Raw genomic sequence first — 72,089 nt, 5'->3', positions numbered from 1 at the left:
TTGTTCTCACAACCACCAAAAACTGTAACCTTTCATGAGAGATTGCTGAAAATACACTTTGCTGCACTCAGTTCTTTATAACAAAACATTTCTAACACAGTAACCATGAAATAACTCATAAAATGCAGTACACAAAATAAAATTGATAGCATGCAAAACATTTTGATTACTAGTAATTCCCTAGAATTCTATGACCTTTCATGCTAACATCTCAGTTAAAAAACATTGATTTCAGACAATATTCACTTCTCCTAACACATGAAATCTCAAGTACCATAAATACTACATAACAAATAAAATTCTTACAACTAAAATGTTCTAAGTCTGAATCTTACCTTTGACTGTATCAGATGGTAGTGTGAAGGCATTGAACTATATACATCTATAAACATCTCTACCTTGGATACCTTCAGAAAACCCAGAGGGAAGTTGCTGGGACTTTAATTGCTGTCAAAAACATGTCCAGACTGTCAAGGTCTCAACATCACCTACAAGACTCTGTCCTTCATGATTGGTAGATTGAATTGGAAATCCTAAAGGATCACCAGCTTGAAATAATATGTCCTAGCAGGATACAAGCTGCTCCACAGACTTGCAGGCATCACGACCCTTATTTTTTTCTCTAAGTGAAGTGAACAGAGCACTGGACTTGGAATCAGAAAAATTCATCTTCATGAATTCAAATCTGGCCTCAGACATATACTACCTGTGTGACCTTGGGCAAGTCACTTAACTCTGTTTGCCTCAGTTCCTCATCTATAAAATGAGCTGGAGAAGAAAATGGAAAACTACTATCTTTGCCAAGAAAACCCCAAAATAGGATTATGGAGATTAGAATAAGACTGAAATGACTGAACAAGAAACTGCACATAGCCATGAATGCATGCAGTTGCCAGTGCAAGAGTGAAAATGAGATTATCAATAAAATCACCGAAATTCTTGAAATCACATAAGTTAAATACATGAATATTGAGGATAGACTGTTTACCTAAACTTTAGTCAATTTCTTGGAGTTTTAGAGGCATGGCTCCAAATTGCTCTACAAAATGGCTAGACCAAGTCATATCTCCCCCAACAGTGCTTTAGAATACCTGTTGTCCCTCAGCTCATCTGTCAATTGTCATTTTCCTTTTCATCATTTTTCCCAGGGGATGTGAGATGGAACCTTAGAGTTGTTTAAATTTTTCTTTTTCTATTATGTTAGGTAGGTTGTATTTATTCCTTTGAAAACTGCCTGCTCACATCCTTTAATCATTTTTTGGTTGGAAAACTGATCTTAGTCTTATGAATTTGAATCAGTTTCCATTAAATAAAAGTTTTATTGGAGAAACTTGTTACAAAGATTGTTTTTCCAATTAATTTTCCCATCATATTTTAATTACATTGATTTTGTTTGTACAAAATCTTTTAAATTTTATGAATAAAAAATGTCTATTATATTTTCTTCAGGGAGAAATCTTCACTTAAAATTTTCACATTCAAAGGGAATGTGAAGAAAGGGAAGGATGGCCCTTGTGGATGTCTAATTTGTCTAAATATGACTAGATGAACGACAGGATTTTAAAGTAATGTGAGTAAGGATTGAAAATCATTACCTGTATTCCTCGAACTCTTATAATGACATTTTGGAGTCTTAAAATTCAAGTTATGAAAGTGTTTGCACATAATATATAGACTCGAATCGCATGTTTTATTATAGAGATTGGTCTGTTCTTAGTAACAACAAAAAATTCATTGCCGTTTAAAACTGAGAAATTTTCTTCACAAGTTGTCACTTACAGACCAGGAATCACTCACCATCTTCCAAATCATTCAAAGACCAGAATTTTTTCTTTTAAAGAAAATTACTCTTCTTCAACCAAGCAAGAACATACTATAGGAGAATGTCAAGAAGGCTTACATCAAAATATTTGATAGTATAAGGAGATGCCTTGAGTACAAATCTTCTTCCCTCAGGAAAGCCAAGGCTGGTCTTTCTTTCCAGATTAATATCATTACAGCCATACTTCCTTAAGGGCTTTACATATTTCTACTTCCAACTTGACTTAGAATTGTAAGAGTTTCTAATGAAATTGGATGAACATTCATTTCTATTTAAAGCATCAAAAGGGCCCAAACATGATCCTATAATAGGTGTTTGTGGGTAGGGACTGAAAATCAGGCTGAGTACTTCTTGACCCCTTACTATATTACTTTGGGAGCAAAATGACCCACTTTAAGCTTATTTTGCCTCCTTTTCTTTGAACTAAGGTCACCTGTGTCATCATAGGAGCTGATCTATTTATGATAATAGAGTAAAATTCAATAATATCTTCATGGGGTGGCATTTGAAGGCCAGGACGCTCTCATTTTCTTCCAGCAAAGTAACATTGAATAAAGGGAAGATTTGAAGCTCTCTTCTACCATTTGCCATTAAGTTCTGTCATTGACCTTCTTTATATATATACATATATATGGCTTTGACCCATTTACAGACTTGTTAAGACTAATGCCATCTGAGTTCATTTAACGTTTACAGCAAGCCCAGCTTAATTGTCAACTCCATATGTGCCAGGCCTAGAGGCCTGAGGGCTACCCGAGTCTTCCCTTACCTCTATCCCGAGGTCTTCGGTTGGCCAAACCGGGTGCTCGTATGAGAGAAAGGATGTTCCAGAGTCGAACAAGGGTTGAGCTTTATTTCAGGGTCTAGTTACAAGTTAGGAGGGAAAGAGAAAGATCTCCCAAGGAGGCAAAGCTCTTACAATAAGAGATTGGAAATAGAAGTATAAGCGGGGAGAGAGGGGGAGGGGAGAGAAGAGAGAGGAAAAGCAGAGCCTTGTTGTCCTCACTGCTCCGCGCCCCTCCGCCCAAGAGAGCTTTCAGGCTTTCCTGATCCTACCTAAACTCTCCAGCAGCATAGTTTGCATCTGAATACCATGCCTGTTAGGTAACTAGGTGTGCTCCAATCCAGGACAATCTTGAGGGCGGGGAGAGCTCTCTCCCATCACGTTTCTCATGGGAAGAGGCGGAAATACACGAGATAGCTCGGTTCACCTCGATTCCCAGCCGTTTCCTGGGGGGTCTCGTGAGAACTCTAAGATTTAGAAGTTCCCACCTTTACCCGCCCCAGACTGTCCACATGGAATTGAGCTTCCAACCCTAGCACATATGTTTCTTGCTATTCCCAAAATGCTGTTACTTGCAAGTTGATCCCCAGATTTAAATATCTACCCAGATGTCAAGAAAAAAATTATACTGTTACCAATAAGGGAATGGTTATTTCATGTGACACATAATTCAGTTAAATTTCCCAAAAAATTATTAGGAGAGGCAACCTGACCCAAGCTGGCCGTAGAGAAAGAAAGACTGGGGTTCAAGTCTTACCTATCTCATTAATGAGTTATTTGATGCTAGACAAATCATTTCACCATCCTAAGATATAGGTTTCTTGTCTGTAAAATGGTAGCAATAATAGTTTGGGTAATGCTGATTGTTGTGTGGGTCTTACCCCTACAGGACAGTTAGATGGCACAATGGATAGAGCTCCAAGCCTGGAGTCAGGAAGACTCATCTTCCTGGATTCAAATGAAACCTCAGACACTTAATAGCTGTGTGATTCTGAATAAGTCACTTAACCTTTTTTGCCTTGGTTTTCTCATCTGTAAAATGAGTCACAGAAGGAAATGGCAAACCATTTCAGTATCTTTGACAAGAAAATCCCAAATGGGATCACAAAGATTCAGACACAAAGAAAATGATTAAAAACCACAACTACTTACCACTACCCTATATTGTAAACTCCTTGAGTGCAGGATAAAAAAAGTTAGAGGATGACTCTGGAAGATAGATGATTTTAGGTGAAAGCTACTGTCAAATATTTGAAGGTTTAGTCAGGAGGAAGAGAGATTAGGTTTGTTCCATTTAGCCTCAGATGGCAGAACCAGGAACAATGGGTATAAGATGCAAAGAAGCAAATTTGGGTTCAGTATCCAGAAGTACTTCCCAATAATTAGAGCTATCCAGAAATGAAAAGGACAACCTCGAGAAGTGGTGGGTTCCTCCTCCTTGGAGATTTCCAAGTGAAGGCTGGATAACCATCTATTAGATATGTTTTAGTGAGAATTTCTTTCAAAGGTGGATTGGATGAAATGATTGCTGAGCTGTCTTCCAACTGTCAAATTGTGTGATTCCATGGATTTCATTATTTATTTCATTTTTCAAGATTAAAATTTTAATTTAACTTTGTTCTTTCCTCCTCTCACCTTTTTTTTTAAATTCAGGTTTTATCAGTAAGTTGGGTCTTCCACTCTCTCAGTCAGACCCAAGGATGGTTTCAATATGTATGTTACTTCTGTGTGGTACAGAGAGCAAATGGAGAAATAGAAACTGGGAGGAACTTTTAAATATGAAGAAACAACAGGCGTGTAGGTAGAGGAACACAGTATCCAAGAAGAAAAGGAATATGTGGGGTCCGAGGTGGATTAGTAAATAATGTTCCCCAATTCTTTTACAGGGATAGGAACCTGGATCCAAGGCTCAAAAAGGAGTTTGCAGGGACACCACTCCTTGTAGATAAACTAATAAAGTTTGGGAATATCCTGCTATGAGAAGCTGAGTCTTTAAGAGGGAGCCAGGTATTTTCAGGAATCATGTAGAAGCCCTAAGAATTTAACAACATTAAATTCAAATTTGTCTAAAATATTAGTGTATAATTAATTACTGGGAGCTAACAAGCAATCTTAGTGTGAGGATCTGATGGTGACAGTTTTTATTAATAATCTTTATTCATAAACTCCTAAAATAGCGGAAAGGGTCCACATGACCCAAGACCATTTCACTACCTAAGCTAAAAGAGGCTATTCATTGTTGTAACTATCTAAATGAGAGGCATCCCAAGGTACTCCTACTGTTCAGTTTTCATGTTTTTAATCTAAGACTTCCAAGAATCATGAAAAACAATTTACGAAATCAAACTGAATTTTTATTCAATATGTTTATCCCGTGTTTCTTTAGTGGGCCCTCTTTCTGCAAAACAATCCTTCTATTCTCCCCTTATAGGCTCCCTATGTCATTCCCCATAGCATCCATTCCAAATCTTCCTGTTTCTTCACTCCCTCACTATCTCATCTCAGACACTTGACACTCAGTCACTAGCTGTGTGACCTTGGGCAAGTCACTTAACCCCAAGTGCCTCATCCTGGGTCATCTGCAGTCATCCTGATGAATATCTGGTCACTGGATTCAGATGGCTCTGGAGAAGAAGCGAGGCTGGTGACCTGCACAGCTCTCTCTCACTCAAAACAAAGTCAAGTGCAAGTCATGCCATTATTTCTCTGATGGCATGGTCTTCTTCGTCAACAAAGGACGAACACGCACACTTATTGTTACTCCCTCCTCCCTTACCAACAGGCCTTCCAAACACATACACACACACACACAAGCACACACACATACATGCACATACACACACACACACACATGCACACACATACACAACTGAGGGAGCAGACTATTTAGCCATTTCTTTTTTAGTGATAGGACTTACTTTCCAGGAGCTCCCTCAAATCCCTTCTCCATTACTCAAAACATTTTAGCATTTCTACCTACAGTCTCCTCACCTCTTATCACAGAAGAGGCATCCCTACTTCTCACAAAGGCCTCTGAAGTTTTGGTTCCATTTCCTCACAATTTGCCTAGAATCTAGTTCCTAAAATCATTCCTCCTCTTTCATATATACTCATATAATCTCTCCTTTGCTAATGGCTCCTTTCGGTCTTCTAACATAGCCATGTCTACCTAATCCTAAAATTAGGGAGATAGATACATACATATATATGTATATGTATATAGAGAGCTTTATTTTGATCCTTCTGTAAACACTAGGTGTCATTGTTTCATTAAACATACACTATATATGTGTGTATACATATATGCATATGTATATGTGTATATGTGTTTATTTTATGCATATACATATACGTATGTGTGAATGCATTTTATACACATACATGTATCCATGTATGAATGTAAGTAGCTTCAGAACCCATTTGCATGTACAAATCAGTTATAGAAAGAGACTGAGACCTTACCCTATTCTCAGAGTTGTAAGTGTCCTAGAGGAATGCTTTTCCCAAACTACTATACCAGAAAATGGAATGAAATTTTGCACATTGAAGAACATGTGGCTTTGCGTTTCAGGAGACAGCATTATATAGTGACTATAGCATTAGACTAGGAAACTTCATTCCCTTCTGAAGAGACCAGTGGACTCTGCCAAATGACTACCATCATGCTGTCCTGAAACAAGGTTCCCTTCCACTCTCCTGGACTGCCCTGGCTGCATAAGAACTTGGTTTTTTCTGCTTCTTAGCTAGGGCTCATACAATACCATACCCCTCTCCACCCCCCACCTCCCCACATCCTCACCTTCCCACCCCACGTCTTCCCCCTGACAGCTGACGATTCAGCACTAAAGACTATTGAACTTTCAAGACTGAGTCCCACTGGCACTAGCTAGCTCCACTCACTATCTCAGGTAAAGATTAATGAGCCTTGGTTCACCTCCCTTCCCAAGAGGAGACTTAACCTAACATCCCTCACAAGTTTACAATATAGTAATATCCTCGAATTATAATAGACCGGATATTTCTTCCCAGAGAGTCGAGGAACATTTGGCCAGAGATTCCACTTCATGGCCTGGATTCATTCCATCTTCTGTTCCAACTCTGGGTTCAGATCCTCATTTCTAGATGGAAGTCATTGGTATTATAAGTATCCAGCTAAAGAGCAGCTCAAGGAGCTGGCTCTCAAAAGTTGAGATCCAGTGGGAAAATGCTGAAATACAAAAACAATTCCATTCTTTTTGTAAACTTAGACCTGGGACAGAGTTTGGTTTTTCTGTTTACAGATGGTGATGATCACCAACATTCCCCGAGGGCATAGGGGAAACATGGCACAGTACATTGAATGCAGGATCTGGAGTCTGGAAGACCTAACTTCAAAACCAACCTCAGATGCTTACCGGTTGCATGACCCTGGGCAGGTCATTTTACTGCTAAATACTTCAGTTTCTTCCTCTGTAAAATGGGGAAAATTAGAATAACTACCTCCCTTCTTGTGAAAATGAAATGAGATAATATTTAAAGTGCTTTGCAAACTATACAGCACTATATAAATGTCAGTTATTAGCATTAGTACTTTTCAATATGAAATATACAATTAAAATGTCAAATGGGCAGTTATTGATACGGGATTAGAGATGAGAAGAGAAATTAGGGTTCAGTAAATAGTTTTGAGAACCATTTATATAGAGATTTTAACAGAACTCACTTGGACTGATAACATCACCAAGTAAGGAAGTGTGGAAAAGAAAATAGAAGACTCAAGGCAGAATCTTGGGGGTCATCCACTGTTAGGGTTCATTGAATGAAGTAATTAGAGAATGAAGGACTAATCTTCTCACCCTCTGCCTCCTATGGCAACGCAGTAAGCAATATTTTTTAACTACTTGCAGTGTCTCTATCTCTGTTTACATAATAACACCATAAAGATCTCAACAAGTGTTTTATTCCTTCCCCATCTTCAGAGCTATTCAAACATAGAACAGCCTCTCTCAGGAGACAGTAAGTTGGAAATGAATAACTACCTATTAAGGAATAGACAGCTAGGTGACAGAGTAGATAGAGCATGAACCTGGAGTCACAAAGACCTGACTTCAAATCCTCCCTCAGACATCACTAGCTATGTTATCCTGGGCAGGGACTTCATCATTCTCTACCTCTGTCTCCTCATCTATAAAAGTAAGGATGATAAAAGCACCAACCTCACAGGGCTGTTAGGAGGATCAAATGAAAAAGCACAAGCAAAGCACTGTGTAAACTTTAAAGTGCTGTATAAATACTAGCTATTATGGCTGTGTTGTCATTGTTTAACAGGACTGCTGTGCAGTTGTTAGACTAGGTGACCTCAGAAGGTACCTTCAATCTGAGATTTTATAATTCTGTGCATTTAGAGTAAAATGGAAGCAAATGAGAATGAATGAATTTTGTTCTAAGTATTTGTTTAGAAAAGTGGAAGATTTCTACTCTCCACATGCTCTGAAGCGGACAGGTCAGAGGTGCTATATCCAAGATCTAATATTCCTGTTGGTGACTTTTCCCCATTCTTGGTTCAGCAAGGAAGGACTGCTGAAGCTGGAGGAGAAAAGAGGATGAGGAAGATAGAGAGAAGGAGATTATTCTTATCAGATTTCTCTTTCCTATGTGACTATTATTGAGGTACAGTGACCTCCACAAGGTACCCTAGTTGTCCCTGGAGATTTGGTCATTGCCTGCAACTGAGGGGGAAAGGAATAGCCTGTGACTTCCCAAACACCCAAAATGTTTATTGTCTCATGATCTGTGCCTGACGCTTTCTTGCATATTTTAAAAGAGATTTATTGATTTCCTCTTCTATCCAACTTTTTATGCCTGGTCGGCATCTTTTAGGTCCAGAAAAGATATTTGCTTCTGAAGCTGTTACATGGGCATTCTTAGAGTCTGGGCTGAGCGAGCCACGGGCACATCTAACTTGTTCTCTATGCATTCCTATGCTCACTCACTTGTGTTCTTCAAGAGAAGTCCCCTTCCTAGTGTTTAGTTGACCTCCAATTCTGGAAGAATATGGATTTTTCTGCACCATGAAACATAGTTGTTGTTCATTCTCACTCTCTCCTCCAGAGTCATCACAGTCAGGTGTCAAGGCAAAAATCAAGATGATTGGCAATGGCCTAGGATGCAATGGATAATCTTGGCATCTATATCTGACCAAGCTCTAAACACTACACAAAACCTGTTTCATCTACCCGTTCTGAGAGGAAAGTCTTCATGTGCTTGGGGTAGACATCATTCTAACACATGGACTGCTTTGTGGCCTACTGGTTATCCTCATCCTGGTTTAGCTGATCTACCAAGACAGTTTTTACCAAGATATAACCACTGTGTTCATTAGAGTTTCTTAGAACCACAGTGAAAGTTAAGTGACAGGTGGACACCAAAGGTGGATGAGCAGTTCTGAAAACAGCTTGGAAGACACCAGAGTTACTAGTCCTCCCTGAAAACCCCATACACCCAGTCCTTTCACCTTCTGCTTCTTATCCCATTCAAGTAAGTATTAACTCTTTTTATCACTGACTTAGCTATGCCTCAGGATTTGTGTTTCTAAAGAAATGTCACAAAGACTTGGTTTAGTGCCCTATCTGCTTTTGGAAATAGTGAATTCCCCATCACATTTCGAGCATAGGCTGGTGACCATAATTTGTTGCAGGAGATTCTGTCATTATGGCAAAGTGGAGGCAACTGAAATTGAATTAATTCTGTTCTCACTATTTTCTTAGGAAAATATTTGGGAACTTTTCATCCCACAGCAGTCCCATGAATTGTACAGGTCCATCTTTCTTATATTTTATTGAGTTTTTTTGCCAATTCTAGTTTATCCAAGATAGATTTATCCTGAGGAAAAGAAAGCTGGAACAGGAAGATTTAGGGATAACTTCCTTTACCTTTACACCAACTCAATACAAATCATCCCTCATTATCACCTATTTACATGTGTTTTAATCTTTCTTTTTTTTTATAGAAACTCAGTAAGCATTTGGGTAAATAATTTACTCCTTCCTCATTCAAAAATTGTCTAAACAATTATATGGACCTCCCACTAGAGGCCTTCAAGCAGGGACGGATGACCACTTATTGGGGGATGTTGTCAAAGGGTTTGCCTTTTCAGATGTAAATTCAGCTAGATGGCATACGATGTTTCACCCAACTCTGAGATTCCATAATTCTGTAACTGTCATTGCTGAGAGCCCCACTACTTTTTAAGCAAGTTTGTTCCTTCTGAGTGACAATATCTGTCTTCATTACCTTCTCAAACATATTTCCATCTCTATTTCCAGGACTGATATTAAAATCTACAGTAAGTACTCTATTCCCTTTTTATTCTCTGACTGTCAACAAATGCTTATTAACGAGTTGATTTGAAAGTACCACCACTCCTTTTCATCTTCCAGTTTCTGCCTCTTCTTCCACATATCTTCTCATCTTTTCTTAATCTATCTCAATATCTGTGCCTAAGTTAGAAGGAGATACTGGCTACCTAACTTGGTTCTAGTGTCTCTAAAAGCCAATATCTGTGGCCTCTTTAGGTCTTTCTGGAATAACTACAGGTATAGGGACTGAACTTGTTACTTCATTCGGTATAGGGAACTCCTGAACATGGAAATTTCCACTTATGCAGGTCAGTGCTTTTTCTTCAGCTTATACTTTTAGGGAATTGTCTAGAACAGTAGTGTCAAACTTGTAGTATTGTGTCAAAATGCCTAAGTGTGGGCTGAACCAGATCAAAAAATAATTGGGAAATGTTTTAAAAAATGAAGAAAAATACAATCAAAAATAGATAATGTTAATTTGTGGTTTTCTAAGTCATTCTGTGAGCCCACAGGGATCCATTTCTATTTGAGTTTGACATTACTAATGTAGAGCGCTGAGAGTTCAAGTAACTTAACCAAGGTTACACGTATGTCAGTGGCAGGATTTAAACCCAGGTCTTCCTAGTTTATGAGGCCAGCTTTCTATTCACTATACTATGATACCTCTCATAGGCACTATGTGAACTATAAAAAAAAATAAAAACTGTCATAGGAACAAGAGACTCAAATGCTTGAGAGTGTGATAGAGACAGAATGGGAAAATTTTTTCAAAAAAGCGACTTCAGGGAGAGGACAAGGAGGAAACTCATGCAAAGGCATTTAAGAAATGGCATAGTAAGAAAAATTTCCAAGTCATATTAATAATAAAGTCCTGTTTTCCATACACTTGGGATAGATTCTCCCACAATTAAGACAGCTAGGTGACATAGTGTGAAGAGTGTCCAAATTGGAGCAAGATCTGAATCCAAATCCTGTCGGAATGCATGTCTCTTGATACCATGACCAAGGTACATCTTCTGTAACCAGTTTCTTCACTTGTTTAAAAAAAAGTAAAACAAGAGCACCTATTTCACAGGGTTTTGTGAAGATAAAAATGAGATAACATATAAACCATTTTGCAAGCTTAAGGTACTATATTAATGGTAACTATCATCATCATTGAATATATCTGCCATTAGTGGGAAGAATGACACATGAGAATTATATTGAAGAGTATAGATTTATGCAACACATGTGACTAGCACACACATATGGAGGGGCACATAGGCAGGGAAAACATAGCCAAGGCACACAAGGAAGAGAAATTGATATTGCTGATACTGCAAAACCTTTTAGTCATTTCATTTTTAGCCAATAGACTCAGGTATTACTCTTCTAAAATTAGGCCTGTAACATTTGCTCCTCAAGTATCTAGACACTAGAGCACCCTGAGAGGCTTAGGGATTCCATCTCTGGATCCTCCTCCAGACCATGTCCTCTAACAAAAGATGTTCTTCAGTGTTCTGTCCTGTGTCCTCTGCTCTTCTCCTTCTATGTTACTTCACTTGGTGATCTCATCAGCTCCTATGGATTTTATTAACATCTCTGTACTGATGATTTACAAGTCTAGCTTTCCTGCCCCAGTCTCTCTGCTAATCTCCAATCTGTCATCTCTAACTACCTTTTTGGCATCTCAAGTTGGAAGTCCAGTAAACATCTTAAACTCAGTATGTCCAAAACAACTTATTATCTTTTCCCCTACACCCTTCCCCTTCACCACCACCTTACCTATTACATTAGAGGGCAACACCATCCTCCTAGCTCCTCAGAGTCACAACCTCGGAGTTATCCTGGATTCCTCACTCTCTCTCACTCCTCATATCCAAGTTGTTGCTAAGGCCCACTCATTTCACCTTTAAATTATCTCTTGAATATGCTCCCTTCTCTCCTCTGACAGAGCCACCACTTTGGTGCAGGTCTCCATCGTCTCATGTCTAGACTATTATGAAAGCCTGGAGGTGGGTCTGCCTGCCTCATCTCTTTCCACGATCAAAATGCCTTCTCCTAACTGCACATTTGGCAGACTGGAAGTGGTTATAGAATGTTCCACCACCTCTTCAAAGTACTTTCATGAGTACTGGAAACTGAGTCTCTAGCTTCTCTTCAACATGGGGAATTTACATAAGCTAAGGATGCAGTGTGTGTCAGTACTATGCTTCTCAAGTGTGTGAGGATACATGGTCTTTGTTGTTGCCCAACTCTCTCTTTTCTTTGGGCTGGGTTGCTCTCTTCCTTTTAGCTTAGAGTCCAAAGGTTAAGTTTCAGTTTACAGTTATATGACTAGAAAAAATTGTGCTCTTTCTCTTTATATGTATGTCTCTCTGTCTCTGTCTATCTGCTTCTGTCTCTGCCTGTGTGTATGTGTCTGTCTCTCTGTCTCTATCTGTCTCTGTCTGCCTCTCTTTCTCTTTGTGTGTGTGTCTGTCTCTGTCTACTTCTCTGTCTCTGTGTGTATATGTGTGTCTCCCTGTCTCTGTCTCTCTGTTTCTGTGTGTGTCTATCTGTTCGTCCGTCTCTATTTCTCTGTCTCTGTCTCTGTGTATGTGTCTGTCTCTGTCTGTCTGTCTGTCTCTCTATTTCTCTCTCTTTGTTTCTCTCTCTTTCTGTTTCTCTCTCTCTTTCTTTCAATCTGTTATGTCCTAGAATCCTGGACTTTAGGGAACAAACTCTTTGAAACACAAAACAGCCAGCTAATGAGAATCTAAAGCCATTAAGTCTTTCTTTTGAACTCATTCCTCTTTCTAATGGGATCAATATTTCTGTCCTAAGCCTTTATTTGACATGGGGTTATAAAGTCCTTCTAATTTTAGTCTAACCTCTAATGGAATCCTTTGTCCCATCTCTCAAAACCATTTCAGGAACTCTAACAAATAATTTCCTCAGATGCTATATAGGTCCAGGACATCACCATTTTCTTCAACCCTGTTTCTAATTACCATATCTCTTTTATCATTCTCATTGTGTGCAAGACAGATGGGAGAAAGACATTGCAAACTTTGGGGAAAAGTTGAGTGTCTAAAATTCTGATGACAAGGGTGCTGAAATGGAGTACAGATAATGTCTATTGGTTATTCTTCAGCTTGAAAGTCTTAATTTATTTTTGAAAAAAAATTTAAGGGGGTAGAGCCAAGGTAGAGGAGTAGAAGGACAGACCTGTAGAAGCCAATAAGGTATCTGTAAAAAAAAATGACCCTACACAAATTCTAGAGCAACAAAAGTTACAAAATGCAGGAGAGAAACAGATTTCCAGCCCAAGACATCCAGGAAGGCCAACAGGAAAGGTCGATCGCTCTGGGCCAGGAGCAGAGCACATCCCAGCCTGGACCACACTGCAGAGACAGGACTGGAGCAGGCTTCAGGGCATGGAATTACAAGTAGCTGTTGTGATTCTCAGATTTCTCAAACCAAAAATGCCAAAGACAGCTTCAAAAGTCAGTGAGAAAGCTCTTTCCCCTGGGTGAGACAGGAGAGCAGTCAGCCCCCAGCTCCAGCCCCAGGGCAGTGGCAACCACTTTTACAGTTCACAGCCTAAAGACCTTGGGGAAATTGAGCTTTTGCTCTGGGTCTCAGTCCTGAGTGGTGGTCCTGGGGTGAGGAGAAGTGCTGGTGCTGGTGTGATGGAGCTAGTGGTGGCTGTGGAGAGGTAACCCTACTCTTAGTTCCAGAGCAGAAAAGAGTGCTTGTGGTTGCTCACACACCAGAACACAGACCAGGAGAGGAGTAAACTTCTCTCCCTTGATTTTGCCACCTTGGAAGAACTAAGAATTTACAGGATCCTAGAGATATCTCAGAGAACAGTTACACAAAACCTCTGAATCTTAGGACACTATATCCTCCACTTGACAAAAGACTCAAAAGTCAAATAACTGGCTTGGAAAATACCCCCCAAAAAGGCAAAAAATAAGACTATAGAAGGTTACTTTCTTGGTGAAAAGGTATTTTCTTCCATCCTTTCAGATGAGGAAGAGGAAAGCATGCCATCAGAGGAAGACATCAAAATCGTGGTTTCTACATCCAGCACCTCCAAAAAAATGTGCAGTAGTCTCAGGCCATGGAAGCACTCAAAAAGGATTTTGAAAATCAAATAAGACAGGCAGAGGAAAAATTGGGAAGAAATGAGACTGATGCAAGAAAATCATGAAAAGAGTCAACAGCTTGCTGAAGGAGAGCCAAAAATGAATAAAATAACATCTTTAAAAATAGACTAACCCAAATGGCAAAAGAGTTCCAAAAAGTCAATGAGGAGAACAATGCTTTAAAAAACACAACTGGCCAAATAGAAAAGGAGGTTCAAAAGTTCACTGAAGAAAATAGTGCTATAAAAATTAGAATGGAACAGATGGAAGCTAATGACTTTATAAGAAACCAAGAAATTGTGAAACAAAAGCAAAAGAATAAAAAAATAAAATACAATGTGAAATATCTCATTGGAAGAACAAGTAACCTGGAAAATAGATCCAGGAGTGATAATTTTAAAATTACTGGTCTACCTGAAAACCATCACCAAAAAAAGAGCCTAGACATCATCTTGCAAGAAATTATCAAGGAAAACTGCCCTGATATTCTAGAACCAGAGGGTAAAATAGAAATGGAAAGAATTCACTGATAACCTCCTGAAAGATATCCCAAAAGAAAAACTCCTAGGAATATTGTAGCCAAATTTCAGAGTTCCCAGGTCAAGGAGAAAATATTACAAGCATCCAGGAAGACATAATTCAAGTATTGTGGAAATACAACCAGGATAATATGAGATTTAGCAGCTTCTACACTAAGGGATCAAAGGGCTTTGAATATGATATTCCAGAAATCAAAGGAGATAGGATGAAAACCAAGAATCACCTATCCAGAAAAATTGCGCATAATACTTCAGGGGTAAAAAATTGAATTTCAATGAACTAGAAGACTTCCAAACATTCTTGTTGAAAAGACCAGATCTGAATAGAAAATTTGACTTTCAAATACAAGAATCAAGAGAAATATGAGAAGGTAAACAAGAAAGAGATGTCTTAAGGAAATCATTAAAGTTGAAGTGTTTACATTCCTATGTGGAAAGATGTGATTTGTAACTCATGAGATCTTTTTTCAGTTTTAGGGTAGTTAGAGGAAATAGATAGATAGATAGGTAGATAGATAGATAGATGGATAGATAGATAGATAGATAGATAGATAGATTCACACATTATAAATGTATATGTGTATGTGTATATGTATGTACATGCATATACATATACACATATGTGTGGGTATGTATGTGTACATTATATATGTGTAGGTATGTATATGTACATGGGTGTGGGGGAGGTGTATAGACAGAGGGCATACTCTGAGCTGAATATGAAGGGAAAATCCCTAAAACAATAAAATTTACTCTTGAGTGGAATGTGCTAGGAGTAAGAGAAAGGGAGAGGTAGAATGTAGCAAATCATCTCACATAAAAGAGGGAAGAAAGAGCTTTTACAAGGGAGAGGAAGAGGGGGAGATGGAAGGAAATGAGTGAGCCTTATTCTCATGGGATTAGGCTTAATGAGGGAATAATACACACTTAATTGGATATGGAAATCTATTTTACCCTGCAGGAAGGCAAGGGGAAGGGGATAGGAGAGGGAAGATAATAGAAGGGACAGAAAATTGGGAAAAGGGATAATCAGAGGCAAACACTATTGTGGGAGGATAGGTCAAGGAAGAGAATGGAATAAATGGGGACAGGATAGGATAGAGGGAAATGTGGTTAGTCTTTTATAACATAACTATTATGGAAGTGCTTTACATTGTTACATATGTATGAGCTATATTGAATTGCTTTTCTCAATGAGAGTGGATGGAAAAAGAGGAAGGGAGAGAAAATGGAACTCAAAGTTTTAATAATGAGTGTTAAAAAGTGTTTTAGCATGCAACTGGAAATTAAGATATACAGGAAATGGAGTATAGAAATCTATTTTGCTCCACAGGAAAATAGAGGGGAAGGGGCATAGAAGAAGTGTGGGTAACAAAAGGGAGGACAGACTGGAGGAAGGGGTGAATGGGATGCATGCTGTATTGGGGTGGGGGTGTGGAGACATGGGGGGAAATTTTTGAATTCAAATTCTTGTGGAAGTGAATGCTGAGAACTGAAAATAAATAAATTATATAAAATTAAAAGTAAAGAAAAAAATTTAAATCAATGCTTCATTCATTCATTCAACAAAGATGTCATTAGTCTGTGAAGCCCTATGCTCAAAATCAGGGGCACAAAGAAACATAGTATAGATTTTGCTTATAAACTAATAGAGGAGAAATCATGAATACAAATAACTAAGATACAAGGGAAAATCAATAAATACAGGCAGAGTGCTGTGAGTAATTTAAAGTGAGCCAGGAGGAAGAAAGGGAAAGTTTCATGAAAAAGGTGACTCCTGAATTGTACTTCCAAGGAAGAGAAGCAAAAGGCAAAAATGAAGCAGAATGCATTCCAAGCATATAGATAGCACAAACAAAGGCAGAGAGATATGGAATGGTAGAAAACTAATATAAAAGAGGAAATAGTGCAATTTTATTGGAACATGGGATACAAGAAGAGAAGTAACATGGGATAAGGAGAGAAAAGTAATTTGAAGTCAGATTGTACAGGGTCTTAGTATATCATTTGTTTTGAAGTTACTTAGAAGGGACCAAAATGTTTGAATTTTAAGGTGTGGTTGACACAGTGCATTACATTGATTACTTGGATAGCAATGTGACAAATGGGTTGGAAGAGAGGCTGTTGAAATACTCTGGATAAGGACAGGCTAGGCTCAAACTAGGTTCTTGACTGCAAATTGAAAAGATGAAGCAGAGGCAAAAGGAGGAACTAGGTGGTAAATGGCAAAATAGGTTAATGGCTAAAATACTAGACTTGAAATAAGGAAAATGTGAGTTCAAGTCCCACTTCAGACATTTACTAGCTATGTGACTCAGGTCAAATCATTTACTCTGCCTCAGTTTCCTCATTTGTAAAATGGAGACAGTAATAGCAAGTACCTCCCAGGGTGACTGTGAGGACCAAATAAAGTGCCTTACAAACGTTAAATTGTTATGCAAATGCTAGTTTTTATTGTTATCAAAATATATGTCAGAGGAAGGAATAATACAACTTGACAATAAATTGGTTGTGGGGAATAAGAGAAAGAGAAGGGCCAAAGGTAACTCCCAGGTTTAAAAAAGTGAGTAATTGTAAAGGCAGCTGTGCCATGAAGAGAAATAGAAAAAATGTTGGAAGGAAGGTTTAAGGAAAAATTACAAACTCACTTTTAAGTGTAAATGAGATGCATGTATATGTATATACATATACGTGTATGTGTATGTTAGTTGTTGTCCTTCGTTCTCAAAGAGGATCAAAATGGCATCACCATGATAAAGTGAAGTTTCAACGTGTCTGACTGTGGCTGATTAGACTAGTGGTCAGAGGGCTCTACCACAGATAGGGCACAGATAGTCTGTGTGAACATTTGGGGTGGTTACTCCAAATTTGCACATCCTATGTTTCAATTCTCCTTTGCTCATAAAGCACAGTACCCTTTCTGATGTGGGCACATTATGCTGAGCAATCCTATGCCAGTGTCTCCCATGTCACACAATCAAGTCCAAAGTCCTGCCCCATGCAAGTTCTCCATAAAATAGTCTTTTTGGCAAGCATACATTTTGCATTCAAACAATGAGGTCAGCCCATCTGAGTTGCACTCTCTGCAGCATAGTTTGAATGCTTGGCAGTTTAGTTTGAGCAAGAGCCTCAGTGTCTGATATCTTATCCTGCCAGGTGATCTTCAGAATCTTCCTAAGACAGTTCAAATAGACTGTGATTGTAAGAAGAAGAGACAGACAAGAAGTGAGAGTAACGAAGGCAATGTGTGGTGTAGAGTGCAGGATTGATCATAGACTTTCCAAGCTAAATATTCGCATTCATCAAAAGTACAGCCACCAAGGCAAAATGACTACCAGAAGAATTAATGTCAACAAATTAGAGTTCTTCTCTGAGCGTAAACAGTTTTTTGCTAACATGGAGGGAAAGCTGAGCCAACACAGAGTTGGCAACAGTGGGGCAGAAAAGGAGTGGGCAGCTTTCAGAGATTTGGTATACAGCCCTGTATTTGCTTATCTGTGACAGAACACTCTCAAACACCAAAACTGGATTGATGAAAATGATGGGGATATCCAGAAGCTGCTAAATGAAAAATGAGAACTCCACAGCATTTACTAGCAGGATAACTCATTCATCTCTAAGAAGGCAGCATTTAATGTGCATGTAGACATATATAAATATATATGTTGTTGTTTGTGCTTTATTTTCAAAAAAGATCAATAACATCACAGGTGATAATTTGCATGTGAATTGCATTTAAGTGAGGCAGAGTTACACAAAGTCATCAGCCTCATTCTCTCTTCCTGAGTCATCGAAGTCCACTAGTACGACAAAATTTAAGGCAACTACCGATGGCCCAGGACACACTGGATCATGTTAGCATCTTAGATGCCTGACCAAGCTCTGAGTGCTCCACAGCATCTGCTTCAGACACTTCCATGGCCATTGGAACAAACTGTTCTCATCTATGCATTCTATTGGGGAAAGTTCATGTATTTGAGTGAGATATCTCTCTAACTCACTAACAAGTTTAAGGCCTGTTGGTTACCTTCAACCTAGTTCACCCATCTGCCAAGAAAATTTTCTAGGATGTGGCCACTAGGCACACTATGGCTTCTTGAAACCACAGGTGAAGTTGGGTGCCAAGTGAACACCAAAAGTTGATGAGCAGCCCTGCAAAGGCTCAGCAAGTCATCATAACAGAAGTGCTAATCCTCCTAAATACCTCACACACCCCATATGTACATGCATACATATATGACATATATACGTATGTATGACAAGAAGTTGGAAAGTCAGTATTGGAGCTCTAGAGAGAAGCTGGGAACAGACATATAGATTTGGGCAGTATTTGCACAGAAATAATTATTGAAGCCATTAAAGTGAGTAACAACACTGTAGGAGATACTATAGAGAGAGAATAAGGCCAAGGAAAATTTCTGAGTCCTTATTCAATGGATGGGCAGAGCATGATGAAGTAGAAAAAGAGATCAAGATGAAATAAAAGACAGGTGAATCATGAATGCAGTATCATGAAAACCAACAAAGGAGTAGACAACAGTGGCAAATACTACAGAAACATTCAAGGAGGATTAGGACTAAGAAGAGGTCTTTGGATCTGGTGCTTGGAGATAGCAGTTTCAATAAAGTGATAGGGAAGAAAATCATTGTAAAGAACTGAGGAATGAATTGATAGTAAAAAAAAATAAAATAAAACCCCTGGCTACCCTCTTTCTTATTTCTTTTTGCTTTCTAATAATAATTTTTTAAAAAATGTCATAAGATTTGATGGAGGGGAAAAACAAATTACCAGTCATAACCATAAATGGTAATGGGGTTAGTTTATTAATAAAATGGAAGAACAGAAAATTTAGTTAAAAATTAAACCCTAGGAGGCATCACAGTAGGACTTTTGAGGGACCATTTATATTGGCTAAATATACTTTAGCTAAATACTTATTTATAGTATCAAGTCAAATCATTTATTAAATTAAATTTAAAATTACTTAAAAAGTAAGCATTTATTAAATGCTTACCATGTGCCAGGCATTGTGCTAACTAAGCACTAGGGATAAAAGTAAAAATGAAAAACAGGCCCCCAGATTGAAAGACGTCACATTCTATTGCCATGTTATATGTTGTGGCTAGAATCTAAAATGTTAATGTTTGCGGAAGAATCGTCCATGCTTTCTTGATGGTATCCATTGTCTGGGAAAATTAGTAAATCCATTATTAGCCTGCTGATGCTGACATCAGCTAACGTTCAGAGCAGTGCTTCCCACAATCCCACCATTTTAAAATGGAGGATGAATGGTCATAATTACTTCTGGAAATTGCTTGAATTATAATAATAGTTACAATGAGTACTAGACCTGAGTCATAGTCTAGATATGACTTGAGGAAAATGATGAGGTATGCACATGTAAAGATTCAGTTCTTTAGACAGGTTCTCTTCTCAGAGATGCTGAAGTTCTTGTACAATGAACATGCATATCTATCTAAAGAAGACGGATTGCAATAATGGAGGGATTTTTCTCAGGAGACTGTTTTCTCTCTTCCTCTTGGAACCTCAGCCATCATGTTCACTACTGTGATATTGTCTACTTTTGTTTCAGTCCCAAGTTGCTGTTATTTTAGGCCAATGAAATAACCACCATAAGGTATTCAATAAAAAAAGTGAACCCAACAATTTTCTCTATATAAGCAATCCACTTAAAATACAAAGATTCAATGGCATATAGGTGGCACAGTGGATAGAGCACTTGAGTGGGAAGGATCTGAGTTCATAATTCGGCTCAGACACTTACTAGCTGTGTGACCCTGAGCAAGTCACTTAATCCCAGTTGCCTCAAAAAAAAAACAAACAAAGATTCATAGAGAGTTAAAATAAGGACTTGGAGTAGAATTTATTATGCTATAGCTTAATCCAAAAGAAGAGTGACAATCATTATTTCAAATAAGACAACAGTAAAAATAGATACTGGCATGAAAGATAAAACAATGAAACCAATTTACATTTAAAAGTATAAATAATGAAACAAAATCAATTTTATATATACATATATATGCACTGAATGGCATAATATATAAGTATTAGAGGAAAAACTGATTTGTCAAAATGCTTAGATAAAAAGTTAATAGTTATAGATAACTTCAATATGCCTCAAACTTGAACAAATCTAACAGAGACAAACAAGTAAGAAATTAAGGATTACAATAGGAAATTAGAAGTGAGATATCATGGACACTGGTGATTTTCAGTGGGAACACTGAAGAATATACCTAGTTATCAATATCAACAGAACCTTACAAAAATCAATCACATTCTAAGGAAAAAAAATGAAACCATGTGGGAGAGAGACTCTCTCACTTGCTAAAGAAGGGGAATATACCCCTTTCAGCATCCTATTGTCCTTCTTGATCCAAGGGTCATGCTTCAGGTCTCCATCCTTAAACTTCTGAAATTATCCAGTGATGGGAAACAATCAAACCTAGCCCCCATAAGAAAGACCTGAAGTGTCAGTTTCTAGGACAAGGGCCCTGCCTGCTTCATATGAACTTTACCAGAGTTCTCACCAAGTTTTGTGGCTCTCAGCTCCATTTCCCTATCCACTAGGATGCTGCCCCCTAAGCATTATGGCCCACTCCTATGAAACCAGACCACAAAGACATTCATTCAAGCAATTGGATCACTGCTGCTCTTTCTCCACCAGGGAAGATCCCATAAGGGCAAGTTCCCTTAGGAAATGTACTCCATCACCCTTTGAGTGACACTTTAGATCATACCAGATAGGAGGCTTGCTTAGATGTATGAAAGAGAATAAGTGTCAAGCCCACACTTTGATGTAAAAAACCCTGAGCACACGCTGTCGAATCTGCTGTGTCTTTACCCCATAGACAAGGGGGTTGAGTGCTGGTGGCACCAGGAGATATAGAGTGGCCAGAAGGACATGGACATGGTGGGGCACATTGTGACCAAAGCGATGAGTAAGGAAAGAAAAGATCCCAGGAACATAGAAAACTAGGATGACACAGATATGTGAGCCACACGTACCAAATGCTTTCAGCCGGGCATCACGGCCAGGGACCCTCAAGACAGCACAGAGAATGAAGGAATAAGAGATGCCAATGGCAAACACATCAAATCCCACTACCAGCAGTGCTACCACTAGACCATATGCACGATTTACAGTGGCATCTGAGCAGGCCAACTTCACCACAGCCATATGCTCACAATAGGCATGACTAATGGCCACACTCTGGCAGAAGATAAGGCGGCGTAGCAAAATGGGAAAGGGTATGAGGAGAAACAGTCCTCGTGCCAGCACCACCAATCCAATACGTCCAATGACTCCTGGAGTGAGGATGGTAGTGTGGTGCAGTGGGTGGCAGATAGCCACATAGCGGTCAAGAGCCATGGCCACCAGCACACCTGACTCCATGGAAGAGAATGCATGGATAAAAAACATCTGGGTGAGACAGGTAGGGTACCATATCTCACAGGAATAGGACATAAGCACAGCCAGGGCCTTGGGTGCTGTGGATGAGGCAAGAACGAGGTCGATGGCAGCCAGCATGGCGAGGAACAGGTACATTGGCTGATGGAGTGATGTGTCAGTTCTAATGATGAAAAGAATGGTGACATTGCCCACAAGGGCAAGAAGATACAGGCTCCCCAGAGGAAGAGCAATCCAGTGTTGACTCTCTTCTAGCCCTGGGATGCCCATCAGATAGAAGGAAAAAGTAGACAGTCCCCAACTGGAGTTCCCCAGGCTTGTCATTCTAGATGCATATTGGACAGTTTGAAGATGGGAAGTAAGGGGAGGAAGAACTGCATTATATTCTCCCCATCTATGAATAGACGCCATTCTGTCCATACAGCTGTTTGCCATCATCTTTTTAAGTGGAAACAAATAACTTCAAAGGAGAACAAAGTCAAATGCAAAGAAGTACTTGCTGACAGCAAGAACTGAGAGAAACAAAGATGGTGAACTGAGAAAGAAAACAAGTTTCATTCCATGGATATTATTAAAAGTGGGAACAAAGAGAACTCTGTCTGGGATGACATTGGTATGGTCCTGCCTGGAGGCTGTGGGTTTGAAACCATAAAATGTATTGATTCACCTCTGCAGAATTTTAAGATGAGGATCAGTTGCTCTCTATCTTCCCAGCAGACAAAGCAAGACAAAACTGGCAGGAGCTACAGTAGAAGATTTTGTGGTTAGATAATGAAAAGAATGTCTTCACTATCTCTCTTTTTCTGAATCACTTATTTGGGTTGAGATTGCCATCTTTCCAGCATCTTGGTTTATACTTTGGAGTCTTATTCTTCCTTGTCTCTCTTCCTTGTATCCAATCAGTTGCTTAGTCTTATCAATTTTTTCACTTTATCACTTCCATCGTTTTCATTCTCCATGCTCCACAGCCACCATCCTGGTTCCAATCCTCACTCCCTCTCACCTGGATGGCTGGGAAAATGTTCAGACTGACCTACTTGGATCTAGTCTCTCCCTTCTCTAATCCATCCTCCCCAATCTGCCAAAATTATCTTTCTAAAACTCAGGTCTGGGCCATGTCACTTCTCAGCTCAAGACTTTTCTAAGGTCCAACAATTCTGGAGAACAGTTCACAGCTACACTAAGAAAGTGACTAATGTACCTATGTCCTCAGACACAGAGAAACCATCCTTAGGTGCATATTCCAAGGCTGTTAGAGATTTTTTAAAGGTCCTAAACACACCAATCATCATGAATTCATTAAATGCATTTAATATTAAGATTGCATTTGATGTTGGAGAAGATGTGGAAAAATTGGAACACTAACACATTGTTGATGAATTTGGAACTATGCCCAAAGGGCTATAAAACTATGTATACCCTTTGACCCAGGAGATACCATTTAGAAGTCTGTATCCCAAAGAGATCATAAAAATGGTAAAAAAAAAAAAAAAAAAAACCCTACATATACAAAAATATTTATAGCAGCTCCTTTTGTGATAGCCAAGAATTGGAAATTAAAGGGATTCCCATCAATTGGGGAATGGCTGAATAAGATGTGGCATATAAATGTAACAGAATACTATTGTACTATAAGAAATGATGAGCAGGCAGACCAGAAAAACCTGGAAAGATGTATATCAACTGATACTATATATTCTGAGTGAAGTGAGCAGAACCAGTAAAACGCTGTACACAATAACAGCCACATTATACAATGACTAACTTTGATAAACTTCGCTCTCCGCAGCAATGCATGGATCTAAGACACCTCCAAAAGACTCATGATGGAAAATGTTGTCTACATCCCAAGAAAAACCATGGAGTCTGAATACAGATTGAAATATACTATTTTCTCTCTTTATTGTTGTTGTTTTGTTTTGTCTTGTTTCTTTTTTCTCCCATTGGTTCTAATTCTTCTTTATAACATGACTAATGTGAAAATATGTTTAATATGAGTGTGTATGTAGAGCCTATATTAGATTGCACACTGCCTTGGGAGAGTTGAAGGGAAGGAGGAGGAGAAAGTTTAAAACTCAAAAACTTATGGAAGTGAATGTTGAGAACTAAAATTAAATATTTTTTTTAAAAGATTACATTTGAAACATGCCTTCCACTCTTAAGTGTACAAGATAAAGAATGAGACATAAGTTTCTGAACATGGCCAATGTAGGAACTTGTTTTGTGGTATTATGTACATTTTTATGAAAGTTTTGTTTTGTAATTGTTCATTTGGGGGTAGGATAGTAGAAGAAAAGATAATGAATCCTTATAAAAATAAATACATGAGTAATTTTAACGTAAAAAATATCTGCCATGTGGCAAGCACTCATATAATAAAGACATGAAGACAAAAGTGAAATGGTTCTTGCTCCCAAGGAGTTATGTAGGGAAGACAATATGTACATATATAGGTACATTCAAAAAAATTTTCTTTAAATTTAAAAGGTACTAACTGCTAGCTAGGAGAATCAAGAAAACCTTCATGTGTAAAGTAACACTTGAGCTATACCTTGGAGAAAATTAAGGATTTTGATATACAGGTGAGAGAATTCCAAGCATGGGAAAAACCAGTGTAAAGACACAATGTGGAAAATGGAGAGCTGTGTATGTAGAATAGTTAGAAGGCCTGATTGGCTCAACCAGAGTGTGCATAAAGGAGAAAAATAAATAATAAGGCTGCAAAATTAACTGGAAGCCAAATCTTAAAGGACCTTATATACCAAAAAGAGTTTATGTTTGATACTAGAAATAAGAGGGAGTCTTAGAGCATAATTGAATAGGAGAGTGACAAGGTCAGACCGACACTTTAGGAAAATTGTTCTGATGTCTGTATGGGAGATAGACTGTAATGGGAAGAAAATAGAGTCAGAAAAGCAATCAAGAGGACATTTCAGTAGACCAGGTGAGAGATGATGAGGACCTGAATAAGGTGGGGACTGTATAAAAGAAGATAAAGGGGAGAGTTTGAAGAGATGTTGTAGAGGCAGAAATGAAAATGTATAGTAACTAATTATTAACAATTGTGTGGTGAGTGAAGGTTAGAAGTTTAAGATGATGCTAATGTTGCAAAACTGGGTAACTGGAAGAGTAGGTATGCCCTTAAAAAACAGAAAAGTTGGGAAGAGATGTGGGTTTGGGAGGAAAGAAGAATTTAGTTTGGGCCATATTGAGTTTGAAATACCTACAGGACATCCAGTTAAAAATATCCATTAGGCATTTGGTGATGGAGGACTGAAGCTCAGGAAAGAAACAAGAGCAGGATATAATCTGTGCAGAAATTAGAAGGTCATCTATTAAGAGAATAGAAGACAGAAGAGAGGAAAGCCTAGGATAAAACCTTGGAATATGTCCAATTATGGATGATTATCTAGTCAATGAGACTGAAAAACAAGAATCAAGAGGAGAGCCAAACAAGCAATGCCATAACAACCAAGAGAGAAGACAGTAAATAGGAGGAAAGAGTGTGATCAATATTGTCAAATCCAGCAGTGATATCTGGATGGATGAGAATTTAGGAAAGTTCATCATGTTTTATAACTAAGAGATGTGGATAATTTCAAAGAGAGAGAAACTTCATTTGAATAATCACATTGGAAGCAAGGATGCAGAGGACTGAGAAATGAGAGGAAAAATGGTAGTAACCAGTGTAGAGAGATTTTCCTAGAAGTTTAATGGATAAAGAGAAGAGAGATATAAGTAGATAGTTATTTGCTAATAGTAGGGTCTAGTGAAGGATTTTTGTGAATGAAAGACTTGGGCATTTTTGTAGGCAACAGAGAAGGAGCTAGTGGAAAGGATGATTGAAGTTAAAGAAGGGAATGAATAAAGAACAGAGCAATTTGCTGGAGAAGAGAAAAGACTATCAATGGTTCATATAGAGGAGATGCCCTAGGTAAAGAAGAAGACCAGCTCTTCTTCAGGAATTGGGATAAAGAAGAGAATGAGAAAGGGGTGATCTCAAGAGGTTGTGGAATATAAAAGAGAAAAAAGGAAACTCAGAAGTGAATGAATTCTAGTTTCTTAATAATGCTATCAGTGGGAAGGGTCCTTAACTATAAATAGAAGAAAAAAGGGTAGAAAAAAAAGGAAACTCACAAATGAATTCTCTCATTAAAATTTAGGGTAGAGTTCATATCTGTGAGGGGTAGTTTAAGAAACCTGAGGAAAGGCAAAAAGGTTTGGAACACCCAATGTATTTAGAGCAGCACTTTTTTCTTAACAAAGAATTGGAAGCAAAGTATATGTCCATCACCTGGGGATTGCTAAATAAGTTGTATATGAATTAACACTGTAAGAAATGATTAATATAAAGAACACAGAGAAGCATGGGAAGACTTATATGAACTGATGCAAAGTGAAGTACAAAGAACCAGGAAAACAATTAGTACAACAAAGTAAATGGAAAGAACAGCAACAAAACTTGAATGCTGTGTAAGCATAATGAGCAAACCAGATCTTGAAGATCTCTGTCTCTTCTTTACATAGATGAAAAACTATGAGTTCAGAAAAGGCCTGTATGCCAGATTCCACTGATATGTTAGCTTAACCAAACCATTCTTCTCTCTTTTTTACTGTTTTTTATAGAGGAAGTAGGAATATATTTGGAAATAAAAGTGATGTAAAATTAAAAGATATTCATAATATTTAAACTATCAGAGGCTCACTTTTCCCTCAAGAATAAAGTATAAACACTTCTCCCCAACATTAAAGAATCTCTACAACTTGTCTCCAACCTGACTTTCTGGGTTGATTTATTTCATAGCACTCGTCTTCACACTATCTTCCAAAGTAAACTACTGTTTCTCAAAGCTGACAATCTATATGCTTCCTCTATGTGTTTGCCCATGCCTGGAATGAACTACTTTCTCATCTTCCCCTTTCAGAATTGTTATTTTCCTGATGACACAAAAAAGGGTACTACTTCTTTGAACTTTCTATTGCTTCTGCCTTCCTTCCCAACCTGCCCAACTGTTGATGTTCTTACTGTCATCAAATTACCTTGTATTTACTTATCTATTCCCACATCATCTTACCTCCTCCCTCAAACTATTTCCACATCCTTCCTCCACAAGAGGATGTAACACACATATTGTTTCGGGAAATATTCTAGTTTCAAAGCTTATTTGATTTCTTTATTTCTCAGCTCAGAGCATAAGGATTGACTGGAGGCTGGGAACTGAGAACCACTCATTTTTATTCAATCCAATGAACATGTGTTAAGCACCTATGTTCCAAACCCTGTGCTAGGGACAGTAGATTCAAACCCAAAAAGGAACACAGTCCTTGCCCTTAAGCAATTTATATTCTACTGGTCAAATGAAAATTGTAGACACATAAATTAATACAAAATATGTGTCAATTAAAACAAAGTAATTTGGAGACATTGCTAACATCTGGAAGGATCAGAAAAAGTCTCATAGAGGAGGTAGCACATGATCTGAAGCTTTAAGGAAGTTAAGGTTTCTATGAAGCAGCTCCAAGGATGGATTACATCCCAGACATGGAGAATGGCCTGTGCAAAGTTACAAAGATGAGAGGTGGAATGTTGTGTAGAAGGGACAGTTAAAGACCCATTCTGACTGGAATGGAAAGTGAATATAGGGGATATTATAACCTTGAAATATAATTTTAATATAATAATACAATACAGCCTTGAGATATCATTATAAACGTACCAGATTAGCTAAAATGATAGTAGGGGAAAGTGACAAATGTTGGAGAGAAGTGGAAAAATTGGGACACTAATTCACTGTTGGTGGAATTGTGAAATGATCCAACTATTCTGGAGGGCAATCTGGAATCATGTCCAAAGAATTACTAAATTAGCTACACCTTTTGACCCAGCAACACCACCAGTTGTTCTATTTCCAAAGGCGATTAGGGAAAAAAGAAAAGACCTAGAATGGTTTATCTTTTTGGTGGCAAAAAACAATGGCTGAACAAGTTGTGGTATATGATTATGATAGGATACTACTGTACTATAAAAAATGATGAGCTTAATGATTTAAAAAAAAAAACATAGAAAGACTTGCATGAAATAACAAAAAGTGAAAAGAGCAGAACCAAAAGAACATTGTACACAGCAATAGCAATATTGTTTTAAGAATGACTGAGCAAATAAGTTATTTTGTCTGCTATAAATACCCAAATTAACTTTAAAGGATATGTGAAGAAAGACATCTGCATTCAGAGAAAGAACTGATAAATAGAATCATGCACAGAATAATTTTACATACATTTGCATGTATATCTACTTGTGTCTAGTGGTAGCCCTCTCTAAGGTGGGGAGGGGGGTAGAAAAGAGAAAAAAAAAGAAAAAGAAATTTCCATGATAATTTTGTTGTATATTTGAAAGGAATAACAAGTCATGCATAGTAGATTTGCTATTTCATATGCGATCATCTTTTTTATTATGCTGTTATGGAAATACCTGTTTTATTCCATAAATTAAAAGAAAATAAGGGAAAAAAGAAAGTGAATATAGGGAAGTAGCATGAAATGGTTAGAAAGATAGGTCATTTTTCTATTGTAGATCTCTGGCTTTATAGACCAAGATGAGAATTTTATATGTTATACTAAATGAAATAGAAAGTCGTTGAAAAAAATTTAGTAGGGGTGAGGCATGGTCAGGCAATCTTGTGTTTTAGGAATATCAATTTGTGAAGGATGGATTAGTGAGAGAAGACACTGGAAACCTGGGGACCAATTCAGAAGTTATTGCAATAGTCCAAGCAAAAAGCTATGAGGTTGAGGAAGTGGAAAGAAGGTAATGAGAGTGTGATAGATGTTTCAGCTTATTGAATATAGGAAAGAGGAGGAAGGAGGAGGAAACATTGATCATGATTTCAAAATTTTGAGCCTGGATGACTGGAAAATGGTGGTGCCACCAACAGAAATAAGGAAATTTAAAAAGGCATAGATGGGTAGAGCAACGTTATGACAAAAATAGGTACATAGAGAGGAAGACGAAAGAATGGAAGAGTGACAGAGACAGACAGACAGAGAGACAGAGAGAGAAAAGAAGAAAAAGAAGAAGTAGAAGAAGAATCAGGGGGGAGGGAGAGAAGGAGAGAGGGAGAAGACAGGGAGTAGGAAGGGAAGGTAAAGTGGGTAGACAGACCAGCAAAGAGAGATAGGCTGGAGCAGAACCTGTGAGGAAACCCAAGAGAATACAAATGAGACACTCACTGCTTTCCCTCCCTGCTGTGTCTTCTGAAACTATCCAAAGGCCTAAGCAAGTCTCATGTGGCCTTTAGCCCTATCTCCTTAATTTCTTCCCATCTCCTGCCCTGAATCGTCAACCACATTATGCTATTTAGAGTGCAGGAAACTATTGTGCCTGAGGTATATTGGACACAAAATATAAGGGTCAGCTAATTTCAGGGATGCATCAGAGTCACAGAGTCCAGGTGTCACATGGAGAGAAGAAGGAGAAAAGTGGTGAGAGGAATGAGTATGGGGGGAGGGAGAAAGAGGAGAGGAAGGAGTAAATAAGAAAGAGAAAAGAAGGAAAAGAAAAGAAAGAGAAGATGGAGAGTTCCAGTAGTCTAGGCTTCTTATTTAGGGGCTGTATTCATTAACTGCACAAACTTTAATTAACAGCCAAACTCTGGTGAAATTTCAGTACCACAAGGATGGACAGAAACTCAGGCATGAAGAAAAGTTCCTCAATTTATGGAAGCTGTTCACTAATCAGCCACCTCAGCATTTGTACCAGGATTCTTTAGCTCTCCACTCTGGCTTCATGACCTCCTTCCTCCTGTCCAGTTTCCACGATACCACTTAACTCCTAGTCAGGAACCATGATATCCTTCATCTCCCAGAATTGGGTAGAGACACTATTAAAATCTCTCTAGGTTCAGAGGTAAAAATTATGGTTTTTCTCTCCAGGGACAGAAGAGCACGGTTTTAGGAAGATTTTGTTTGGATCAGGATATCTGAGTGCTACTCCAGTCCCTCTCCTACCCTCTTTGTTTCCTTAGATAAACTGATTAGGGATAGCACTCCCCTTTTGTCCCCTCCTGCAGAGATGACCCTCCCCCTGCTCCCACTAGCTCTCTCTGCTTCTAATCCAGTGTTAATTCAAGAAGGAAAACTGAAGCATGAAAATCGGGGTATAGGTAATATTATGTTGGGGGGAGAAGAGAGGAGAGGAAAAGAGAGGAGAGGAGAGGAGAGGAAAGGAGAGGAGAAGAGGGTAGATCTGAAAGATGTAGAGCAGGAATGAATGCTGGCCTTCTCCTATTCCATCCCTTTCTTCTACAGAGGAGAAAGTAGAGACACAGCAAGGTTAAGTTTACACAGCTGGTAAACAATAGTGCTAAGCTAGTGAGGGTAATTGTCTCTTCCCACAGCCTGTGTTTTTTGAGGAGTCCCATATTCAGCATTTTTTTCCATCAGTCATATGTATGTTTGGGATAGATCAGAGATACAAAAAGACATGGAATGTTAAGAATAGAATGAGCAGAAAACTAAAAAAGAATTTTTGCAACTAGTGTCTGTGATAAAAGTCTCATTTCTAAAATATATAGAGAGTCAAATTTACAAGAATACAAATCATTACCCAATTAATAAATGGTCAAAGGAAATGAACAGGCAGTTTTCAGAGAAGAAATTAAAGCTGTCTATAGTCATGTGAAAAAATGCTCTAAATAACTATTGATCAGAGAGATTAAAATCCAAACAACTCTGGAGTAACATATCACACCTATCAGATTGGCTAACATGACAAAACAGGAAGTGATAAATGATGGAAAAGATGTGGGAGAGTTGGAACATTAATTCATTGTTGGTGGAGATGGGAGCTGATCCAACCATTCTGGAGAGCAATATGGAACTATACCCAAAGGGCTACAAAAATGTGCATACACTTTGACCCAGCAATATCGCTTCTAGGACTGTATCCCAGAGATAATAAAAATGGGAAAAGATCCAACATGTACAAAAATATTTATAGCAGCTCTCTTTGTGGTGGCCAAAAACTGGAAATCAAGGGGATGCCCATCAATCAGGGAATGGATGAATAAGTTGTGGTGTATGAATGTATGGAATACTATTGTGCTATATGAAATGATGAACAGGAAGACTTCAGAGAGGCCTGGAATGACTTATATGAACTGATGCTGAGTGATATGAAAAGAATCAGGAAAACATTGTACACAATAACAGCCACGGTGTGTGAGGACTGTTTCTGATAGACTTAGCCCTTCACCGCAATACAAGGACCTAAAACATTCCCAAAGGACTCCTGAGGCAAAATGCCATCTACATCCAGAGAAAGAACTACGGAACAGGAACACAGAATGAAGCAGACTATCTTCTCTTGTGTTATGTTTTGTTTTGATTTGTTTTTCTCATGGTTTCTCCCATTCATTTTAATTCTTCTGTGCCACATGACTAATGTGAAAATGTGTTTAATAAGAATGTATGTGTAGAACCCGTATAAGATTGTATGCTATCTCAGGGAGGGAGGAGGAATGGAGGGGGAGAAAATTTAAAACTTATGGAAGTGATTGTTGAAAACTGAAAACAAATAAATTAATTTTTAAATGGTCATGAAAGAGAATAGAATGGACAATAAAGATCAACTAATTGAATCTCTTTACAGAAGACAAAACTGAAGCCCAGGGAGATTAAATGATTTTTTCCAAGGTCATATAATGAAATACGTTGTATGTTTGGTCCTATACAAATGTCAAAGAGGAAGAATGAATTCTGTCACCTCCAAACAAAGTTGGCCATACCTTCAAATTTCCAGTGGAAATTTGTCCAACTGGACCATGGGCAGAAGTAATGTTACTGCTACAAATTCATGTCAAAGTAGATAGGAAAGACCCTGAAGCAAAGTTGTTGACAAATGAACATATGGAAAGAGATTGAATGGATGGAGGAGGGGGAAAGCTATTACTGAGAAGCTATGGCAAAAGCCCAAAATTGAAAAGAACTTCAATCCCTGGGTGAAAGGAAAGTGAGAATCTTAAAATCTCACCTCACTGTTCCCTCAACAGCCTTCATCAAAACCTGGAGCTCACAATGCTGCAACCCATACTTACCCCAGACAGAACATCTGCACTGGGTATACAATGCAATCAAACATATATCAGGTACTGACTACAACCCTAGGCAACATAGGATATTAATCTTGTGTCTGACTCCCAAGAGAATCAGCCTGGAGGCTAGCACATCCCTTATGGAACTGAGGTTGTCTCATGATAAAGACAGAAGTCCCTGTAGCTGAGGTATTTTTACCCACCACCATATCCAAAGGGCTGAGGAAAATAAATATGCAGCAGGAACATTAGAGAGGACTGAACCTTCACATTCACCAATCTAAATCAGGACCTAGTGATCTAGCCCAGTCACTGACCTCCTCATTTCTTAATTTCTGAGACTGCATTCCCAATAAAGTGTTACATAACATTGCAGTAGGAGCCCATAAAACTAAGTAATATTATTTCTCTCATGTGTGCTCTGCCTCCGACTCCCAAAGGTACATTAAAAGTGGGTTGTGTTCCATTTAGGACTCCTGTGAGTAAACTAAAAGGTGACCTGGATCAAGCCAAGTAATACCAACATTCCTAAGGCATAGGTTACCTGGGGATGTATTATCTGCTCATGCTTGGAGCAAGAGCTGGGAAAACTCAAGATTATAGAGATTGTGCAAGCACTGTTTCACTAAAAGTGGTAAAGGTCTTCTCTATCTCTTCTCTCCACTTCCATTGCCTACTGCTATTATTGTGGTATAGTGTAAAGAAAAGTTCTGGAATCAGGAAAATCTGAGTTCAAATCTTGCCTCAGTTTCCTCATCTGTAAAATAAAGGGGGTTCCTAAATGGCCTCTGACATACCTTCTAGCTCCAGGTCTATGATCCCATAAACCAGATCCCACCAATTCAGTGCCAGAAAAGGGTAGAAATCCATTCATTGCCAGCCCCTAAGAAAATCCTCCAAGATATTTAACTTCTTTGGATCTATTTTCTCATATTTAAAATGAGGAAGTTGAACTAGATGTTCTCTGAGGTCCTTTGTAACCTGGACAAGTTACTATAATAATAATAACAATAATAACAACAAGCCTTTATATAGTGCTTACAATGTGTAAGTGCTTTACAATTATTAACTCATTTGATTCTCACCTCAACTGTAAGAGGTAAGTGCTGTTATTATGCCCATCTTACAATGAGGAAAGTGATGTAAACAGAGGTTAAGTGACATTCCCAAATTTACATAGCTGGGAAGTGTCTGAGACTGAATCTGAACCCAAGTCTTTTTGACTCCAGGTCTGGTATTTTATCCACTTTACAATCTAGCTATCTTTTGGCCTCACTTTCTCATCTATAAAATGAAGAAATTGAACAAAATGACATCTAAAGTCCCTTCTAGCTCTAAATCTATGAATTTTATAGATAGATATAGCATAACTAAATTTTAGCACAAGTCAGAGGAGTCTCTTATTTTATCCTTTTGGACTAGGTAAGAGATGTGAGCTAGCTAAAGATGCAGGTAGTTGAGAATTGGTTGAATGAGGGGTCCCAAATAGTAATTACATTTAACATAAAACAAAGAGCCTAGTACAGTGTCCCAGGGATCTATTCTTGACTTTCTGTGGTTTAATTCTTTTAACATGTCTTCAGGGAAGTTATAGGAAAAAATTTCTTGCTGAACTTCAAAATGAAATTAAGCTGGGAAAGAAAAAAAAAATCAGGATCCAAAGAGATTACTGTAGGTTAGCATGAGGGGTTGAATCTAAAAAGATGAAATCTTATAAGAATAAGTATAAATTTCTATGTATTAAGAAGTCAATTTCATAAGTAAGGGTTAAGGGAGACATGGCTACAAAACAATTCCTTTGGAAAGAGCCAGAGGTTTTAGTGAACTACAAACTCATTATGAAACTAATATATGATGTGGGTTCTAGAAATGCTCATTATCCTAATATTATCATATTATCATAAAAGAAACATAGTATCAGGAATAATTGCAATGAGAGTTCTACTTAAACTCTAATCCTGGTGAATTGACATTTGCAGTGTGTTCAGTGATGAGCAAGATAAAATGTTAAGAAGATGATTTCCACAATGATAAATGGATAAATGTTATATGAGGATATAGGCTTGCATGGAGAGTCCATTCATGTTGATATAGGAGGATCACCTGAAGTGCCTGAGGATAGTGAGTATGAAGAGCACGTGAGATCAACTTTCCAGTATTTGAAGGACTCATGCAGAAGAGAGATTAGATTTACTCTGTTCAACCTCAGAGAGCAAAACTGGGAATAAATGTTACAGAATGAGATTTCAGTGCAATATAAGGAAAAATAAGATCAAGCTTTCTAAAAGTAGAATGGAATGCTTTCAGAGGCAATGAGTTCCTCATGACAAACGCTGTTGGATGATCACTTGACCATGGTGTTGTAGAAGAAATGATCATTTGGGTTTATACTAAGTGGTCTCTGAGGTCTTAGAATCTGTGTTGTTATATTGTGAACCCAGTGATAACAAAAAAACTAACAGGTCAATATGTGGTACGCCAAAGAGTGAAGAAAATGGTCCACCTTGAACCAACGACTCAGAGATTTCAGCAGCCCCATCATGGGTCCTTGCTCTGGAATCTTTTGCTCCTGATTCAACTTTGATATGGACAAGCTGACCACTCCCCTTTCCACTATATTGTTGTTATTCAGTCATTTTAGTTGCGTTCCACTCTTTGTGATCTTATTTGAGTTTTTCTTGGCAAAAGATACTGGAGTGGTTTCTCATTTCATCCTCCGGCTCATTTTACAAATGAGTAATTGAGGCAAACAGGGTTAGGAGACTTCTCCAGGGTCACACAGCTAGTACGAGGCAGGATTTAAACTCAGAAAGACTCATCTTCCTGACTTCAGGCCCAGCACTCTATCTAACGCCCCACAGAGTGGCCCATCTATGCAATGAGGTTTTGGCTTTAAAACATTGTAGAAAATTGATATGTGGCCAGTTTTAGAGATATGGCACTGGGGGGCATGTAATGCTGTGAGATTGTCAGGTACTACTGACAAGGAAATCATGGACATATGTATTCATACTGGGCTGAGGAATGTGTCTGACCAGCATGAGAAGAGTGTCAAAAAGGAATGACTATGTAAGAACAATGCAACTAGAATATTAGGAAGGAAGTGGTCTAAAGTGGCTGGCAAGAGAATTGTCTCCTGGAATGCTTAGTCACCCTGTGAAGAAAAGTGACAAACTCTCCATAAAGTAGCCTCCAAGGTCTTGAAGTTAAGGCAAAACACTCAAACTCAGATCTCTGAATTTCATTAAATAATAGTGATTCATGTCAGATCCTACCTCTTTCACCCCACTACCTATGTGACATTGGACAAATCATTCAACCTCTCTTGACCCTGTAGTCCTCATTTGTAAAATGATGGAAGTTGGATGTTCAAATATCTCAGAATATCTGATTTCTTGCATTAATTTCTTTCAGACCTTACAAAACACTTTATTTTATAACTCTCTAAGGAACTTATAGCTAAATAGAAGGAAAGCTGATCTGTTCTGCTTGAAGAGATACATAAAGGAGCTGACTGAGTTGTCTTGATCACCTTCAAAGATGACTGGAAATATCACTTCATGAGACATTTAATCAACTCATGTTGCAGTGCTCATGAGAAGAATTTTAAGAAAGACCACCTGAATCTATTGCAGAGGAAGAAGTAAAGAAACCCTTCAAATTAAAATAAAACCCTCAAGTCAGGAAAGCCAGTAGTAGATGGAGATGAGGAAGGAGAGCATTCCAGGAATGTAGCAGAGAAATGCTTAGAGCTGAGAGAATAAGAGTTCTGGGAATCACATTTTAGGAAAGACATTGATAATCTGGAGAGTGTCCAGAGGCAGGTAACTAGAATAGTGAAGGGTCATAAATTGATGCCATGAAAGGATTAGGTGAAGAAACTGAGGGTATATAGCCTGGAGAAGAAAAAATATAGCTTATGAAGTTGAAGGGTTAATAATTATCTTCAAGCATTTCTAGGCCTGTGACATGAAAGAAGAACTGTCCTTCTTCTGTTTGCTCTTAAAGGGCAGAATTAAGAACAATGGGTAGAAATAATAGAGACAAACTTTGGCCCAGTATAAAGAAAACTTCCTAACATTTACAGCTAATCAAAACTGAAGGATTCTGCTTTGGAGAGTAATGAGCTCCCCCTCACTGGATATCTTTAAGGAAAGGGAAGATGACCATTTGTGGAATATTTTGTAGAAAGAATCTCTCTTCACATGCAATTCTAATTAAATGGCCTCTCAATTACTTCCAATTCTGAGATTCTATGACTCTTTGATGATGGTGATAGATATGATGATTAGAGATGGTGATGACTAATAAAGAGGATTGAGGTGGGTTGTTTGGATTGAATGAGGGCTATTGGAAGAAACACTGTCAGGAGTCAAGAATGGGCAAAATTATGGAGTACACAAACTACTTTGGCCTTTGGTTATGATATTTTTACATTACAGAATGGAAAAGACAAGCCTTGACCTATAATTGTGGAGTTGTACATTCAGTTCAATTTAGGAGGGAGACTCCTTTGATCTTGTAACCTCAAGTTACTTCTGCAATCAAGTCTACCCTCCTATCCTTAAGATATGAAAAGGAAAAAGATATTATGTTTTTCTAGATCTCCAAAGTGAGATGCCAAGCAATGTGGTATGATTGAAACAACACTAAATTTGCAAAAAGAAATCAGATTCATATCTCAGCTCTGACATTTAACTGTGTGCCAGTGGGCAAGTGATATGAGCTGTTTCCTCATCGTGAGATAGGGAAGATAATATATGCACTATGTACCTCACAGAGTAGTTTTTAAGCCCTTGTAAACTGCAAAGATAGACAAAGATAAAGATATTTTGATAGGTGATAGATAGGTAGATAGATAGATAGATAGATAGATATGGAGTTGTTAATATTCCTATCCTTAAACTTGTATTGCACTCGTAGTTAGTATTATATAGGCTTTTCATTTGACTCTTTACTAATTGATTTTTGTGCATTATTCCCAGACCAGGCTGTAAAGGCCACATCATATTACTATTATTATTGTATAAGAGTGCCAAGTGAAGAAATAGGTTCATAGAAGCTTTTCAGTTTTGATTTATTGGTTGATTGACAATGAACTCCTAGGCTCCCTCAGACAATTTCTGTAATACCTAACCACATTGACCTTCAATAGAATCTTCCCAAAATCTAGCCTGAATTTTTCTTATTGCGACATCATTGAGTCTCCTCTCTTCACCGAAGGGCACAGTTATACTAGTATGCCATGATTCTTTCCTTCTTTGAGCATCCTATCACACCAGGATAGAACCTCCACAATACCCCTCCTGATCCCAGGAAGAGAAGACAGAACTCACATGGGGTCAATCTGCTTGGGATTCAGAATCACCAGCAGCCTCTCCCGAATCTGCTTTGTCTTGACCCCATAGATAATAGGGTTAAGAGCAGGTGGGAAGAGCAGGTAGAGATTGGCAAAGATGACTTTGGCTGCAGAGGCAGTGGATGGCCCAAAGCGCTGCATGATGACAGAGAGGAAGCCTGGCATGTAGAAGAAAAGAATGACAACAACGTGAGCAGTGCACGTACTGCCTGCCTTGGCCCGGGCTTCATGGGAGGGGAAATTCATCACTGTCCATAAGATACGTCCATAGGAGTAAGCAATGAAGGCTACATCACCAATACCCAGGAGGAGTGCCACGATAAAGGCATTGATATTGTCTATTGTGGTGTCCCCACAGGCCAGTTTCACCACAGCCATGTGCTCACAATAGGTGTAGGCAATGACATGTGACCCACAGTAAGGCAAACGTCGAGCCAGACTTGGGAATGAGACAGTGAGTCCAATTCCCCGAAGCATGACTAGACCCCCAATTTGGGCAATGACCACTGGAGTGAGAATAGAGGAGTAGCGCAATGGGTTACAGATGGCCACATAGCGGTCCAATGCCATGGCCACCAGCACCCCCGATTCCATAGCAGAAAAAGCATGGATAAAGAACATTTGGATAAGGCAGGCCTGGGAGCTGATGGCAGTGGCATTAAACCAAAAGATGGTGAGCATCTTGGGCAGTGTAGAGAGAGAAAGGATCAGGTCAACAGAGGAGAGCATAGAGAGAAAGAAGAACATGGACTGGTGGAGATTACAGTCTGAGAAGATGAGGGAGAGTAAGATGCAATTCCCAGTCACAGCCATGAAGAACATGGAGAAGAAGGGCAATGAAATCCAGATGTGTGCAAAAGCCAGCTCTGGTATACCAGCCAGGAAAAATGTGGATGGGAAGGTGGAGTCATTTAGAGGCATCATATTGGGAAGGCAGCCATAGATCCCAATGCAGCAAAGCCATTAAGCCCCTGAAAAGAAAGACAATCAAGTTAGAGCAGGAAGCAGGACTGAATATGTTGTATCCAAACTCCAACCCCAATGAGGTTAAAGGTCCCAGTTTTGTCCATACAGAACTAAATCTCAGTGGGCATCTCTCATAATGAAACTTAAATGCCTTGAGAACTCATATCTCTTTCTTTTTATGTCCTATAGTCTATCTAGCAGTTAATCCATTTATCTGTCCCCCAAAAAATTAATGCTGTTTACTATATGCAGAGACTTTGCGGGGCTGCTTAAGGGAAAATAAATGTTTATGGGATATAACCCCTGCCCTCATGAGGCTTACTCTCCAATAAAGGGAATAAGACACATATACAAATGCTATAATGCAATGTATTTTGGACTTCCAATCTCCACATTGATCTTGATGTCAGAAAGCCACTTGTGCCTTCAAGGCTCACTTGATTACCCAAATTCCTTAAATCTGCTTTGTCCTTAAGATATTTATTGAGTTCCTAAAGTATACACTGCCTTGTATGGTTACTACATAAGGATAAAAGATAAAGTGATTTACCATTGCTTCTCCAGCTCATTTTACCAATGAGAAAAGTGAAGCCAAGAGGGTCAAGTGACTTGTCTAGGACTGCAAAGCTAGTAAATATCTGAGGCTGGATTTGAACTCACAAAGATTAATTTTCCCAATTCCAGCAGTCTACCCACTGCACCACCTAGTTGCCCTTCCTGATATGTGGTGCTTGCCAATTTCCAAGGTGCAAATGCTCACACTGAAAATTTAGCAATCAGCTCTCAAGAACAGGTACCAGCCAACTCCAGTATGATTCCAGCAGCTAACTGCCCCAACTCTGCCTCAGAATCTTTTGAAAAAGTTTTTCACAAAGGATGTGAAATACTGACTTATTATTTGTTTCTGTTTTACTTCTTCAAAACATCTCATAAGGAAATCAACCCCAATGCACCTTGGGAAATGAGATGCCAGTAAAAGTATGTAGGTAAGGGAGGGAGAATTACACTTTGTACCCCAGGATGTAAAGATCCATTCAGATCCATTAACAAGGAAAGTGAGAGGAACAGCTATGTGGCATGGTGGATAGAGAAGCAGGCATGGAGTCAGGAAGATCTGAGTTCAAATCTGATCCCACACACGAGTTTGTGATGAAAGAAGGAAAGATCACCACATCACTTCTCTACTCAAAATTTTCAGTGATTCCTTGTTGCTTCTTGAATAAAATACAGACTCCACAGAGTAGCATTAAAAACCTTCCACAATCTAATTCCCATTAATCTTTCCAGCCTTGTTTAATGGGATCATTACATTATTATTTACCCTCCCCAAACTCTAGGTTCTAACAAACCTGGGCTTCCCGAACTTTTCATTATCCCACCATGCATTTGCACAAGATGTCAGCTCTAGCTGGAATACACTTTCTTTCTCTTCATCTCTGCCTCTCAGAATTTGTGTCTTTCTTCAATTTAGTTCGAATTTCACCTCCTGTGGGAAACTTTCCATGATTTTCACACCCCCAACCCCACTTCCCACCCCCCTCATTGCTAAATTCTCTCCTGCCACAATTTTTCTATAATTGATTTATTTGTATTGTTGTCTCTCCTCCTCCAATGGAATGTAAGTTTGTTGAAAACAGGAATTGTTGTTGCTTTATCTTTATTTCTCCAGTGATTAAATCTCTTTTATATGCTTTTGGTCCAGACTTGCAATTTCTTAGATATAGGAAATTCCAGATGTGCAAAGAACTGTTCCACAGCTTCTAGTTTTAATCTGGGAGCACTGAAAGATTACACAACTTATAATGATCTGTCAGCTCATATGTCAGATTTTAAATTGAGGCTTTCATGCCTCCAAGTCCAGACTTCCATCCATTACCCCACACTGCCACTGTTTAATAAATATATGTTGAGTTTTATTTAAATAATTGGATATGAGAAGTTAACAGAGAAGGAACACATAAAAAGCTGTAGGGTTATGAACATGGGTAAGTAGCCTTGAAACAAACTGAAATAATTAAGTTAGAAGAAGGCAATTTAGGGGATCTTTAGATTGGTTTTGGATATTTTGTGCCTAATGTGCCAATAGGATATACAGGTGAAAGTACCCTATAGGTAGCTGATGATATGGGTCCAGAGCTCAGAAGAGAGAAATTTAAGAATCATCTGTGTCTTTGCCTCTCTGCACCCTCCCTCTTGAGCATCTCATCAGTTCTCATGGGTTCAATTATCACCTCTATGCAGAAGACCGTCATATCTGCTGATTCAGATTTATTCTCTCTCCTGAGCTCCAATCCCTGATTACCTTTTGAGCATTTCAAACACAAGTCATCATCTTTTTTAACAAAACCCTCTCCTCCTTCTAAATTCCCTATTGCTGTTAAAGTCATCACCATCACCAGTGTTTGCAACCTCATGGTCATCCTTCACTCTTCCCTGTTTCTCCCCATGTACATCTAATGAGTTTCTGTGTCATACAAACTCCATTACCAAAACAGCTCTTGCTCTGTCCCCTTCCTTCCTCTCATACCATAACCATCCAGGATCAAGTTCCATCACCTCTTGCCTGGGCTATTGCAATAGCTTCCTAACTAGTTACCTTGTATTATGTCCTTCACTTCTTCAATCCATCCTCTGTATTGAGATTCCTAAAACACAAGTCTGATCATGTTACTCCCATAATCAAAAACCAATAGATCAGAAGGAAGAATTCACTGACTTCTCACACTTCACAGTCATTTCCAGATCTCCCTCTGGCACTGGCTCTCATGAAACTCTCTTCCTTTCAATTGCACTCCATCTATCTGTTTAACCCAGTTCTGAGCCTTCTTGTAACCTACTAGTCTTTAGGTAACTTTCTCTCTTCCCTTTTCAAGGGATTCAGTACCTGGATCACAGTGTGCATCTCTCCCCCAATACTTGCTTTCATATTCAACACCAGCAATGTGGCCCTTCAAACTTAGTAGAATCCTGGTTCTTTTAGCTCCTTAATAACTATAACCTCCATTTTTACTCTCCCCCATCTACCTACATGGATAGCCATATCTTACACTCCGCTAATACCCATAACTGTTTCACCTTATTGATTTTAAACTCTTAAATTCCCTTCTCTGATTATAATTTCTTGTCTCTTCATCTCTGCTTTTCCATTTTTCCTTCATTCTCAATGATAGAGGAGTAGGCCTGGAGTTCAGAAGACCTGAATTCAAATCTGACTTCAGACACTTACTTGATGTGTGGCCCTGGGTAAGTCATTTAACCTCTGTTTGACTCCTATTCCTCGACTGCTAAATGTCAGTAATAATAGCACCTACCTTCCAGTGTTACTGTGAAAATCAAATGAGCTAATATTTGTAAAATCACTTAGTGCAGTGACTGGCATATAGTGCTATATAAATATTTAAACTTTCCCTCCTCACTGAAATCTCCAGTGACTCCAACCTTCCTGTTCTCCTGGTCCATCACCCTTACTCTGGCCTCAATTCCCTCCTTTCAAGGATCCTGAAAGCAATCATTAGAAATATACATTGCTTTCTGCCCTTGATTCTTTGATCTAATACCAATAGTGCACTGCCAATTTTCAATACTAAATTGCCCACCACCATCTACCTTCTCTCCTCCTACTCCTGAGCCAACAAATGCTGTTAGAAATAGTCACCACTACAAATTCATAACATCTAATTTCAAATGAGCCTTCACTACCGCATGGCAATCGTTTTATTCTTCCTTCGTTGATTCTCTCCCCTGTTCCCCTCAACAGCTGCTTTCACTTTTCTTCTGAAACTCCTCTACTCCACTACACCCCTCTCAATGGATTTCTTCACCTACTTCATTGAGAAAAATGAGGTCTTTGAAAATTCCTTTGTCTTCCCTATTCCATACCCCAAAAACCTTTATATCTTCATATTCTTTTCCTTAAGTCTGGTCTCTGAGTAAAAGTTAGCTCTTTTCCTTATCAAGGCAATTTCTACTCGTGCACTTGATCCCATCCCCCCCTTTTCTTTTTGAAAGAAATTCTTCATCAATCATGCCCTGTTTTCCCATTTTTTAAGCTTTCTATATTGACTGATTCCTTCCTTATTACCTACACATAATATTCAGGTCTATAACCTCCTTAAAAAACTGCCATCCCATCAAACTCAAATCTCTCCTCCCTTATACTGCCAAACTCTTAGAAAGAAAAGACCATATTTATTATACTTCCTCACTTTGTACTCATTTCTCAGCCTCTTACAATCTAGCTTGTTACCAAACCTCTTAACTGAAACTTTTCCAAGGTTGGCAAAAGCACTAATGATTGCTAAATCACAGGATCAAAGAGTAATATATTTAGAGCAGAATGTGACTTTAAAGGTTATTTTATCCCACTCTTTCACTTTATGTATGTGGAAACAAAGAACCAAAGGTTACATGCCTTGCCCAAGGCAAGTGGCAGAATCAAAATTTACATTTAGGTCCTCTGACTCCAAATCCAGCACTCTTTCTACTGTACCACAACATTTTACTCTGATTTCCCAGTCCTCACTCTCCTTGGCCCTTCTGCAGCTTTTAACACTGCTAACCACTCCCTCCAAATTCTCTCTCCTCTTTCGGATTCAGTGACACTGCCTTCTCCAGATTCTATTCTGATTAGAACTATTGAGTGTTTATTCTTGGATCATTCCACCTTTTAATGTAGTTGTTCCTTAGGGCTCTATCTAGACTCCTTTTTCTTTCTCTACACCTTCTATTTTGGTAAATTTCTCAGCTCACAGTGTTCAAGTTTCACTTCTGTGTAGAACCTTTATCTTTACTTTGAACACCAGTTCTGCAATTTCATCTGGCTGTTGGACATATTCTCTTGGATGTCTCAATCAGCATCTTAAATTCAACATGTCCAAAACAGAAATCATTATCTTACACCCTTTGTACTTCCTCCAAATTTTCCCATTTCTGTTGAGGTCACCATCATTTTCTCATTTACTCAGGATCATAATTTATAAGTCATCAAGAACTCATTCCTCCTCAAACACACATCCAAGTCATTGGCAGGTCTTGTCAACTCAACCTCCACAGCATCTTTCACATCTGTTCTTTTCTCTCCATTTATATGGCCATCCTCTTAGCTCAAGCCCTCATCTCCTCTCACCTAGATGACTGTAATGGACTCCTAATTAGTTTTCCTGTTTCCTATTTCCAATCCCTTCTCTCTTCAATATGTCTTTCACATACTGGGAATACATTGCAAAAACCAAAACCAAAACAAAACAACTTTCTCCCCCACAAAAAAAATCCCAACAAGAACCAAAAACCAAAACCATAACTCCAAAATCTTGCCCTTACAAAATTTGCATTCTACTGTGTGGTTAGGGAATAGAGTATGAAAGGTGCATAAATAGATATAATATGAGATAAGTTGAGGAAGAAGAGAACACTAAGAGCTGGGGGTGGGGTGGAGATAAGGGAAAACTTTAAGGAGAAGCTAGAACCTGAGCTAATTCTTGAAGAAAGATAAGGGAGACAGCACATTCTAGGCACGAGGATATAAATGGAAGCAGGAAGTAGAGTGTGAAATTCTGGGAAAAGCCAGTGGAAATCACCTTGAAAGTGCAGTCAGAGGAGCTGAGTTTGAATACTTTTCTGCCATTTACTACCTGTTAACCTTGAACAAGTTACTTAACCTCACTGGAGACTACTTTCCTCAGTTGTAGAATGAACAAGTTGGACAAAACAATCTCGAAGGTCTTTTTCATTTCAGGATCAAATGATCAAAGGTTCTTACCTAATTGCCCACTTTGATTCATGAAAAAAGGAATAGGAAATATGACTAGGAAGGTAGGAAGGAGCCAGATTTTGGAGGATCTTAAATACCAGGCTAAGGAAGTTATTTTTTCTCTTAGGCAAACATGAAAGGGTTTTGAGAAAGGGAGCAGCTTGGCCACACATATCTCAGTATTTTGGAAGTTTTTTGGGGGGGAGGTTGTTTTGTTTTGGTTTTGCTTTTTGCAACGTATTCCCAGTATCCAGCAGAATGCTTTGTACATTCTAAGTACTTAATAAAGGTTTGTTTAATTGAATAAATCAAATCCATTTGAGATTTCAGTAGATTAGAATCACTTGAAAGAGTTAAAGGACTTTGTGGAACTAGGACAATGGACATTTGGGAACTACAATGAGAGGACAATGAGAGAATTGGAAATTGCAATGGGAAGATAATCAGAGGTTTGGGATTTACAGTGAGAGGACAAGGGGAGAACTGGGAATTACAGTAAGAGGACAAAGAGAGGACTGGGAATTACAATGTGAAGATAATCAGCAGTTTGGGAATTTTAATGAAAAGACCATGAAAAGAATAAAAATACACTGACAGGGTTAGGGATAACAATTCAAGAATAATGAGGTTAGCAATTACAATGGGAAGACAATAGATAATAATGGCTAAGGTTGGTTCCAAAAACCAGAGTTTAGGAAATAGATACCTTGATAAAGTAATCTTCATGAGTAAGTGAGGAGTTGTTATCCTAACCCAGAGATTATTAACTTATGGTCTATGAATTTTTTTAAAGTATATTTCGATAACTATTTCAATATAATTAGTTTCCTTTGCAATCCTATATATTTTATTTTCTGCATTTAAAAACACTATTCTGAGGCACCTATAACACAAAACTATCCAAGTCACCAAACTACCAAGAGGTCTAAGGCACACATACACACACACATACACGCACATGCACACGCACGCACAGTTTAAAATTCCTGTCCTAACTTGAAGAACCAACAGTGTCTCTGCTTTTCCTACTTTGCCTTACCATTCCTTCTGCTTTCTTTTGTTACTACCATTTCTGTGACTAATCTTCTATTCATATCCCCTTCCTCAGGCCATATGTGTAGATGGACATATATTTACTGTCTTTGATGGGGCTACTATAAACTGAAGGCACAGGACTCATTTCTGAGTACTTCGTACCTCTTTGGGCCCCATCAGTGTCTCTGGAGTACAGTACTGACCAATCACAGACTACCTTCACATCCTTATGGGGTCTCTTGGCCTCTACTAGTACTAAGATGATGCAAAATTCCTCTCCAAAGCTGACTTTCCCCAGGAATATAGCAAAAGGACATGTAACAGGAACAAGGGAAATCTATGCAAGGATTGGAGGCCAAGGAATTTGAGGGTAATAGGAATCAGGAATTATTTGGGTCCCCACATTTTAGACCAAAGTTCTTCCCTTCTGTGTCAAGAACCCTAGCCCCCTACACACACACACATACACACAAATCAGACTTCAAAGAAGAAAAAAAATCCCTGTACTATCTAGCTTGGATAAGAACTCCAGAGGCCATTTCAGCCAGAGTTCTTCCATTCCATGCCCTGGACCCCAGCCATGACAGAGCACACAGATATGTGTCCTGTTAGAAAGATAAACTCCCAAATCCTTGATCTTTATGGCTACACAAAACCAAACATCTAGATATTTGTCAATGTCTGGTAATTCATAATTTGCTGAACTGTTTACTCACTGATTCTATGGATATAAAGGCTGAGAAATGCAGCCATAGGTAGGCCATTGTAGAGATAAGATTCTGAGATTTATAGATGGAATGAGTGGAGAGTTTAGGGATTCAGAACGAAACAACTTCTGGGCCTTCTCCCAGTCTACCCCTTAAAAATATTATTGACCATATCCCTACAGTAACTGACTTACCAGATGGGTGTCAAGTTGAGCTGTCAGCCAGGACTGAACAACTTGAGGTATTTAACAAGCATAGTCCTAGCACTGCCAGCCTAGGGACCAGTAGGGGCAAAGCATCAACCCTACACCAATTAATATTTCTTCCTTCTCTTCACACAAACAGAATCTAATGAGGCCTCTTCTCCATACAGGAGACCCCAGGGACCAGCCCCAGGATAGGGGAATATTTTGAACAGCACATCCCAGAGACCCCTGTCAATAGGAGAATTGGGGTTCCCAGAGCTAGGGTGGAGAGAGAACTTCCTACACTGAGGACAACATAGAAGTATCAACCCTGGGGAACTGGGCAGAAGATAAGCCATGACATAGCAGGGAATCAGGAACAAGAAGGGGAAGAAAGCATGATAAGGAAATGGGGAAATTACTTCTATGGGTCACATGAAACATTATTGCAAACACCCCATAGGATATTCAGGGGTCTTAAGAAGTGGAGTCCTTTAAACATGATTTGGGAGTCATAAGCAGAGACAGGAGAAAAAGTATAAAGTATGCAAGATTTCAGCTACTGTGAATCGCAATGGATTGATAAACCTAAGGCATGGAGGTCAATCTCCTTCCTCATCCATCCTCTACCTTTCAGTACTGGAAATACATGCGACCTAACTTATTCCCTTACTATGATCTGTGAATAAGTGAGATTTAGGAATACCTAGCCACACCTAAAGAAATAGAGAGTTTGGGGAGGTGATTGATAGAAGAGGGTTCTATGTAAGGACTTTTTTTCTTTCACTTTCACTTTGTTCCATAAACTATGTGACCTCCACCTGTGTCCTATAAATAACAAAGTGATGGGGGTAGTATTAGTTAAATTGAAAAAAAATGTAAGGTGGGAAGTAACACTATAGGTTTCCTATTTTTAATATTTCTGAACAATATTCTGAATCATCCTCCAGATTACAAGTCTGACTAATATGGGCTTAATCTGTCCATATCACCCTGTCTTTTCAATAAATTCCAGTGCTCAATAATATCAAATATAGGATCAAAAATAAAGTCATCTATCTTTAGAAATTCCTTTTAACTTGACCCCTTTCTACTTTTCCAATCTTTTTATACTTTACTCCCTCTCACATACTTTATTCGGGGATACCTGGCCACTTTGCTGTGCTTTTTTTCCTTTCTTTATATCCCTTGCAGTTAACTTGGAAAATAGTAAGCACTTAATAAATTCTTGTTGACTATTTTTCTTGTTGACTCTACTTATAGCTGAAAGCAGCTTGTGATGGAACAGCTATGTAGGCACTTGCTAGCTGTCGTAGCATGCATTCAGCAGTATATAGGGTGCCAAAATAAAAATAACGTCATTCATCCATTTGGCTTGTATTATTGAGCCAATCTCTTTGAAGGAAGACCTATAGTGTTGGAACTTGATGTTTGGAATTTGATGAACAATGCCACCCCAAAATAGTAAGTCAATAAGCATTTATTAAATTCCTACTATATGCTAGGTACTACGCTAAGCCCTGAGATAGAAGACAAAAGACAGTCTCTACCCTCAAAGAACTCACAGTCAAATGGGGGAGAGGACATTCGAACAGCTATGTACAAACAACATATAGATGGAATAAATTAGGGATGATCAACAGAGGGCAGCTATTAACACTAAGGAGGGTCAAGAAAAGTTCCTTGTAGAAAGTGGGATTTGATCAGGGACATGAAGGAAGCTGGGGAAACTAGATAGTAGAGATGAGGAGGGAGAGTGTTCTGGGCATGGGGGACAGTCAGTGAAAATGTCTAGAGAAGAGAAAAGGAGTTTCTTGTTAGAAGAACAACAAAGAGGCCAGTGTCATTAGATTACAGGGTACTTGGGGATCAGGTATTAAGAAGACTGTAAAGGTAGGTGGGAGCCAGGTTATGAAGAGTTTTGAAAGACAAATGGAGAATTTTCTATATCTCTGAGAGTGATATGAAGCCATTGGAGTTTATTGAACTGGGGGCAGGGGGTGACAGTCAGTCCTGCACTTCAAGAAGATTGCTGACACATGAGTGGAGGAAGGATTAGAGTGGAGAGAAATGGGAAGCAGGAAGAACAACCAAAAGGCTATCACAAGAGGGCCTGAAAGATCTCTATATATACATATATGGAAGGGGACCAGCATAGCAATGGCATGTATCAGAGTGAGAAGGTCACAGTGAAAGATGGATGCATCAGTGTGAGATTGTAACTAAGGCATGGTGTCAAAATCCAGAAAGTCAGAAGCAAAGCCAGGAGGAGAATGGAGTTTGGCTGATCTGGGGCCTTCCCCAAAGTGGAGGCCCCAGGACTAACTCACCAGTGGGAGATTGTAGGGTTAATGGAATATCAGATCTTCTCCCTCCATTAATAGGCCTATGTGATCACATGTGTCCTGTTTTCCCTTGGAAAAAGACCCATGTCCCCAGGTTCAATGGTGCACAGATATTTCTATCACCAATGTCTTAATGCTTTGAACTTTGGCTTAGTTCACAGCTGTGACACACCCTGAATCACATAGAGCCCTGATGCAGAGCCAATCGGGCTCTGGGTCATGTGTATCCAACTAAGTACTGGGTCACATAGATTGTCAAGCTCTTCTTTGTTTGAAAATGATATATACTGGGAGGTTGATGTTTTACTTTGGGGCTCACTCATGGGAAGAATGTTGGCTTGAGGACTTTGTGATTTGGTCACACAAGATTCCGGGTTCTCATTGTTAAGGGGCTCCCCAGCTTCGTGAACCCAGATGTTGATTCTCCCTAGTTTGGTGATTTTGTATCTATTACTCTTTAGATAGTTGGAGCCCTGTCTATTGGATTCTTTCTTGGATATTCACTTTTTTCTGTTTATATATCTTTCTCATTGTTTAATTAAAGTAAGATTACTAACCTCTTTGAAGCTGTTTTTCCTTTAGAAAAGCAGATCAAGGACCTGTGTTAGCAGCCCTCTTGTGTGCTGGTATTATTAATCTTAAACCTCCACAGCAGCTGCTAGTAGCATTAACAGTACAGTGAAGGAAGCCAAAATCGCAGAAGCATGATCAAGGATAGAAAGGCCACAGGGCCTGATGAATGCTTCAGGGTGTGACTATAACTGAAGTATAGCATGAGGGTCCAGAAAGTTAAAAATGCAATCAAAAGGAATCAAAAAACAATGTCCAGCAACAACTATTCTCTCTTAGAATTTTTTCTGGCAACTTTTGATGTTCACATGACTCTGATTATTTACATAGAACATTCATGATGGCTTGTGCTTACCTCATTCATAAGTTAGACTATTCCACTATTCCTCAACACTTTTACTCTGACCTTCAAAATTTTTGTAACACTTTCATTCTCCTCCACAGAATTTATCCTCATCATCGCCAAACCTTTATGTACATCAATGTTTGCAAGGAAACAGTATTTCACTGGTGACACTACTAGAGGATCATAATCTATAATGTGAGTAGTTGACCAATCACCAAAGAATATGTCAGTTAACCAAAGAATTCAGTCAAGTTCAATATAAATCAGTAGTAATAATGACAAGCACCAAATACAGTCATGAGCAAGTAGCATAATAACACATATAGAGTAAAGGCAACCATAAAAACAGGGGGCATTCTTATTATCAGCATCAAATTACAAGCATCAATATTCATAAATGTTTGAGTAATTCAGAGAGATCAGTTCAGGTAAATTTGAAAACAAGTCAATTCCAAAAACCAACAGCAAAAATCCCAACACTGAAGTCTAAAATGTCATAGCATTATTAAGATTCAATACATAATTCTCCTCAAAATTAGACAATATTAAGCTAAATGTAGCTTCCAGTTCAAACTATTAAAATAAATAGTTAATAAACAACTTTAAATCAATTAAGTATTTAAGATCAGATTTAAACCCTGGTAGCATTGGTGCAACACATTCTTAAATAATACTGCAAAAACAAACTGAACCAAGAAAAAAATTACCCTGGATGAAATTCCCTTTTGTAATGTATATAGGCACTAGTCTCATTTTCCCAAACTCCACTCTTACTGGTAGTGATACCCCCCCCCCCAAAGAATTAATTGTGGCTCTTTACTAATGCTTTCACTCACAAACTCCTCTCTTGTATTCACCAATAGTTTTCATTCAGTTAATATTGCCCTAATATTATCTAATTGATGATTAGTAACTCCAATCTACAGACTTCAGAGTGAAGTAGGTTTAAGGTTTGGGGAAGGGAAGGGAAGGGAAAGTACAGGAAAGTTCCACGTATGGTTTGTTTTCTGGACCCTTCTGACTTAAGAGTGATTATCAATAGTGACTGCTACTGTTTCCCTCCCAGCCTGATGTAGTTATTTTTCTTTGCTGTATTAAAGGGGCCATCCCTTGACTACTTCTTAAACAGGTGTATTCACTGAATGGACGTTACCTCACTCTAAGTGAGTACCTGAATAGATACCCATTGCATCCTGGGCCACCTCTAGTCATCCTGATGAATATCTGGTCACTGGATTCATATGGCTCCAGAGGAGAAGTGAGGCTGGTGATCTGCACAGCCCTCCCTCACTCAAAACAAAGTCATGTCATCATTTCTCTGATGACATGGTCTTCTTCAGCAATGAAGGACAAACACAACAACAAGAACAGCAGTAACACCAATGTAATTTTGACCATTTTAGCATAATTTACAGACTAGTCATTCCATTGGAAGTTAGGTTGATTCATTGCTGGTCTGGGTCAAGCAGACTGATCCTCAGAGAAGGCACCAAACCCAGTTTGGAAGGCATTCAATTCTGCTATGGACTATAGTTCTTAGACTCTTCTAATCTGTCAAAGCTAGCAAGGTCATAACCTAGTCCATTTCATTTCCTACATTGATTCACCTAAGAACAGAAAAGAATGTCTCCTGGGGAATTGGCCAATCCAATGAACCCAGTCCTTATATTTCCTAATAATCCTGTAAATAAATTGTTTTGTATATTTTTTCATGTTACCACCTCCCCCCCCCCCAAAAAAAGTATAAGTTCCTTAAGAGCAGGGACTGTCTTCTGCCTATCTTTATATTCCCAGCACCTTTAACACAGTACCTGGCTTTACTTAGCTTCAGGGGCATAATAATGTTTGCTGATTGATTATGTACTTCTGATACAATCCTCATGCAGATTTTGAAGCAGGTTCAGAAATTTTGCAACCTGTCCCAGTCTTCCAGCCATGTAGTAAAAAGGAGTCTCTTTGATTTGCTATGGCTACGCGAGTGCATTAGAAAGGCGCTATTTGAAACAGAATCCAATCCTCCTCTTTACCTGAACTCTTCCTGCCTGCCATCATTCTGATGAGAAAAGAGGAGCAATACTGCTTACAGTAAGAGCAAGAAGCCTCACACCTTCCATGCACATGACCAACACATAGCCTATGAATATAAGCTTTGAAATAAATATCTCTGAAAATCTCATCAATGTTAACTTATTGAATGGAACTGGGTGCTAGTCTCTGTTGGCAAACAATTAGGGGGAGGAGAAAGAGAAATAACCAAACCAGAATGGAGGCTCAAGCTGATAGCATAAGGAAATATGATTTTAACTTACCCCTAAAACTCAAAGATGTAGCTAACCCTACTCTGGCATGGGGAGGTCAGAGAATAATCACTATAAATAAAACACAACACAGAGAAAAAAACCACAGCAGCACCATATAATAATGGCTTTATGGTAACTAGGTGGGAAACAGGGTCCCTCCATTTGAAGGCTCACAGCAATTTATCCTCACTCAAAATCTCCCAAGGATAAAATGAGGAAATCCTCCCTGGCAGCTTCCATAAATACACTTGGTAACGACTAGGCAACCAATTAAAAGGTTTTTCTAAGAGACAGTAAACTGGGGGAAACAGCCTCTATTATGCACCATCCAGGCATTTCTGAAAGCTGGCACCCCAAGCCTCCTTGTGGGTTGGCACCATATAGAGCAAATTGACCATGTTCAGAAAATTGGACCCCTTCCAGGCCTCATTACATTTACATTTCTTCTTTTGAAGAGTTCCTGTTCATCTCCTTTAGTCACTTTGTTGTTATTGTTCGGTTATTTCAGTCATTTCCAGTTCTTCATGACCCCATTTGCGGTTTCCAAATACTGGAGTAGTTTGCCATTTCCTTTTCCAGCTCATTTTACTGGTGAGGAGCTGAGGCAAACAGGGTTAAGTGACTTGCCCAGGGTCACACAGCATGGAAGTGTCTGAGGCCAGATTTGAATTCACAAAGATAAGTCTTTCTGATTTCCTGGTTCTCCATCCACTGTGCCACCTAACTGCTAGGTTACTTATTCAAATGTTTTTTACTTGAAATCAAACACTAAACCCATGTGCAATCTTGTATCACTTGTAATTTTCAGCCCGTTGGGTAATTGGAGAGATACATTTCACTGCAGAATTGGCTGCAAAAACTTATCCTTTCCCTTTAAATATTTTCATTAAATTCTTTAAATATGTGTGTAAAGCATTCTCTTAATTATTATTCTTTTTAAGTACATAATATATTCAGTTATTTTCAGAACTGTTCTAATTATTATTCCGTTTCCTATTGACATTTCTTATGTCTTGTTCTATAGATATTTTTAATGTTTCAATGACTTCTCTTCCTTCTTTGATATTAATAATCCTTTTTCTAGTGCTCCCCCTTGGCCCTCAACTTGCCCAAAAAACAGTTGAAAAAAATTAGAACTCTTGTATCAAATATCTATGGTCCATCAAAACAAATACACACATTGGCCATGTCTGAAAAGTTATGCAAGATTCAACTTCTCTTCTCAGGAGGTAAGCAACATGTTCATTATCAGTCCTCTAGGATCATTGCTATTCTTTACATTGATTAGAGTTCTTGTTAAAATGTTGTTGTTATGAGTTCTCTTCTCTAACTTCACTCTGTATCATTTCAAATATCTTCCCATGTTTGTCTTAAACCATCCATTTCATTATTTCTTATGTTGAAACAATATACCATTATATCCATATACCACAATTTGCCCAACCATTACCAACTTAAGGAAAATCTCCTTTACTTGCAGATCTTTGTCACCATATTAAGAATTATTAAGAAGCATTTTTGTAAGAAATTTTTTTTCTTCTGCCTTTTATCTCTTTGAAGTATAGGTCTAATGTTGTTATCACTGGATTTTCAAAAGATAATTACACTTTATTGACTTGGAGAGAGGTGGGGTTGGTTCCAAAATGATTTCAGATACCTAGACCACTTCAGAGCTCTACCAACAGTTTGCCAGTGTATTTGTCTTCTCCAATAGCTATCATTTTAGGGAATCTGATGGATATGAGATGAAACTTCAAAATTGTATTAATTTGTATTTTTCTAATTAATAGTAATTTGGAGCATTTTTATGTTGCATTTCTTTCCTTGAGAATTACATATGCATATTCTTTGACCATTTGTCTTTTGAGGAATGGCTCTTATTCTTATAAATTTCATCAATTCCTTATATACCTTGGATATAAGACCTTTATCAAAAACTGACTGCAAACATCTCTTTCCTGCTTAAGTATTTCCTTCCCAATTTTTAACATATTAGATTATTGATTTGGATTTTCAACTTTATGTAATCCAAATTGTCCATTTTATCTTCTGTTAGTCTCTTTGCTGGTCTTGAACTGTTCCTCTTTCCATAGTTGCAAAAGGCATTTTCTTCCTTTCTCCTCTCTATCGTTTATTATATGGCACTTTATATATAATGACATGTTCATTGGTAGTTTATTGTGGTTTGTGGTTTGAACTATTCACCTAACTCTGATTTCTTCTAGATTTTTACAGTTTTCTCAGAAGTTTTTATCAAAATAGTGAACCCTTGCCTCAGGATTTATGGAACACAATGATTGCTTTTTTATATAATATACCAAATCCATGTCATTAGTCAAAATTTTTAAAAATATTTTGAGCTTTTGTCCTATAATCTGAGATTTAGTACTGCTAACATCTTTTTTTATTTTCTTTTTTTTTGGAAATGGGATTAGGGCAGGGATAATTCAATTAAAAAAACAATGAATTGTTTCAGCAATATGTCAAATATCATCAACTAGTAGAATTTGTACCAGGAATATAAAGATGGAGATAGAAGATAGATAGACAGACAGACAGACAGACAGACAGACAGACAGGTAGATAGATAGATAGATAGATAGATAGACAGACAGACAGACAGACAGACAGACAGACAGACAGACAGACAGACAGACAGACAGACAGACAGATAGATAGATAGATAGATAGATAGATAGATAGATAGATAGATAGATAGATAGATAGATAGACAGACAGATGAATAGATAGATGAATAAATGGATAGATAGACAGATAAGATGGTATTTATTAAACACTTATGCTGTGCTGGGCTCTGTACTAGCATAGAAGACACAAATACAAGCAAACAAGATTGTCCTTTCCCTCAAGAAGTTTGTCTTCTAATCAAGGAAGATAAAAGAGAAGCTGAAAGGGGGAAAGAATAAAGGAGATGCAGGAAGACTAAGGTAGGAATTATTGGAGTGTGGGTAGCATGAAGGCCTAGTTCCCAGCAAAATAAGGCAAAAGCTTAAATATCAGAGCCAAGAGTGGTTCAAGGGGAAATGCCAGTATATTTTTTTGGTTATTCAATCATTTTTCAGTTGTGTTTAACTCTTCACGACCCCAGCTGGGGTTTTCTTGGCAAAGATACTGGAGTGGTTTGCCATTTAATTCTCTAGCTTATTTACAGATGAGAAACTAAGGAAAGCAGCGTTAAGTGATTTGCCCAGGATCACACACTAGTAAGTGTCTAAGGTCAGATTTGAACTCAGGAAGATGAGTCTTCCTGACTTCCTGGAACTCTATCCACTGTGCCATCTAGCTGCCTAATCAGTATATTAAGTCAAACCAATAAGAAAAAATCAATAGATTCAGTAAGGGATTTTGATTTGATAAAATATAAATTCCATTTTATCTTAAAACAGTAAAAAATACAAAATGGAAGAATTTTTTCTTAATGTGATAAAAAGCACATATTTGACATTTAACAAATTCAGATCTTTTCACATATATATATAGAAGATAGAAAGTAAATGGAAAAACTCACAATTAATTTTTAAAAAGTTAGCACAGTCCTATAAGAATAGTGTCAGAAGTGCTGTAATGGTTTATAAAAATTAAAAATCAACTCAAGGGACTCAACAAAAATGTAACCAAGCTATATAGCTTTATAATATTGTAAAGATAAATAACTTTGAGGGACTTAGGAACTCTGATCAACACAATGACCAAACACAAATACAAAGGACTCATGATAAATATGCTATCCACCTCTAGATTGAGAGCTGACGGACTCAAAGAACAGAGTGACATGCATTTTTCTTTTCCTTCCTTGCTTCTTTCTTTCCTTCCTCTTTCCCTCCCTTCCTTCTTCTTTTCTTTCTTTCCTTTCATATGGGTCTTTTTCCTCTTTCATTGATTTTTGTGGAGTATATTTTTCAAGCTCCCAGTGAAGAGTAACTATGATGGTAAAGGGTCTTGAGATTACAACATGTGAGAGCTGGTTGAAGGAACCAAGTATGTTTAGCCTCAACAATAGAAAATTTAGTGAGGCAGTCTTAAAGTATCAGAAGGCGTTCCATGTAGAAGGATTAGACACTCTTTATAGTCTTTTTCTTCATTTTTTCTTCTTCCTCCTCTGCCTCTCATAAAACTAGGAACAATGTCTAGAAAATACAGAAAAGTAGTGTCATGGGCTGGGAGACTATGGTACAGATCTGCTTCATTCAATCTGCCTCCCTCCAGGTGGATGAACCTAGAAAGCAACATGTAAAGACTGAACTACATCTTGGTCTGGGACTTTTCAATTCTCTTCAAGTTGATTTTATTTAGTAGTCAATATCAATGAGACCTGTTCATGGAAGACCTGTGGAACTGTACTCATTTGTATCTAGGCTTAGGTAAGTATTTGATACCATAACTCTCAGGTTCTGTTTTCCATTGTGCTAGATAAAAAATCACCTCTGGACAAAAGATTGTTATAAGGAAAACCTTTCTGGTAATAGAGTGTTCCCAAAGTAGAATGGAATGCCTTGGGAAGTAGAAGGTTCTTACTCACTGGAGGTCTTCAAGTAATAGTTATATGACCATTTGTCAGGTCTATTGTAAGAAGGGATTTTTGTTCAGATACCATTTGGATTAGATGGTCTCTGAGCCCTACTTATCATTTGACACACAACTAAACAAACACACATACACAAAGACATTTTGAACAATTAAAATGATTCTAGAATAAAAAAATAAATTATGGAATATTTTTCTCATAAATCTTTCAGATTGAAATCTATCATCTGTAAGGCATTAAAATAGATTTGGAAGAAAGACTCATTTCCCAAGAAATGAATTTTTTTTAAACTTGAACTGGTAGTTTCCAAAAGAAGAAACACACATTACCAATGACTATTTGAAAAAGTATTTAAAGTTATTAGAGATAACTGGTGTGACATAACTAAAAACAATTCTCAAGTAACCTAAAGGTATACAAGCAAATGTTTTGACGACCAGCTTGGCACACTTTGAAGTTTAATCTTCATTATTAAAAAGTTTTTCCATCACTGCTTAACTCTTCACAATGAGCAAAACAATGAATCAAGCCCTGATTTGTAGTGTTTGCCAATTTTTAAAATATAAATGCTCAAACGGTCTGGCTCCAGCCCATCATATCAAGATAGTTAAAATGATAAAATTTCATGTTGACATATCTGTAGAGAAATTGGCATTCCATTAAATTGAGAGTGAAGCTGTAAATTTATGTATTTTTAAAGCAATAGGACAGGATAAAAACCACAAACATATTCATATCCTTTGACCCTGTATTTACAGGGGGGAAAAAACTGACTGGACAAAAACAATCACAACACCATCATTCATTTAAAAAACTAATCTAATGTCAACCATACATTGTTCCTACTTTTGAAGAACGACTGAACATATTGGAGTAAATGAAGATAAAAGAATATTAAGTGCTATAATGAACAATAATTCAAATCAGAAGAATGCTAGTAAGATACATGAAGTGATGCACCGTGAAGAAAGCAGAACAAAGTCACAATATGCACACTAACCCTAAATGCACAAAATAATGGAAAAAAATACACTGAAAAGAAAGAATTCAAAAGGAGATATGGAAACCAAGGTTTTTATTGCCATCTTGTTAAATACAAGCTTTTTAACAAACTGTAAATGATGATCTCATGTACAATATTTTTACAAAAAGGGATTCTTTACTTGAAGATGTATTTTTGTTAATGGTTTTTAAGTTTATGATTTTTTAAAGAAGCTTTACAATTAGGTCTGGAGACAATTATGACTAACATTTATATAACGCTTTAAATTTTACAAAGTGCTTTACAAATATTATCTCATTTTATCTTCACAACAATCCTGGGAGGTAGGTGATATTATAATCACCATTTTACAAATGAGAAACTTAAGGCAGATGTAAGTTGAATGATATTCCCAGGGTCACACAGGTGGTAAGCAACTCAAATTGGATTTGAAGTCATATTGTGACTTTTTTTAAAAGACCTTCTTTGAGGCATTTGTTTCTCTAGACTTTATGTTAAATGTATAAACTTTGATAGTCTTTCCTAAACTTCTTATGTTTAGTCAGTTTTTTTTAATAGGATAATTTCACTTTAAATAGGATAAATGCTTAAATTGGATAATATCACTTAGCCTTTCAGTATTCCCAGGAAGTTCCCTGAGACTATAAGTTATATACGAATTACCATCTGCATTAGAAAAAGGCATTTCTGCATCATGGGAAACTGACACTGAATCAATCATAGATATGTATGGGGGAGAGGGGAAGGTAGAAAGACCTGCCAAATTATTTTTCAATTAACCATACCTGCACTCTACAGTTAAGCTGGGTCCACATTTTAATGTGAAGAGAAAAATCTAAATTACATTTGAAAAACTGAATAGTGATCCTAACCAGCTTCCTGAAGCAAAAGCCCATCTTTCGGTTGGTTGAAATATAGAGGATCTTGCTTCAAGGATGGGTTTGAATTTGATGATTTCTGAGATTCCTTCTAGACCTGACATTCTGTGATTATGTCCAATGTCATGAGAAAATGGGATGTTGAGTCTTTACTAAATACTGTAGTATTTATTGAGTGAACCCAAAACCTCCTACCTGCACAAGAGAGAGGAATAATCTCAGCAATTACTCTTGAGACAAGAAACTCCAAGCTGGGCTTTTCAGCTTTAGGCATTTCTAATTCCAGTTCTGGTGAACAACGTATTTAGGCTGTACACCCAATTTGGACGAAGGCAAGATCAACAGAGACATGCTTGTCTACCATAAAGACCAACAACAAAGCACTAAATATTCATGCTCTGAAGGATCAACAACCTCAGTATCTACCACTTCCACCATACAAGAAACACAAGATTCCCCTGTGTGTGGACCTTATAAGAAATATCTCTATTAACAGACCTGATTTGCACATCATTATTGGGTTCTTCTTCTGAAGAAAAAAACTTTAATACCTTAATTACCCTTCCCTCTGCTTCATTCATTGCCATTCTGCTGCCATGTTGGTTTGAGGTCCTTACCCATTTGGGGGAATTTATTTCTAATTACCCCAAGGTTCTTGATTAGACAATCTTCTAATTCCAAACTCCTGACCCTCTGCAAAAATTCATAAGTGTTTTTGTGTCCCTGTGCTAGGCAAGTGGTCATAGTATTTCAAACTGTATAAACTCAGTATTATGGAATGAGAGTTGTGCTTTTCATTGGCCTTTCAAAATATTATTCAGAATCCATATCATTTAGACATTTTTTCTTAGAAAGAGACATACAATGTCTTCCAGAGACAAAGATCAAATGCTTTTCAAGTTCATAGGCTAATCCTTGTTACAAAAATGAGTTAAAATTTAAGCCTTTTGTCTCTGAAGGGAGAACATTGTGATCACTCGAATGCGGATCTCCTTAGTCTTCACTCCATAGACAATGGGGTTCACCACAGGGGGTACTAAGAGGTAGATGTTGGCCAGGAGAATGTGGACATAAGGAGCTACATGGTGACCATATTGGTGAGCAAGAAAGGAGAAGAGTGCCAGTGAATAACTGAGTACTATAATGGTGATGTGAGCTGTGCAGGTATTGACTGCTTTGACCCTGGCCTCCTTCCCTGGCAGCCTCAGAACAGCCCTGAAGATAAGAATGTAGGAAGTAGAGATGAAGGAGATATCACACCAACACAAACTCAGGATAATAGCCAAACCATAGAACTTGTTGACTTGAGTGTCACCTATAGCTAGTTTCACCACTGCCATGTGCTCACAGTAAGAATGAGCTATTACTGTGGAGGGGAATGATGTTAGCCTTAGTTTGATGAGGATGGGACAGAATGAGATGAGAAGCACAGCCCTCATAACTACCATCACTGCAATCCCCAGCAAGACTTGTGGGGTCAGGATAGCTGTGTATCTCAGGGGGCGGCATATGGCTACATAGCGATCCAATGCCATGGCCACCAGAATCCCAGTTTCAAACCCTGCCAAGACATGCACAAAGAACATTTGGGTCAGACACACATTGAATTCAATCTCTTTGAGGTTGAACCAGAGGATGGCCAAGGTTTTAGGGAATAGGACAGGGAAAATACCAAGGTCATTGATGGCCAACATTGCCAAGAGAAGGTACATGGGTTGGTGGAGTGATGGGTCCCTCCAGATCACAGACAAGATGGTACAGTTCCCCACAATTGCAAGGAGGATCATAATGCAAAATGGAATCCCCATCCAGTGCTGCACAGACTCCAGGCCAGGGACTCCCAATAGGGTGAAATATAAGGGGTTGACAAAGGTGACATTGGAATCTTTCATATTGTACATGTCAACTGCAAAGAAAGAACCAAAGCATTAAGTAGAAGAGAAGGAAAAAGTGTCAGGGGATAGAGGAATAGGGAAATCCATTCAAAGGTCTATCACTGAGACATATTGTGGCACATAAGATTGAGGTATGGGAGATTCAAGGCACTAAAATAAAAATACAATTCTTAGGGCACCCTACAAAGTGCCCTAAGAAAACCCTTCCCTTTGCTGAGGAGAAAATGGCCCCTTCCCTTTCTCAAAAATTCATTCAGCATCTCTGAACAAGGGAACTCTGTTTTACATGTTAGGTGTAATTTTTTAAATTATGGATAAAATTAATGTCTGTTTGGATTCTAGTCTCCAATTTATTTTACTGTTTCTGAGAAGTGTTCTCAAAAGTGGGGAAATGGTACATATTGTATCCATATACATACTCATGCACCCCTCCAGTAGAAGTACACCTGGAGGGCAAGAACATTAGTGATTATGGTTTTATATCTCCGATGAGTAGCACACTACCTTACATATAATAGACATTAATAAATATTTATTAAATAGAATTTTAAGAAGAAAATTATCCTAACTTCATCCAATTATTTGCTTCACAAGTCTTCTAGCCTGCATCCAAACTCCTGCTGGATAATTAAATAACTGGCATGCTTCTTACAAAGAATCTCTATATTATGGGATCTAGTCTGCCTTAGTAAGGCTAATTGCTTTCTGTTGGTGTATCTATTGACAATGATGAAGCACTTGCCATATCAGAAGGTCCAGCCACACTGCTTACTTACTTTCTTCATAGCTTGCTCTTCACTCTGCCTCACCTATAAATTGTCCCTCGTTCTTCCCTGAGGAAGACCCCACTCAGGGCCTGACCAGATGATAGTTGGTTCCATGTCATTAGAGATCCCAGCCACATTGCTCCCTTCCCCCTAGCATCTAGTCTACCCCCATCCCCACCCTTAGTTTTCAAATTTTTCCTTTATGTGCTTTCTTCCCCTATTAGAAGGTAGGCTCTTTGAAGGTAGAGACTATCTTGTTTTCTTGGTTTTCTATCTCCAGCATTTGAAACAGCATCTCATATATAGTAAGCACTTAATAAATGTTTGCTGTATCTAATGGGGGACGTTGACCAAAGTGGTGGTCCAAGGTGGAACTTAGACAATAGGATTTAGGGGTCAGAACAATCTCTTGATCTTTATTAAATATACCGTTAAGAAGTATTTTCCCTGGTCCTTTGGTTTCCATATTGGGCACTGTCACCAACAATGAGACCACTTCCAAACACAACAGCAATTCTACCCACCTTCATTTGCCCTATGCTCCTTCTTCATAGAGAACTCCCAACACATTGATGCATGTCTTCCTCCTCTTTTGAGAACATACAAACAGCATTCATTTGCATACAGTATGCACAGAGATACCTAAAGCAACATATACGTACACACAAATGCCTATACACAAACACAAATGAGGAAGCACACAGACAAGTATACTGACATAACATGCAAACATATATGACATTATACACTTCACACAAACAAGGAAAATTTCCCTTCCCCAGGCATTTTGCCCCCATCTCCTCCCACCCCATGTGACCCAGTTCAAACTTCAGTTCATGTCAGAGCCAGTTAATGCCTGCACCTTGGGTCAAGGAAGATGACAGAAGTGAAGGACCACACATTATCCCGTTCCCCTTACTGTGAAGAAGCACTTTACCTCACTCCAATCCATATTGCTAAAATTTCAGCCCATTCTTTCTTGTTCTACCCATATGGTGAAAGGACCCTAAAAGTATTCATAGCCCTGATACCCTGGGCCCTCAGGAGCAAGATGTCAGATCTACAGGTGATGCAGTGAATTTGGGGGTAGCATCATTTCCTCAAGACCAAGATCCCTATATAAAGAAAAAGTAGAAAAGTCTCAGCTGATGTTTACGTCCCAGAGAATGGATTGGCCTGTAGCAGTACAAATAGAATATAAAAAAGGAACAAACTGTAAGTGAGAGAGATTGTAAGGTAAATAAGTTTTCCTGAGCCCAGCTTCCCATCTGGCTGAACTGAGACAAGGCAACTATCTTTCTTGGAGGCTACAGGATGGACTATATCTGGTTAACTAGACTAACGAATAAATGATTCAAAATTTCCTTTACTTATGCACCAAACTACGTAATTAGCATGAACTTGGAACCCTGGCTAGGCTTTTCTCATACATTTTTGCCATTTTTTTAGAAAACAAGATAAGATGCCTTTCTTTTGAAGAAGGGAAATATTAAAATAAAAAAGAAGCATCTAGAGTGCTCTGTAAACATGGATAAAACTCATTTGAGTCCTGTGTGTACTCAAGACCCAACTGTAGCACTGCTGCATCCTATTCTCTTATCCTCTGGGTTCTGCTGCTAAAGAAGGCAATGGGTGAGTCTTAGGACAAAGACTTCCTATTTGAAAGGATAAGATGTGGAGAAATTGGTCAGTGTTCTTTCAGAACATCAAGACAAGAAAAAAATGAGGAACTAATGTAAGAGTAGGCTGAGCCTTAAGTCCATTCATAGATTCACAGAATATCAGCTGGTCCAACAAATACCTAAAGACACATCTTCTCTACAACATCACACAAGTGGTCATCCAAGATATATTTGAGGACCTCCAGTGAGGGGGAATTTGCAACATCCCCAAGGAACCCACTTTTAAACTGCACTAATTATTAGGAAACTTTTCCTTGACATCAGACCTAAACTTGTCTCATTACAACTTCAACCCATTGCTCCTGACTCTACCCTCAGAGAGCAAATAGAATACATGCCTAAAATACATATGTATCTATGTATGTATGTGTGTATGCATGTATCTGTATGGGTCTTGTTTGTACATAGTTGCTTGCATATTGCCTTCTCCATTGGATTTTTTTTAGTTCCTTGAGGATAGGAACTGTTTCTGACTTTCTTTGTATATCTAGCACTTAGAGTACCTGGCACATAGTAGGTGCTCACCTACTTGTTGACTTCCACATGACAGCCCTTTGAGTACTTGAAGATAACTGTGACTTACCCTATAAATCTTCTCTTTTCCAGTCTAAACATTCACAGCTACACCAACCAATCCAATATGATATGGATTCAAGGTTACATGAGTCCATCATCATGGTTTCCCTCTTCAGAATATTCTTCACTTATCCACGGCCTTTTGAAACTTTAGTTTCCAGATTAAAACACAAAATTTCAGATGTGAAGTGACTAGGGGAGGATACAAATGGACCATCCCCTCTATAGACCTGAACATGTGCCTCTCAATGCACCCTGAGTGCATTAGCTCTCTTCAGGGTCTAACTGGATCATATGATCATAGAGTCTGAATTGGAAGGAACCTGAGAGGTCATCATACCCAACCCCTTCATTTTGTAATTAAGGAAACTGAGACCGAGAGAGGTTAAATGACTTGCCTAGAGTCACACAGCAAGTTAATGTCAGTGGCAAGATTCACATGTAGTCAGGTCTTTCTGACTCCAAGTCCAACATTTCACTGACCAAACCATACTAGATGATACAATAAAATGCCAGATTTACAGTCGAGGCATACCTGAGTTCAAGTCTTGCCTCAGATACCTATAAGCTATGTGACCTTGAGCGAGTCACTTAACTTTTCTCAGTTTCTGTTTCCTCATTTGAAAAATAGGAATGCTAAGAGCATACCCAGCAAGTCTGTTGTACAGAGCAGATGATCAAATACCTGCATAATGCTTTACAAATCTTTAAAGCAATATAAAAATGTTGACTATTACACAAAATATCCAAAATTACAGTCATCTCTGGGAAAGTTTTGACTAAGACTCTTAAGAAGTCTGTGGTTTTCTGACTTTCTAACTTTTCTTGAGTTACTTTTACTCTCCCTTCTTTTCTTGTAGTTATTTAAAGTGAAACCTGAAACAGTCTCACAGGGCTCTGTGTTTGCTGTAGAGATCAGAGGAAAAGAGAGAATTTTGGAGATTGTCCCATTCCATAAGGAAATGAGAAATAGAGGATGGTAACAGAAAAAAGATGAGTTGATTTCCAGGTCCTAGGAACCTGAAATGGGATTTTAGAGACCTAGGTTCAGTGAAGTGTTAGAACTGGCTCATTTGGGCCTCGGGAGAGGAAACTGGTAGTTAAACTTTCAGTATGAGAAATTATACCTCAGAAAGAGACAAATGCCACAAATCACAGATTGGTTTACTGTTTTGTTGACCTCTATACTTAAAGAAGTGGTGGAGAAAATGCAGAGTAAACTTAAAACTGTGTCATGTATATTTTAGAGGGGAGAGCTGGTTGTCAAGCATTTACCAAAACCTTTCCTAGGCTTTATTTACTCCCTGCATCTTTGTGAAAGTCGCTTCATCTCTCTGGTGCTCATTTCACTTATCCTTAAGTGAAAAAGTTTAGCAGGAACATCTCCAAAGTCCCCCCTCTCTTCCAGCTCTAACATTTCCATGACTGGAATCCAGAAATTGGATGATCTGAGAAACACATTCACACTCAAAAGTGATCCTAGAAAGTTGTGTTCTGGCAAGATGAACTGAACACCAGCTGGCCCCAAATATGCATACAAAGCCCATTTCTACCAGGCTTTCTAACCCCATCTCATCTCCATCATTTCTTTTAAATCTCTACCCTACTAATCCTTCTGAATACATATTGACCTTCATGTTCTTCAAATTTGCCCTTCTTTGTCTCCTGCAGATTATTGAGATATGGCAAAAAAAAAATTGTCGAAAAGTTCCCTTGTAGACTCACCATTATCCACTTAGAATACAAGCAGAGAGTTACAAAGGATACTTCGAGATGAGGAGGAGGAGGAGAAAAAGAGGTGAAGGAAATAAACCTGAATCTGTGTAGCTTCAGGGAAGGATACCAAGATGAGCAGGTAAAGGTTGGCAATCTGTGTGAAGCACTAAGTGGACTTGTGAGTGATGGGAGCTCAGATAGGAACAGTAAGTAGATGGAGGAAGGCTTGGATTGATCCTAGGTGAGGACAGGAGTTGGGATGGTGGGTGAACTGTGTGGGCATAAAGAATTCAGAAAAGAATAGTGAGTGAGCAGCAGGATTAAGTAAGGGTTGCAAAGTGAAAAAGCAGATATTAGAAGGTGGGTATAGGGACTAATTGAGGGATGGAGAGAGTAAATTAAGGATTAGAGACAGTGAATGTGAAGGTGGGTATGTGTGTTTCACTGAGGGTGGAGAAGTGATCATGTTTGGAAGACTGAGGGTATAATTATTGATGCTGTGGGAAGTTGACAATTCAGTAAATGTCAGGACTCAGTGGGGGACAATGGCTGAGAATAGATGGATAAACAGGCATGAAGGAATGAGTAGGAGAGTATGGAAAAGTGGGTGGTAGGCAATGGGACTAGTTGATAAAGTCCCTTCCAAGAGTCCATGGGGATTAAAAGTGAATCCCTATAAGCCAGGAATGAGTCTCTCTCTCTCCTTGCTTCTCTTGGGAATGCACTGGAATTAACCCCTGAACATCCAGATTAGGTCATTTGAGTCCTAATCATAAGGAATTGCGGAAACCCGTGTTTAAGACATGGACAGGCCAGGGTAGAAGCTATTGAGGAAGTGAACAAGAAAGATAGTTGCCTAGAGGAGGGAGCCAAGAGCAGTTGCTTATACTCCCTATATGATTTTTGGAGTTTTTAACATTTCCTCATTATTAATTTCCTCTTATCATTCATTTAGATAGAATTTCGACTGTCAGTCTGAATCCAAAATGAAAAACTATATAACTCTGTGGTATCTGCTCAATCCTCAACCACTCCACAATCAACCTTAGCTATCTAAGTTGGAAGGGTTGGGTGTACAGAATCCTCACTGCTGGTATCATGTAAGACAAAGTGACTATGAGCCTTGACTTTGGCTTTCAACTTCCTCTTTATTGTCAGGATTCTGGACACACTGAAAAATTTTTCCTCTCTTTTCTCAGAAAGCCCTCTTCACAGTGCTGACTCTGGTGCCAATTATTCACCTGACCTGGTAGAGGATTTTCTCTCCTCTCATTTACAATCTCTATATTTAAAGATTTGAAATATACATTTAGTGCCCTAGTAACTTCCATGACTTCGTTCATTCAACATACATTTATTCAATACTTTATGGATACAAGACATTATTCCTGTAGATGTTCTCTCTAACAGTGTAAGTCTCAATCTTTCCATTACTTAGTGGGCAGTCTTCCTGAGTTTTTGTAGCCAAAATGAAAAAAAATGAATCGTCTAGTTATTATCTTTTTTCAATATAGGCGGGGCCTTATGACAAACATACTGAAATCATATTTGAAGTCTTTCCAGTTTATGCTCAGCTGGTAGAGATTTTGAACCTTCAAGAAGCACAGGATCACCTTCATAGAATGATTAGGCAACTGAAGGGATCAAGGGATCTTAGAGAAAGTTGATGCCTCTTTGTTTTATCTGCATCTGTGATTCTATTACAGTATAAAACCAATCCACTGAGGCAACACCAAAGAAATCTCTATTGTTCAGTCATTCAGTCACGTCCAAATTTTCATGATCCCATGGACCACACATACCACTCCAATTCTGTCCATGGGGTTTTCTTGGCAAAGATACTGGTGCGGTTTGACATTCTCCCCCCTTCTGTGGTTAGGTCCCGAGTTGGTAACTGATTGGGGCATATGATATTTTGCCTTGCATCCCCATAGGTTTTCCTACAACCTAAGAATTACTCTCAAACTCTCTTGCCATCAGCTCTACCTGGAAGGAATTCAACCACCTCATGGCTCTATGCAAAGCCACCTATCAAATCAATGGGGCATTGAAAAGGAGCATACTCCCACCCAGTGTTGCAAAGGTATACACCACCCTTTATATCCACATTATCCCCCCATATAGAGAATTTGAATTATCCCCTTTGCAGCAAGATTGTAAACACTTTGAGAATGTGAATTTTATCCAGGGCTTAATACAGTGCCTGCCACATAGTGGGTACTTAAGAAATGCCAATTCACTCATTGACTTACTGCTTCTTCTGGTTCCTTTACAATACCTAACTCAGTACTGGGCATGTAGTAAACACTTGATAAATATCCATTGAATAAAAATGGATCCCAGACAATTAACCATGTTCCTGAAATATCAAACTTTATAGCCCTGACATGGGGTGGGGGAAGGAATAGCATGAGTAAAATCTTTATGGATTCAGCCCTATTCTTCTACTGTTCAGACAAAATAAAAATAGTAAAAGATGCCAATTTCTCTATCCTCTTTAGTGTTCAGGATAAGCTCCATGTTTTGGGGGAAAAGAGAACAAATTAATTCAGCATAAAATTATGCCCAGAATCAATAACACATTCATTCACAAACCTATAATTTGAGGAATCCGTACTTTTCCCCTTTTCAAAATTGAGATATTTCCCCATTTCTAGGACTACAACAGGCAACTAGGAGGTGCAGTGCATAGAGCACCAGGCCCAGAGTCAGGAAGACATGAGTTCAAATCCAACCTCAGATACTTGCTAGCTGAGTGACCATGGGCAAGTCATTTAATACTGTTTGCCTCAGTTTCCTCATATGTAAAATGACCTGCAAAATGAAATGGCAAACTACTGTAGTATCTTTGCCAAGAAAACCCCAAATGGGATCATGTAGAGTCAGACACAACTGAAACTGCTAAATAATAGCAAAGAAGTACAACACTGCTGCCATTCTCCATAATTTCATAATTACCAACAGTAATTCACCTATTTTGCTTGGCCTGAGAACACAAAAATAATTCTAATGAGTGGACATTACAAAGAGATAGACATTTATACAATAGAAGAAAAAATTAAAAATTAAATTTCTCCAAAAAGGAAATGAGATTCCCTCAAAATTGTAATTGAGGATTTAATGTAGATACTGCATAACCATTCATTAGGGTTTAAATAGAGGGGGAATCATGCTCAGTCTGGGATGGACTAGATGGCATATAGGGTCCTTCCAGCTTGAAGATTCCATGATTTTTACTTATGTCAGGCAAACCAACTCACTTTCTGACTTGGATTGTAGGTCCTGGGAATGCCAGTGACAAAGTATAATTGATTTAACAAAGATAGTTGATAAAATCATTCATGGTATCCTTCTGAACAAGACCGAGAGATTTAAAATAGATGTTCATTCAGATAGAAGAATTTGAAACCAGTTGAATAACTGCTCCCAAAACATTGGTATTAATGGACCATTGTCATCCAATAAAGAGGGCTATAGTGGTATGCCATAGATCTCTGCCCTACGCGCTAGTTTGGATTACCAATTGAATTAAAAAGAGGGGAAGATGCCATCTCATCAAATGTGTAGATAACACTAAACTAGAAAGAATTGTTAATGTGTTAGATAAGATTCAAGATCCATAACTGGCTTTATTGGTTGGAGTAATGGGCCAAATTTAAAACAATTAAATTCAATATAGATTAAATGTTAAGTCTTGAGCTTGGGTTCAAAAAAAATCAACCACAAAACTACAGGATGATAGGGATATGGCTAGACAGAAGCTGGGGGTTTTATTTGAATGAAAACAATGTAAGTTAAAGATGTGATTTAATAGCCAAGAAATACTGCTTTAATCTAGGCTTTGCTAATTAAAATAAGCATTCAGCTCAAAGAATAGGACATTATCATAAGCTTTGTCAGGTCAAATATAAAATATTGTGTGAGTCTTGGGCATCATATTTGAAGAAGGACATCATAATATCTCCTTTTATTCACATTAACCCTGTTTTTCACACTCATATTATATCTGGCATCTTGACCCATTACCATAAAACCAGCTCATTATCACTGCCAATATCTAACATAGTGGACAACACTGATCCTGCAGGTTCTGGTATCAATCACTCAACTAAGCAGATGTGCAAGTCAGGACAGCTTCCCCAGATCTTCCATGAACAGACCTCAAGGCCACCGACCACCAAGTAAAAACAGGCTGAAGAGAGCTGAGAAGTCCCTCACTCACTACACAGTGCAGTATTTTTATGCTTCTGGCTAGGAAGAGTCCTTACCCTCATTTTAGGTCAATTCACCTGTGATGCATAAATTCATTTAGGACATTCTGACCTTACTCAGTATGTCTGCAATCTAATTTAAACTAATCTTATTCCTAGCTAGACAATGAAGAGTCCTGTGTTTATGATGTCTGCTGCCTTGGGAGGACTGGCCACTCCTATGGGAATCAGACATTCCTAAACAGCGATGCTCTCAAGGATGTTTTGAGAAAAGCTCCTTTCCCATCAATCACGCATTTAATTGGCAAAATGCCTTCTTGGTTAGAAGTAACTTCTAAAGGTCCTAAATCATCTTCAAGAGTCCCTCCACCCCATGGTACTGACACGTAGTCCAGAACTTACCCATCTAAACTCTGGAGACTGACTCAGGACTCCCCAGCTGCATGATCCAGAGGTGGATATTTCCCCCGTTGATGCTGATCAATTGTGGTAATATTGGATACCTACTGAGACTTACTGATTATGATATAACTGTTCAGACTTACTGATTGTAGGGACAATCTCAACTGTTGAGATATACTGATTGAGACCTATATTATTATTATCACTATTATTATTAATAAATTATATATATGTGGGGTATATATAACATATATGTATACATATGTGTATGTATGTATGTGTGTGTGTGTATATATATATATATATATATGTATATACATCTACATCAAACCTGAGACTCGGAGTCATCTCTAAACCAATCCAAACCAAAACTAAATTAAGCTGCAGCAGATCAGGTTGCTTCACAACACACCACCTTTGGAAATGGGGTTGGGAGAGAGATGAAGAGGGGATTAACATGAGTCTTGCCATAGTAGTCCAGAACTACTTTGAAATTTCTATTCACTGCTCCTATTTCTGTCCTCTAGAACAGAAAATAAAAAAGTTGTATCCTCCTCTCATGAATGAAATCAAAGTCCTCCATTCAAGAGTTAATATGCCCTCAAATTCCAGTTCTTGGCCACCACAAAGAGAGTTGCTATAAGTATTTTTGTACATGTGGGACTTTTTCCCATTTTTATGATCTCTTTGGGATACAGTACTAGAAGTAGTATTGCTGAATCAAAGGGTATGCACATTTTTGTAGTCCTTTGGGCATAGTTCCAAATTGCTCTCCAGAATGGTTGGATCAGCTCACAGCTCCACCAACAATGAATTAAATGTTCCGACTCTCCCATATCTTCTCCAGTATTTATCATCTTACTGTTCTGCCAGGTTAACCAATCTGATAGGTGTGATGTGGTACCTCAGAGTTATTTTTATTTGCATCTCTCTAATCAATAGTGATTTAGAGCATTTTTTCATATAACTATAGATAGCTTTAATCTCTTCCTCTGAAAACTGCCTGTTCATATACTTTGACCATTTATCGAATGGAGAATGACTTGTATTCTTGTAAATTTGACTCAGTTCTCTATGTATTTTAGAAATGAATCCTTTATCACAGATACTAGTTGAAAAACTTCTTTCCCAGTTTTCTACTTCTCTCCTATTCTTTGTAACACTCGATTTGTTTGTGCAAAAACTTCAATTTAATGTAATCAAAATTATCAGTTTTATACTTCATAATGATCTCTATATCTTACTTGGTCACAAATTTCTCTATTTTCTTTCTCTATTCTAATGACAAATACACTATTCCTTCCTCTCCTAATTTTTTGTGTTATCAGCCTTTATACCTAGATCATGTATCCATTGGGACTTCATTCTTGTGCATACCCTTTGATGCAGCAACATCACTTCTAGAATTGTATCCCAAAGAGATAATAAAAATGGGAAAAGTCCCATATGTACAAAAATATTTATAGCAGCTCTCTTTGTGGTGGCCACAAACTGGAAATTGAAGGGATGCCCATCAATTGGGGAACGGTTGAACAAGTTGTGGTATGTGAATGTAATGCAATACTATTGTGCTATAAGAAATGATGAACAGTCAGACTTCAGAAAAACCTGGAAACACTTATATGAACAGATGCTGAGTGAAATGAGCAGAACCAGGAGAACATTGTACGCAGTAACAGCCACAGTGTTCAATGACTGTTTCTGATAGACTTAGCCCTTTACAGCAGTGCAAAGACCTAAAACACTCCCAAAGGACTCTTGAGGCAAAATGCCATCCACGTTCAGAGAAAGAACTATGGGACTGGAATGCAGAATAAAGTAGACTATTTTCTCTTGTATTATGTTTTGGTTTGGTTTCTCTCATGGTTTCTCCCATTCTTTATAATTCTTCTATGTAACATGACTAATGTGAAAATGTGTTTAATAAGAATGTATGTGTAAAACCCACATAAGATTGTATGCTGTCTCAGGGAGGGAAGGGGATAGATGGGGAGAAAATTTTAAGACTTATGGAGGTGATTGTTGAAAACCAAAAACAAGTAAATCAATTTGCAAAAAAAGGAATTAATATGCCTTGACCCACCTAAATCTAAACATGAGGTTAAACATGCCTAGTTTCTCCAACCAATTATCATATGACATAATCTCAAGGCCCTTTATCATCCTAATTAATCTCATTTGGAAGCTCTAAAGTTTATCATTACTCTACTTTTATAACATGCCAAACTGAACACACACACACACACACACACACACACACACATACACATACACACACAATGACTTCTAAAACAAAAAAAATTAATAGCTCCAAAAAAATTTAAGTTGGATAATAGTTTTGCATAAATATCTGCAACTAAAACTTGACATCTATAATGAATAAACACAGATTTGAAAGGGAGGTTTATTTTCCCAAGATAAATATTAAAAATTTTATATAGGTAATTTTCAAAAGAAGAAACACATATTACTGATAACCACCTGAAAAAATATTCAGAGCAATATATAATAAGCAGAGTAAAACAATTCAAAATAATTCTCAAGGACCACCATGCAGGTGCTGGCAAATATTTTAACAACTTTGGGGCAGAAATGTACTCTTGGAACATTTTGAAGTTTACAATGCAATATTAAAATTCTCTGCATTATGGTCCCAATCCTATGAAAACAATAAAACTATGAATCAAGTCCTGATTTGTAGTGTTTGCTAATTTCCAAGGTGTAAAT

General features: G+C 38.2%; 3 protein-coding genes across 3 annotated transcripts; all 3 read right to left on the bottom strand.

The window, feature by feature from the left end:
• Window positions 1-21,403: 21,403 nt before the first annotated feature.
• LOC140508643 (olfactory receptor 52L1-like) lies at window positions 21,404-22,453 on the bottom strand. Its single transcript, XM_072616534.1, has one exon. It carries the CDS (start codon window positions 22,451-22,453, stop codon window positions 21,404-21,406), a length of 1,050 nt encoding a protein of 349 aa, XP_072472635.1.
• Window positions 22,454-37,213: 14,760 nt separating this feature from the next.
• Window positions 37,214-38,478, bottom strand: LOC140504821 (olfactory receptor 52K1-like). The gene has a single exon (XM_072610172.1). It carries the CDS (start codon window positions 38,405-38,407, stop codon window positions 37,457-37,459), a length of 951 nt encoding a protein of 316 aa, XP_072466273.1. The 5' UTR covers window positions 38,408-38,478; the 3' UTR covers window positions 37,214-37,456.
• A 20,573-nt stretch (window positions 38,479-59,051) lies between these two features.
• LOC140508642 (olfactory receptor 52A1-like) lies at window positions 59,052-60,014 on the bottom strand. The gene has a single exon (XM_072616533.1). The coding sequence runs from the start codon at window positions 60,012-60,014 to the stop codon at window positions 59,052-59,054; it is 963 nt and encodes a 320-aa protein (XP_072472634.1).
• Window positions 60,015-72,089: the final 12,075 nt, after the last annotated feature.

This window comes from Notamacropus eugenii, chromosome 5, assembly GCF_028372415.1.
Source record: "Notamacropus eugenii isolate mMacEug1 chromosome 5, mMacEug1.pri_v2, whole genome shotgun sequence".
NCBI classification, from domain to species: Eukaryota; Metazoa; Chordata; class Mammalia; order Diprotodontia; family Macropodidae; genus Notamacropus; species Notamacropus eugenii.
This window is presented reverse-complemented; position numbering and strand designations above follow the sequence as displayed.

Excerpts from the sequence above, each read along its gene's own strand:
- LOC140508643 (XM_072616534.1), bottom strand. The coding sequence starts at position 22,453 with ATGGACAGAATGGCGTCTATTCATAGATGGGGAGAATATAATGCAGTT.
- LOC140508642 (XM_072616533.1), bottom strand. The coding sequence starts at position 60,014 with ATGTACAATATGAAAGATTCCAATGTCACCTTTGTCAACCCCTTATAT.
- LOC140504821 (XM_072610172.1), bottom strand. The coding sequence starts at position 38,407 with ATGATGCCTCTAAATGACTCCACCTTCCCATCCACATTTTTCCTGGCT.